Here is a 72,089-nt window from a genome sequence, read left to right on the forward strand (position 1 = left end):
ACAAGGTAGGGTGGCATACAGAAGATAGCCCTATTTAATGAGACCATGCCCATATTATGGCAAGAACAGCTCAAATAAGCAAAGAGAAACGACAGTCCATTACTTTAAGACATGACGGTCAGCCAATCCGGAAAATTTATTTTTCAAGTTTCTTCAAGTGCAGTGGCAAAAATCTAAGTTTACTTGTCACGTGCGCCGAATACAACAGGTGTAGACCATACAGTGAAATGCTTACTCACAGGCCCTAACCAACGGTGCAATTTTAAAGTAAAAAATAAAAATATCAGGCACTATGATGAAACTGGCTCATGAGGACTGCCACAGGAAAGGAAGAAAGACTCAGAGTTACCTCTGCTGCAGAGGATAAGTTCAATAGTTACAAGCCTCAGAAACTGCAGCCCAAATAAATGCTTCAGAGCACAAGTAACAAGACACATCTCAACATCAACTGTTAAGAGGAGACTGTGTGAATCAGGCCGTTATGGTCGAATTGCTGCAAAGAAACCACTACTAAAGGACACCAATTAGAAGAGACTTGCTTGGGCCAAGAAACATGAGCAATGGACATTAGACCGGTGGATATCTGTCCTTTGGTCTGAGTCCAAATTTGAGATTTTTTGTTTCAACCGCCGCGTCTTTGTGAGATGCAGAGTAGGTGAACGGATGATCTCCGCATGTGTGATTCCCACAGTGAAGCATGGAGGAGGTTTGATGGTGTAGGGGTGCTTTGCTGGTGAGACGGTCTGTGAATTATTTAGAATTTAAGGCACACTTATCTAGCATGACTACTACAGCATTCTGCAGTGATACGCCATCCCATTTGGTTTGCGCTTAGTGGGACTACCATTTGGTTTTAAACAGAACAATGAACCAAAACACACCTCCAGGCTGCGTAAGGGCTATTTGACCAAGAAATATGGGCTCCTAACCAACTGCTATTCCCCCCCCCCGCATTTATCTTGTACATAATGTTGTTGCTACCGTCTCTTATGACCGAAAAGAGCTACTGGACATCAGAACATCGACTACCCCTCCTTGAACTGGACAAATCATTTATTTTATGAGTCGGACCAGAGGGATTTACTCCAGACACCCGAGAAGGCCCTCATCCCTGTCATTCACAGGAGAAAGAAATGCAGGTATGGCGGAAGGAGGTCAGGGTGCCTTGTGAGGATACTGCGGCTAGTCTGCCTTTACCACCGGTATTATTGAACAAACATACAATCGTTGGATAATAAAGTGGACGAACTACAAGCACGTACAGTGGGSAGAACAAGTATTTGATACACTGCCGATTTTGCAGGTTTTCCTACTTACAAAGCATGTAGAGGTCTGGAACTTTTTATCATAGGTACACTTCAACTGTGAGATACGGAATCAAAAATCTGGAAAATCACATTGTATGATTTTTAAGTAATTAATTTGCATTTTATTGCATGACATAAGTATTTGATCACCTACAAACCAGTAAGAATTCCGGCTCTCACAGACCTGTTAGTTTTTCTTTAAGAAGCCCTCTCTGTTCTCCACTCATTACCTGTATTAACTGCACCTGTTTGAACTCGTTACCTGTATAAAAGACACCTGTCCACACACTCAATCAAACAGACTCCAACCTCTCCACAATGGCCAAGACCAGAGAGCTGTGTAAGGACATCAGGGATAAAATTGTAGACCTGCACAAGGCTGGGATGGGCTACAGGACAATAGGCAAGCAGCTTGGTGAGAAGGCACAACTGTTGGCGCAATTATTAGAAAATGGAAGAAGTTCAAGATGACGGTCAATCACCCTCGGTCTGGGGCTCCATGCAAGATCTCACCTCGTGGGGTATCAATGATCATGAGGAAGGTGAGGATCAGCCCAGAACTACACGGCAGGACCTGGTCAATGACTGAAGAGAGCTGGGACCACAGTCTCAAAGAAAACCATTAGTAACACACTACGCCGTCATGGATTAAAATCCTGCAGCGCACGCAATTTACCCCTGCTCAAGCCAGCGATGTCCAGGCCCGTCTGAAGTTTGCCAATGACCATATGGATGATCCAGAGGAGGAATGGGAGAAGGTCATGTGGTCTGATGAGACGAAAATAGAGCTTTTTGGTCTAAACTCCACTTGCAGTGTTTTGAGGAAGAACAAGGATGAGTACAACCCCAATAACACATCCCAAGCATGGAGGTGGAAACATCATTCTTGGGGATGCTTTTCTGCAAAGGGGACAGGACGACTGCACCGTATTGAGGGGAGGATGGATGGGGCCATGTATCGCGAGATTTGGCCAACAACTCCTTCCTCAGTAAGAGCATTGAAGATGGGTCGTGGCTGGGTCTTCCAGCATGACAACGACCGACGCACACAGCCAGGGCAACTAAGGAGTGGCTCCGTAGAAAGCATCTCAGGACGGTGGCCTAGCCAGTCTCCAGACCTGAACCAATAGAAAATCTTTGGAGGGAGCTGAAAGTCCGTATTGCCAGCGACAGCCCCGAAACCTGAAGGATCTGGAGAAGGTCTGTATGGAGGAGTGGGCCAAAATCCCTGCTGCAGTGTGTGCAAACCTGGTCAAGAACTACAGGAAACATATGATCTCTGTAATTGCAAACAAAGGTTTCTGTACCAAATATTAAGTTCTGCTTTTCTGATGTATCAAATACTTATGTCATGCAATAAAATGCAAATGAATTACTTAAAAATCATACAATGTGATTTTCTGGATTATTACAGACCTCTACATGCTTTGTAAGTAGGAAGATCTGCAAAATGTACAAATACTTGTTCTCCCCACTGTATATCCTACCAACGGGACATATTTTATGTTTCACCAAGTCGTGGCTGAACAACGACATGAATAACATACAGCAGGCACGTTATACACTATTGGCAGGATAAAACAGCAGTCTCTTGTAATACAAGGGGTGGCGGTCTATGTATATTTGTAAACAACAGCTGGTGCACGATATCTAAGAAAGTCTCGAGGTTTTGCTCGCCTGAGGTAGAATGTACTCATGACATGCTGTAGACCACACTATCTACCAAGAGTTTTCATCTATTATCTTCGTAGCCGCCTATTTACCACCACAAACCGATGCTGTCACTAAGACCGCACTCAATGAGCTGTATACGGCCAAAAGCAAACAGGAAAACACTCATCCAGAGGCGGTGCTCCTAGTGGCCGGGGCCTTTAATAAAGGGAAACTTGAATCTGTTTTACCTCATTTCTACCAGCAAGTTAGATGTGCAACCAGAGGAAAAAACTTGTTCAAAGCTCTCCCTCGCCCTCCATTTGGCAAATCTGACCATAATTCTATCCTCCTTTATTCCAGTTTACAAGCAAAAACTAAAGCAGGTAGCACCAGTGACTCGGTCAATAAAAAAGTGGTCAGATGAAGCAGCTACAGGACTGTTTTGCTAGCACAGACTGGATATAATATGTTCAGGGATTCTTCTGATGGCATTGAGGGGTACACCACATCAGTCACTGGCTTCATCAATAAGTACATTAATGACGTTGTTCCTACAGTGACAGTACGTACATACCAGAAGCCATGGATTACAGGCAAAATTCGCACTGAGCTAAAGGGCAGAGCTGCTCCATTCAAGAAGCAGGACTCTAACCCGGAAGCTTATAAGAAATCCCGCTATGCCCTCTGACGAACCATCAAACAGGCAAAGCATCAATACAGGACTAAGATTGAATCGTACTACACCAGCTCCGACGCTCGTCGGATGTGGCAGGGCTTGCAGTCTATTTCAGACTACAAAGGGAAGCACAGCCGCGAGCTGACCAGTTACACAAGACTACCAGATGACCTAAATAACTTCAATGCTCGCTTCGATGCAAGTAACACTGAAACATGCATGAGAGCACCAGCTGTTGCGGACGACTATGATCACCCTCTCCGTAGCCGATGTGAGTAAGACCGTTAAACAGGTCAACATTCACAAGGCCACAGGGCCAGACGGATTACCAGGACTTGAGGTCCGGGCATGCGCTGACCAACTGGCAAGTGTCTTCACTAACATTTTCAACCTCTCCCTGGCTGAGTCTGTAATACCAACATGTTTCAAGCAGACCACCATAGTGCCTGTGCTAAAGAACACTAAGGGAAACTGCCTAAATGACCACCGACCTGTAGCACTCATGTCTGTAGCCATGAAATGCTTTGAAAGGCTGGTCATGGCTCACATCAACACCATTATCTCAGAAACCCTAGACCCACTCCAATTTGCATACCTCCCATACCTCTCTCTATTGCACTCCACACTGCTCTTTCACACCTGTACAAAAGGAACACCTATGTGAGAATGCTATTCATTGACTACAACTCAGCGTTCAACACCATAGTGCCCTCAAAGCTCACCACTAAGCTAAGGACCCTGGGACTAAACACCTCCCTCTGCAACTGGATCGGATCCTGGACTTCCTGACGGGCCGCCCCCAGGTGGTAAGGGTAGGTAACACATCTACCACACTGATCCTCAACACGGGGGACCTCAGGGGTGCGTGATCAGTCCCCTTCTGTACTCCCTGTTCACTCATGACAGCATGACCAGCATGACTCCAACACCATCATTAAGTTTGCCGATGACACAACAGAGGTAGGCCTGCTCACCGACAACGACTAGACAGCCTATAGGGAGGAGGTGAGAGACCTGACCAACCGCACCCTCAACGTGATCAAGACAAAGGAGATGATTGTGGACTACAGGAAAAGGAGGACCGAGCATGCCCCCATTCCCATCGACAGGGCTGTAGTGGAGCAGGTTGAGAGCTTTCAGTTCCTTGGTGTCCACAACACCAACAAACTAACATGGTCCAAATACACCAAGACAGACGTGAAGAGGGCACGACAAAACCTATTCCCCCTCAGGAGACTGAAAAGACTCGCAATGGGTCCTCAGATCCTCAAAGTTCTACTGCTGCAACATTGAGATCATCTTGACTTGTTGCATCAGTGCCTGGTATGGCTATTGTTTTGCCTCTGACCGCAAGGCACTACGGAGGGTAGTGTGTATGGCCCAGTACATCACTGGGGTCAAGCTTCCTGCCATCGAGGACCTTTATACCAGGCGGTGTCAGAGGAAGGCCCTAAAAATTGTCAAAGACACCAGCCACCCTAGTCATAGACTGTTCTCTCTGCTACCGCATTGCAAGCGGTACCGGAGCGCCAAGTCTAGGTCCAAGAGGCTTCTAAACAGCTTCTACCGCTAAGCCATAAGACTCCTGAACACCTAATCGAATGGCTACCCAGACTATTTGCATTGCACCCCCCCTCTCTTTTACCCTGCTGCTCTTCTCTGTTTATTATCTATGCATAGTCACTTTAATAACTACATGTACATATTAACTGAATTACCTCGACTAACTGGTGCCACCGCACATTGACTCTGTACCGGTACTCCCTGCATATAGCCTCGCTATTTTTATTTTACTGCTGCTCTTTAATTATTTGTTACTTTTTTATTTATTATTTTTTGGGGTATTTTTCTTGGTATAGGGCTTGTAAGTACGCATTTCACTGTAAGGTCTATACCTGTTGTATTCGGCGCATGTGACAAATAACATTTTTCTTTTATTTTGATGGTGCTGCATCAGATGACACAATCACCCGACCTCAACCCAATTGGTTTGGGATGGTTTGGGATGAGTTGGACCCCAGAGGCAAAGCAGCCAACAAGTGCTCAATATATGTGGGAACTCCTTCAAGACTGTTGGAAAAGCATTCCACATGAAGCTAGTTCATAGAATGCCAAGAGTGTGCAAAGCTGTCATCAATGCAAAGGGTGGCTACTTTGAAGAATCTAAAATATAATAAATATTTTGATTTGTTTAACACTTTTTTGGTTACTACATTATTCCATGTATGTTATTTCATCATTTTGATGTCTTCACTATTATTCTACAATGTAGAAAATAGTATAAATCAAGAAAAAAACGCTTGAATGAGATGTGTCAACTTTTGACTGGTACAGTAAATCTCAATCACAAGGTCAGAGGATTACTTAATGCAAAAACATACGGAAATCCAATATTCAAATAATTTGTTACAGCTATAACAAAGATATTATATAAGTCTTAACACTATAACTAATGTTCGTTTCGGGATTGTATTAACAGGCCAAACCCACTTCATTTTGGTAATGCAATGCTACAAATCTCATTCATACACCTACAGTGCATTTGGATTCAGAGGCCTTGATCCATATTTTGCTACGTTACAGCCTTATTCTAAAATTGACTAAAAAGTTTGAGGAAAACAATCTACACGCAATACCCCATAATGACAAAAAACTTTGCAAATGTATAAGAACACTAAACAGAAATATCACTTTCATAAGTATTCAGACCCTTTACTCAGTATTTTGTTGAAGCACTTTTGGCAGCGACTACAGGCTCGACGCTACAAGCTTGGCATATGTGTATTTGGGGAGTTTCTCCCATTATTCTGTGCAGATCCTCTCAAGGTCTCTCAGTTTGGATTGGGAGCATCGCTGCACAGCTATTTTCAGGTCTCTCCAGAGATCGGGTTCAAGTCCGGGCTCTGGCTGGGCCACTCAAGGACATTCAGAGACTGTCCCGAAGCCATTCCTGCGTTGTCTTAGCTGTGTGCTTATGGTCATTGTCCTTTTGGAAAGTGAACCTTCGCTGCAGTCTGAGCGCTCTGGAGCAGGTTTTCATCAAGGATCTCTCTGTACTTTGTTCTGTTCATCTTTCCCTCGCTCCTGACTAGTCTCCAAGTCCCTGCCGCTGAAAAACATCTCCACAGCATGATGCTGCCACCACTGTGCTTCACCGTAGATGGTGCTTTGTTTCCTCCAAACGTGACACTTGGGATTCAGGCAAAGGAGTTCAATCTTGGTTTCATCAGACCAGAGAATCTTGTTCCTCATGGTCTGAGTCCTTTAAGTTCCTTTTGGCAAACACCAATCGGGCTGTAATCTGCCTTTTACTGAGGAGTGGCTTTCATCTAGCCACCCTATCATAAAGACCTGATTGGTGGAGTGCTATGGTTGTCCTTCTGGAAGGTTCTCCCATCTCCACTGAGGAACTCTGGACATCTGTCAGAGACACCATCGGGTTCTTGGTCATCTTTTCCGGAGTTCCGAATTAAGCAGCAGCAGCTGAAAAGATGAGCTCCTACAAATATTGAAATTTAAATGTTTTTTTAGAGTAAAGTACATCGAAAAAAAATCAAAAGAAAACTGCAAACTGAATAGGAGACCAAACAAGCAGCAAACAAAGAAGAAAGGCTTTTGAAAAAGTAACAATTTTTCATAAAATTATACCGTTTTCTTAGCTAGCTAAGTTGTTTACCTGTTGCTAGGCAGTTGCTAGGGACATTCCTGAAAGAAGCTAGCTAGCTAACAAGGAGTGTCTAGTTGGCAGAAGAGAAGAAGGGACAAAGAAGGGACAAAGTGGGACAAAATAAGGACAGAAGAAAAGGGAAAGGGGACATTAAGGTGAAGCAGTCCTCTAAAGACACAAAAGACAATAATACAAGAAACAACACTTCTATTGCCTCTCCCTCTACAATACGCACTTCCGGTTTGGTTTGGAGCGAGTAGTTGCATTCCGCTTTGCTCCACAGGTAGTATTACAGGTAGTATTACARTTCATTTCATTACAGTACAACAGTTTGATTTGTTTGATCTTAGCTGGCTACATAGCCGTCTTTGTATCCAAGATAATTGTGTAGTCTAGAGTAATTGTRGAGGTTACCTAGCCAGTTAGAGGTTACCTAGCCAGCTACACTTTCAAACAAAGTCAACAACGCAGCCACTGCTAGCTAGCCTATTTCACCAGCCAGCAGTACTATATCATTTTAGTCAATAAGATTTTTTGCAACGTAAGCTTAACTTTCTGAACATTCGAGACGTGTAGTCCACTTGTCATTCCAATCTCCTTTGCATTAGCGTAGCCTCTTCTGTAGCCTGTCAACTATGTGMCTGTCTATCCCTGTTCTCTCCTCTCTGCACAGACCATACAAARGCTTCACACCGCGTGGCCGCTGCTACTCTAACCTGGTGGTCCCAGCGCGCACGACCCACGTGGAGTTCCAGGTCTCAGGCAGCCTCTGGAACTGCCGATCTGCGGCCAACAAGGCAGAGTTCATCTCAGCCTATGCTTCCCTCCAGTCCCTCGACTTCTTGGCACTGACGGAAACATGGATTACCACTGATAACACTGCTACTCCTACTGCTCTCTCCTCGTCTGCCCACGTGTTCTCGCACACCCCGAGAGCTTCTGGTCAGCGGGGTGGTGGCACTGGGATCCTCATCTCTCCCAAGTGGACATTCTCTCTTTCTCCCCTGACCCATCTGTCTATCGCCTCCTTTGAATTCCATGCTGTCACAGTTACCAGCCCTTTCAAGCTTAACATCCTTATCATTTATCGCCCTCCAGGTTCCCTTGGAGAGTTCATCAATGAGCTTGACGCCCTGATAAGTTCCTTTCCTGAGGATGGCTCACCTTCACAGTTCTGGGTGACTTTAACCTCCCACGTCTACCTTTGACTCATTCCTCTCTGCCTCCTTCTTTCCACTCCTCTCCTCTTTTGACCTCACCCTCTCACCTTCCCCCCCTACTCACAAGGCAGGCAATACGCTTGACCTCATCTTTACTAGATGCTGTTCTTCCACTAATCTCATTGCAACTCCCCTCCAAGTCTCCGACAACTACCTTGTATCCTTTTCCCTCTCGCTCTCATCCAACACTTCCCACACTGCCCCTACTCGGATGGTATCGCACCGTCCCAACCTTCGCTCTCTCTCCCCCGCTACTCTCCCTCTTCCATCCTATCATCTCTTCCCTCTGCTCAAACCTTCTCCAACCTATCTCCTGATTCTGCCTCCTCAACCCTCCTCTCCTCCCTTTCTGCATCCTTTGACTCTCTATGTCCCCTATCTCCAGGCCGGCTCGGTCCTCCCCTCCTGCTCCGTGGCTCGACGACTCATTGCGAGCTCACAGAACAGGGCTCCGGGCAGCCGAGCGGAAATGGAGGAAAACTCGCCCCTGCGGACCTGGCATCCTTTCACTCCCTCCTCTCTACATTCTCCTCTTCTGTCTCTGCTGCTAAAGCCAATTTCTACCACTCTAAATTCCAAGCATCTGCCTCTAACCCTAGGAAGCTCTTTGCCACCTTCCTCCTCCCTCCTGAATCCTCCTCCCCTCCTCCCCCTCCTCCCTCTCTGCTGATGACTTCGTCAACCATTTTGAAAAGAAGGTCGACGACACTCCGATCCTCGTTTGCTAAGTCAAACGACACCGCTGGTTCTGCTCACACTGCCCTACCCTTGTCTTTGACCTCTTTCTCCCCCTCTCTCCAGATGAAATCTCGCGTCTTGTGACGGCCGGCCGCCCAACAACCTGCCCGCTTGACCCTATCCCCTCCTCTCTTCTCCAGACCATTTCCGGAGACCTTCTCCCTTACCTCACCTCGCTCATCAACTCATCCTTGACCGCCTGGCTACGTCCTTCCGTCTTCAAGAGAGCGAGAGTTGCACCCCTTCTGAAAAACCTACACTCGATCCCTCCGATGTCAACAACTACAGACCAGTATCCCTTTCTCTTTTTCTCTCCAAAACTCTTGAACGTGCCGTCCTTGGCCAGCTCTCCTGCTATCTCTCTCAGAATGACCTTCTTGATCCAAATCAGTCAGGTTTCAAGACTAGTCATTCAACTGAGACTGCTCTTCTCTGTGTCACGGAGGCGCTCCGCACTGCTAAAGCTAACTCTCTCTCCTCTGCTCTCATCCTTCTAGACCTATCGGCTGCCTTTGATACTGTGAACCATCAGATCCTCCTCTCCACCCTCTCCGAGCTGGGCATCTCCGGCGCGGCCCACGCTGGATTGCGTCCTACCTGACAGGTCCGCTCTACCAGGTGCGTGGCGAGAATCTGTCTCCGCACCACGTGCTCTCACCACTGGTGTCCCCCAGGGCTCTGTTCTAGGCCCTCTCCTATTCTCGCTATACACCAAGTCACTTGGCTCTGTCATATCCTCACATGGTCTCTCCTATCATTGCTATGCAGACGACACACAATTAATCTTCTCCTTTCCCCCCTCTGATAACCAGGTGGTGAATCGCATCTCTGCATGTCTGGCAGACATATCAGTGTGGATGACGGATCACCACCTCAAGCTGAACCTCGGCAAGACGGAGCTGCTCTTCCTCCGGGGAAGGACTGCCCGTTCCATGATCTCGCCATCACGGTTGACAACTCCATTGTGTCCTCCTCCCAGAGTGCTAAGAACCTTGGCGTGATCCTGGACAACACCCCTGTCGTTCTCAACTAACATCAAGGCGGTGACCCGTTCCTGTAGGTTCATGCTCTACAACATTCGCAGAGTACGACCCTGCCTCACGCAGGAAGCGGCGCAGGTCCTAATCCAGGCACTTGTCATCTCCCCGTCTGGATTACTGCAACTCGCTGTTGGCTGGGCTCCCTGCCTGTGCCATTAAACCCCTACAACTCATCCAGAACGCCGCGAGCCCGTCTGGTGTTCAACTTTCCCAAGTTCTCTCACGTCACCCCGCTCCTCCGCTCTCTCCACTGGCTTCCAGTTGAAGCTCGCATCCGCTACAAGACCATGGTGCTTGCCTACGGAGCTGTGAGGGAACGGCACCTCCGTACCTTCAAGGCTCTGATCAGGCCCTACACCCAAACAAGGGCACTGCGTTCATCCACCTCTGGCCTGCTGCGCTCCCTACCTCTGAGGAAGTACAGTTCCCGCTCAGCCCAGTCAAAAACTGTTCGCTGCTCTGGCACCCCAATGGTGGAACAAACTCCCTCACGACGCCGAGGTCAGCGGAGTCAATCACCACCTTCCGGAGACACCTGAAACCCCACCCTTTAAGGAATACCTAGGATAGGATAAAGTAATCCTTCTAACCCCCCCCCTTAAAAGAGTTAGATGCACTATTGTAAAGTGGTTGTTCCACTGGATATCATAAGGTGAATGCACCAAATTTGTAAGTCGCTCTGGATAAGAGCGTCTGCTAAATGACTTAAATGTAAATGTAAATCTTTCTGACTGAGGCCTCTCCCCCGATTGCTCAGTTTGGCCAGGCGGCCAGCTCTAGAAAGAGTCTTGGTGGTTCCAAACTACTTCCATTTAAGAATGATGGAGTCGACTGTGTTGTTGAGGACTTTCAATGCTGCAGAAATGTTTTGGTACCCTTCCCCAGATCTGTGCCTGGACACAATCCTGTCTTGGAGCTCTGCAGACAATTCCTTCGATCTCGTTGCTTTGTTTTTGTTCTGACATGCACTGTCAACTGTGGGACCTTATATACTGTAGATGGTTGTGCCTTTCCAAATCATGTCCAATCATTTGAATTAACCACAGGTGGAATCCAATGAAGTTGTAGAAACATCTCAAAGATGTTCAATGAAAACAGGATGCATCTGAGCTCAATTTTGAGTATCATAGCAAAGGGTCTGAATACTTGTGTAAATAAGGTATTCTTGTTTTTAATTTTTAAGACATTTGCAGAAATGGCTAAAAAACTGTTTTTGCTTTGTCATTATGTGGTATTGTGTGTAGATTGATGAGTAACTTGTTTTACTTCATCCAGTTTAGAATAAGGCTGTAACGTAACAAAATGTGTAAAGTAGAGGGGTCTGAATAATTTCCAAATTTGCTGTATTACTATCACATTACTTTTAACTCTTCCAAGACCTGATTTGCCTGCTGTATCTTTCCCTTTCACTCACTCATATAATGAACATGCCTTGGCTGGTGTGCATGAGTATACTGTCTGTAGATAAGTGTCGTCAGGGTGTTGCGGAGGTGAGGAATGATGGTAGCTGATTTGAAGACTGATCTCTCCCTGTCACTCACGCTGGTGTGTAGCCACCAATAAGAGAGGTTACAGTCAAGCAAGCATATAGGGTAGCCCATGTGCCAACGTGGAGTGGAGTATTTATTATCCTCAAGTGGCAATTCATTTTTAGCACATAGTAAAAACAATGGACACATAACAATAAATCAGTAGATTATCTATTGTACACTGTCATCAAAACAGTAAATGTCATGGAATGTACCATTTGGTTAATGGACTGCACCCCATTTCTGACCTACAGTATTGACATTTAAATGTGCTCAGGAAGGTACTTAGGCACCATAATTGAGGCTGAACACCATCATTCAGAATAGGTCAGGAAATGATTGCGGGGTTACTGACATTCAGAGAAACAGACAGGCAGAAACTTATACTATACCTGTTCCATTCACACCAGAATGTGTTCACTCTTGGCATACTCTGTGCCAATAGCTAGACCACAAGGTGCATATCAAACATTATCAGCTTCCCCCAGACAGTTTTTACATACCAGAGTGTGGAAAAGGCTAGCAGTGAGAGACTAATTTTGCTTTTGGGAGTGCCACTGTTGAGGTATTCCCAGATGCCAGATGAGGTGTAAAAGAGACTTAAAGAGATATCATAGATTGCAACGTAAAACTACAGTAAACAAATCCTGAAACAGCATCCACAAAACATCACAAACAACGTATTTGCATGACAAGACTGTCAGACTGGCTTAATTATTTATCATTTGGAATCACTCATTGAATATCTTGGGATGTTAATACATTACTGTGAACTTATTGTGTTTTTAGGGGCAATAATACTGTGACAGTGGCACTGATAAAGTATTTGAAAAGTTTTTCCAACAATTTCTTTTCATCAGAAATTTTTGCTTATTCTTGTGTGTGAAAAACATTACTGTTCTCATGTTTTATTCATAGATTTTAGATGTGTATTAAAATAGGTTTTGTTGCAAAACGCTATACAGTTGAAGTTTACATACACCTTTGCCAAATAATTTAAACTCAGTTTTTCACAATTCCTGACATTTAATCCCAGTAAAAATGCCCTGTCTTAGGTCAGTTAGGATCACCACTTTATTTTAAGAATGTGACATTTCAGAATAATAATAGAGAGAATGATTTATTAATTTCATCACATTCCCAGTGGGTCTGAAGTTTACATACACTCAATTAGTATTTGCTAGCATTGCCTTCTTTAAATTGTTTAACTTGGGACAAACGTTTTGGGTAGCCTTCCACATGCTTCCCACAATAAGTTGGGTGAATTTTGGCCCATTCCTCCTGACAGAGCTGGTGTAACTAAGTCAGGTTTGTAGGCCTCCTTGCTCGCACACACTTTTTCAGTTCTGCCCACAAATGTTCTATGGGATTGAGGTCAGGGCTTTGTGATGGCCACTCCAATACCTTGACTTTGTTTTCCTTAAGCCATTTTGCCACGACTTCGTAAGTATGCTTGGGGTCATTGTCCATTTGGAAGACCCATTTGCGACCAAGCTTTAACTTCCTGAATGATGTTGCTTCAATAAATCCACATAATTTTCCGTCCTCATGATGCCATCTATTTTGTGAAGTGCACCAGTCCCTCCTGTAGCAAAGCACCCCCACAACATGATGCTGCCACCCCCGTGCTTCACGGTTGGGATGGTGTTCTTCGGCTTGCAAGCGTACCCCTTTCCCTCCAAACATAACGATGGTCATTATGGCCAAACAGTTCTATTTTTGTTTCATCAGACCAGAGGACATTTCTCCAAAAAGTACGATCTTCGTCCCTATGTGCAGTTGCAAACAGTAGTCTGGCTTTTTTATGGCGGTTTTGGAGCAGTGGCTTCTTCCTTGCTGAGCGGCCTTTCAGGTTATGTCGATATAGATAATTTTGTACCTGTTTCCTCCAGCATCTTTACAAGGTCCTTGCTGTTGTTCTGGGATTGATTTGCACTTTTCGCTCCAAAGTATGTTCATCTCTAGGAGACAGAATGTGTCTCCTTCCTGAGCGGTATGACGGCTGCGTGGTCCCATGGTGTTTATACTTGCGTACTATTGTTTGTGCAGATGAACGTGGTACCTTCAGGTGTTTGGAAATTGCTCCCAAGGATGAACCAGACTTGTGGAGGTTACAATTTTTTTTCCGATGTCATGGCTGATTTCTTTTGATTTTCCCATGATGTCAAGCAAAGAGGCACTGAGTTTGAAGGTAGGCCTTGAAATACATCCACAAGTACACCTCCAATTAACTCAAATTATGTCAATTAGCCTATCAGAAGCTTCTAAAGCCATGACATCATTTTATGGAATTTTCCAAGCTGTTTAAAGGTACAGTCAACTTAGTGTATGTAAACTTCTGACCCACTGGAATTGTGACACATAGTGAGTTATAAGTGAAATAATCTGTCTGTAAACAATTGTTGGAAAAATTACTTGTGTCATGCGCTAAGTAGATGTCCTAACCGACTTGCCAAAACTATAGTTTGTTAACAAGAAATTAGTGGAGTGGTTGAAAAACGAGTTTTAATGACTCCAACCTAAGTGTATGTGAACTTCCGTATATCCATTTTTTAGCTTGATTGGAATATTTGTATCCTATATTTTTGATTGTGATATGTAGTTGTCTCACCTAGCTATCTTAAGATGAATGCTCTAACTGTAAGTGGCTCTGGATAAGAGCAACTGATAAATTACTAAAATGTCAAATGTAAGTATTTTACAAACAGTTGTCATGTTACTGTAATTATTCATTTTTTAAAACATATATTTTTTATCTTGATGTCACAAATGTGTCATTTGACTGGGTAAAATCTAGCAGTATTACTTATTTCTCTGAGAGTGAGGGGGATATATAGCGTTTTTCAACAAAACATGATTATTTGTCTCTGAAATGAAACAATCAAGTGATAGATTTTAAACAAATACATTGTCTGTCATTGAACAACCCCATGCACCAATGCATTGTTGTTACATTGTCTAGATTGAAGGAACCTGCAAGCAAGCATTTCGTTGGACGGTATATACCTGTCACGCCCTGACCTTAGAGCCTTTTTTATTTCTCTATTTGGTTAGGTCGGGGTGTGATTTGGGTGGGCATTCTAGTTTTTCTATTTCTTTGTTGGCCGGGTATGGTTCCCAATCAGAGGTAGCTGTCTATCGTTGTCTCTGATTGGGGATCATACTTAGGCAGCTTTTTTTCCACCTTTAGTTTGTGGGATCTTGTTTTTGTGTGACTGCCTGTGAGCAGCCCAGAACTTTACGTTACGTTACGTTTGTATTTATTATTTTTTTTGGTGTTCATTTTTAATAAAGTAAGATGTACGCCAACCACGCTGCACCTTGGTCCAATCCATCTCTAAACGAACGTGACAATACCATGCGTATTCCGTACATACGACTAATAGCTTTCCTAAGTTCTTTAAACAATAAAAGCTAAAATAGATATATAGCGTTTTGGAATGAAACCCTTCATGCTCTATTTATTATGTATCCTGATTGCCTAGTCACTTTTACCATGAACAACATGTTACTGGAGGTTGGTGGCACATTAATTGGGGAGAACAGGGTTGTGGTAATGACTGGAGCGGAATCAGTGGAATGGTATCAAATATATCAAACACATGGTTTCCAAGTGTTTGATGCCATTCCATTCGCTCCATTCTGGCCATTATCAGCAACTTGCGGTACATATTACCTCAATTACCTCGTACCCCTGCACGTTGACTCAGTACCGATACTCCTTGTATGTAGTTTCGTTATTGTTATTTTATTGTGCTACTGTTTCCTTTGACATTTTTTACAATTTTTTAAAACTTTTTAACTCCGCATTGCTGGGAAAGGGCTCGTAAAGTAAAAATTTCACAGTAAAGTCTACACTTGTTGTATTCGGCGCATGTGACAAACAATTTAATTATTTGATTTGACATAGCTTTTAGTTTGCCATGTAGCATTAGCATTTAAACAAAGAGCGTCGCTGGCAATCAATCAGTCAATACTGTCACACCAAAGAGCGACACCTGCAAAGGCAATAGTCATCGCAAAGATTGATAGTTGAAACTAGGATTTGTAATTTCTTAATTAGTGCCAAAGAATGAGCAAGCTAGTGAGAAGTGCCGAGAGAAGATGAGGTCGGTTGAGGAGGATAACATTTCAAAACGAAGGAGGGTAGAGAAGGAGATTATTGTAAAAATGGATAAAAGAGTGCTTTTCTCCCTTAAGGGACTCAATCACTCATTCACTCTCACTGTTCCAAGGGAAAGCTTGTGTACTCGTGTTTTTGGCAAGCGTCCCTGTTTTCATTCCATCTTCTTTTTGGCAGGCATCTTTTCTCTTTATTAAGCTCTTGTGGTTTTCATAATAGATATTGTTTTCTTGTTGCATTTTACTTCTGTTTGGGAAGGGAGAGCCGAGATTCACTAATGATAGGTCTATGTATCCAAGACACCAAAGCAAAACTAAAGCAAGTCAGGACACGGCCACTACTTTTCTTTTGTCTTCTTATTGGTGCATGATGGCCTAAGACGCTTTGGGCTCCACAATAATTCATACACAATTCACACATATCTATTATAGGCCTAGATGCAGGCACACATACAGTATACCCATACAAACAGTAGACACACCCACCCATTGTAAAACACACACACACACACAGACATTTACTCTTGTATATGGCTTTATTACAGTATAACACACTGCTCTTAGGCACAACACTTGAATTCCATTCTTAGATTTCCTGAAAGGCCAAGCCCATCTCTGTCTTGGCCCTGCCGAAACCCTCACACCCTCTCCTCTGTGTGTGTCATTGGGCTAGACAATCCCAGACTCCAGAGCATAGCTCTGACTGACTGCAATCACAGGATCACCACAACAGACAGACACCACACACAGGTCGATTTATGAGCATGACTTCATCTTTTTCTCTTTATTTTTGTTCTTACCTCCCATGTCTCTTATTCTCTTTCCGTCTTTCTTTCCATATCTTACTGTCTTTCTCTCTTTTTGACCTCCTTTTTGCTTCCTTTCTATACTTATTTTCTCTGTGTCACTCAGGCTTTTATTATTTCCCTTTCTTTTTCTATTGCGGTCTCTTTTTATAAGCATTTCCCTCCACTTACTGTATGTAGCCCTGGGGGTGAATAATCAAATCAAATCAAATCAAGTTTATTTTATATAGCCCTTCGTACATCAGCTAATATCTCGAAGTGCTGTACAGAATCCCAGCCTAAAACCCCAAACAGCAAGCAATGCAGGTGTAGAAGCACGGTGGCTAGGAAAAACTCCCTAGAAAGGCCAAAACCTAGGAAGAAACCTAGAGAGGAACCAGGCTATGAGGGGTGGCCAGTCCTCTTCTGGCTGTGCRGGGTGGAGATTATAACAGAACTATGCCAAGATGTTCAAAATGTTCACAAGTGACAAGCATGGTCAAATAATAATCATGAATAATTTTCAGTTTGGCTTTTCATAGCCGATCATTAAGAGTTGAAAATAGCAGGTCTGGGACAGGTYGSGGTTCCATAACCGCAGGCAGAACAGTTGAAACTGGAATAGCAGCAAGGCCAGGTGGACTGGGGACAGCAAGGAGTCATCATGCCCGGTAGTCCTGACGTATGGTCCTAGGGCTCCGGTCCTCCGAGAGAGAGAAAGAAAGAGAGAAGGAGAGAATTAGAGAGAGCCAAGATTTTCAAAATGTTCATAAATGACAAGCATGGTCAAATAATAATCAGGAATAAAAGTCAGTTGGCTTTTCATAGCCGATCATTAAGAGTTGAACAGGTAGGGGTTCCATAACAGCAGGCAGAACAGTTGAAACTGGAACAGCAGCAAGGCCAGGTGGACTGGGGACAGCAAGGAGTCATCATGCCCGGTTTGCCGTGACGTATGGTCCTAGGGCTCAGGTTCTCCGAGAGAGAGAAAGAAAGAGAGAACGAGAGAATTAGAGAGAGCACACTTAAATTCACACAGGACACTGGATAAGATAGGAGAAGTACTCCAGGTATAACCAACTGACCCTAGCCCCCCGACACATAAACTACTGCAGCATAAATACTGGAGGCTGAGACAGGAGGGGTCAGGAGACACTGTGGCCCCATCCGATGATACCCCCGGACAGGGCCAAACAGGAAGGATGTAACCCCACCCACTCTGCCAAASCACAGCCCCCACACCACTAGAGGGATATCTTCAACCACCAACTGAATACTTCTACCCACGAGGCTTGTCAGACCGTAACGATATATATACAGTGTGATATACAGTACATCCATTACAACACACCACCTTTGTTTTCTCTATACTATAGCTCTGATTCCTTCATACATTCTTTAGTATTGACCGAATTGAGAGAGAAATTTGCGTGTGTGTGTGTGTAATGTACATTTATGTTTATACCATTGCATTGTTGAATAGTTGTTTCGGTTTGTCTTGAAGGGCATTCTAGAGCGTGCATTATTTAATTGATAATGCCAGAGAAACCAGTTTTTGGAGGATATGTTGGCACGGTGTAGTTAGGGCGTTATATTTGCAAGGTCGAATTCAATGGCTATACTGTAGTTCATTCTTCCATGTTCTATGTTTGAGCTGCTTCTCAAATCAAATGTATTGATAAAGCCCTTCTTACATCAGCTGATATCTCAAAATGCTGTACAGAAACCCAGCCTAAAACCCCAAACAGCAGCAATGCAGGTGTAGAAGCACGGTGGCTAGGAAAAACTCCCTTGAAAGGCCAACACCTAGGAAGAAACCTAGAGAGGAACCAGGCTATGAGGGGTGGCCAGTCCTCTTCTGGCTTTACCGGGTGGAGATTATAACAGAACATGGCCAAGATGTTCAAATGTTCATAGATGACCAGCAGGGTCAAATAATAATAATCACAGTGGTTGTCGAGGGTGCAACAGGTCAACACCTCAGTAGTCAATGTCAGTTGGCTTTTCATAGCCGATCATTGAGAGTATCTCTACCGCTCCTGCTGTCTCTAGAGAGTTGAAAACAGCAGGTCTGGGACAGGTAGCACGTCCGGTGAACAGGTCAGGGTTCCATAGCCGCAGGCAGAACAGTTGAAACTGGAGCAGCAGCACGGCCAGGTGGACTGTGGACAACAAGGAGTCAACAGGCCAGGTAGTCCTGAGGCATGGTACTAGGGCTCAGGTCCTCCAAGAGAAAGAGAGAATTAGAGAGAGCATACTTAAATTCACACAGGACACCGGATAAGACATGAGAAATACTCCAGATATAACAGACTGATCATAGCCCCCCGACACATAAACTACTGCAGCATAAATACATCTGAAAGTAAAAGTCAAATTTAAAAAACTTTATTGGCATTGTTGAATTAGATTTTCATAATGGCAAGCTAGGCCTGATGGTTTGTTTAGTTACCACAGCAACGACTAGCTATCTTGTAAAACTGCTTGTTACTTCAGTGGATGTTAAACACATTTCCACCGGCAAATGAACGCATTGCTAGTGACAAATGTGTTAAATTATAGCCATGGTATGAAGGGGATAATCAACTAGGGCCTCTATGCGTTCTCTAGAAAATAATGCAACTCCGTGGAAGGTCAATTCCACTCCGCTAGCACGTCATGGAACACACCTTCCACGTCCACGTCGTTCATTATTTTCCATGGAATGCATAGCCCCTCGTTGACTATCCCTTACGTAATGCATGAATGCTTTTTGTGTGGTGAAGTTGTATGAGATATGTGCTGTATCGTTGTGATTCATTCATACACTAGTTTGAATATTTCTATAAACCTATGTCATGCTATTGGAGAGGCATGAATACGTATGTATTTAGGTGTGTGAAAGAGAGATTTACAACTCGAAATGGAGCGAGTCAGCGAGAGAAAGTGGAGGAGAGATTGATAGACAGATAGAGTGCGAGACCGCATACAACCGTGTTGGGACAGGTTGATGAGTCAGAGCTCACTCACACACACACTCACTGTCAGTAAATTATGTGACTTTTACTATAAGAGGTCCTACAGAGTCAGGAACATAGCATACATCACTGGCCCTGTTGTACTGTTTCTATCATATGTTTTCAATGCTCTTGAAATAAAGTGTGGTTTGATTTGAATATGTCTTGATTTCAAATTCAATGAATCAATCAATCAACCTAAGGAACGAGTCAGGAGTCGCACAACACACTTTCTATGAGATATTACTCATGCATCAACATCTGTTGCCAAGAAGAGTCATGCACATGTCTGGTCAACATTGCAATGAGACAAAGTTCGCAGACAGTTTCTCACACACATTCACGAAAATTCAAGAGACAGAGCTAAAATTCCCCTCACTGAAAGTAGGTGTACAACGTTACTGTATGTTGAAAACAAAGTGTACAGTTTCCAATTGCCAAAGGAGTACAGTATACTGGAAATGATATCACTGGCATCAACTTGTCTGTCATTAAAATCATCCACTGGGTGTAGTGCCAACTAAAGTTGGCGTAATCGAAGTGAGTAAGTGATTATACTACTGAAAGAGGTTGTAATATACGTAATTCATTCATGTGCAAGACTGTACTCCCCGGACTGTGAACTTGGCTACGCTGTAGACATGTAGAAACTATAATATATGCATATGCCCTAAGCAAATCCTTCTGTGCCAGCCTTTACGAGCCTATTTTACTCCCCCTAAAGCTCTACATTAGTAGACTCATAGTATAACAGTTTATGTCAGACTAGGGCAGGTTTGTATAGTGACTGAAAATAACAAGAACATGCACATAGGCTTTACATGTGGTTTGGGTCAATCAAATGAGCCACTCTGCTGCAGGTCCGATGAACACTGGATATGTGTGTCTGTGTGTGTGTGTATGCATATGGGTGTGTGTTGTCTATACAGTAGGCTTGCCTTTTCCGATAGGCTATGTTTATTTAAGTTTTGTAAACACATAACCATGTCCGCCATACATATTGAAGACATACAGTAGCGACACGACAGTAAATTATCTCCAAGTAACCACATTTTAGTGCATTTCTCCTCATTCACTTTCTCGTAGCTCTGTGACTACTCTCGTACCTGTGTAAGATAGTGCACTTGTCGTCTCTTGAAGAGACCTCTCGTAAAATGCAATTAATCCCAAAGGTTAAAAGACTCACCCTCCTTGTATACTCACACCCCCCCTCCCCCACAACTCTCTCTCTCAACCCTTTGGCCAGAAGCAGGGTGTGTCAGGGCTGATCTCCTCTCAAACCTTTTCTACCAGTCTGACAGGACAGGCCACTCCTGCTAGCCACAGCCTCAAGGGAGAGGAGGGAAAGAGAGAGAGGTGCAGGTAAAAGTGGGTGTGTTCCAGGTGAATGCCCCTCCCCTTGGCTCTAGAGTAGGATAAAACCGGTGTGGCGCCAGACAGATCGTCACTTGAGGGACTTGACTCTCCTTTTGAAGCCTCCTTGTCCTCTGTCCTACTTCTGTCGCTCTCTACCCCTCTCTTTTTCGAAAATTCCAGGCTTGTAAAGAAGAGTCAACACTCCCCTAAAGTTTCAACGATGAGCTTCAGCAGGACAAGCTACACCAGCGGCGGCGGCGGCGGCATGGGCGGCGGCGGCAGCATGGGCGGCGGCGTCACCAGCGTTCGCAGGAGCTTCACCAGCCAGTCTATGATTGCCCCCGGATCAACCCGGATGAGCAGCGGATCCGTCCGTCGTTCCGGCGCCGGTTTCGGTGGCGGCGTTTGCGGCGGCGGCGGCTTCAGCTTAAGCAGCAGCAGCGCAGGTGGCTACGGTGGCGGTCTCGGCGCTGGATTCGGTGGTGGTATGGGTGGCGGATACCCCATCACAGCTGTCACAACCAACCAGAGCCTGCTGGCCCCCCTGAACCTGGAGATCGACCCCAACATCCAGGTGGTCCGCACCCACGAGAAGGAGCAGATCAAGACCCTCAACAATCGCTTCGCTTCCTTCATCGATAAGGTCAGTTCCTGTTAACCCTATACGACTCCACCTCGCCTGCACTTCAAATACTGAGCATTCACATCGATATCGATTGCATGCTATTTTACTATATATTCTGTAATGAGCAAGATAAGTACCAGTACACATTTCCATTGACTTTCTCATGCACTGAATTTATTCTTAAAGAAAGTGAGCTTAAAGCCTGTATTAAAGCAGAATGATATTATGCTGCTTTGCTTGTGTAGAGCTATACTATTTGCAGGCTTCCATGTCAAACTGTAACCAAATAGATATTTGACATTGACCACAGGGATACTGTGCAATGATCAGAATCAATGGAGTAAACCAGAAAGGCAACAAATACAAGCATTTGCTCTCACCTCACATATTAGCATCCTAATATAACAGGATTTCCTGGCTGTATATAGCTAAGAAAAGACGATCTTAATATGCAGGAATGTTTATTTTTCTGTTGACTAAGCCCTTATGTCACAACTCCCCTTGTGAGCTCAATAATCTTACACTCTGGTTCAAAGAAAGAGAGAGATAAGATTCATAGCTGCCATGGCGTCCTATCTCTAATGCTGAATCGTCAATGAATTTCGACCTTTAGGATTCTCTTATAAACTGTGCAAAAGCTGTTTCTGACTGCCCCTCTGTTTAACTTTCACAAAAGTTATTAAAGGTCTCCACCCAGGAGTTGATAGCCCGTCCTGTGACTGTAGCGGTCTCTTTGGCTGCTATCTAAACAAGGGTGGAGACCCGTCTCTATCCCCATGACTTACCCGATCTCCTACCTGTGGGGTGTGGTCGTGTGGACCTTTCTACAGAGTGCCCACAGTCCAAAGTCTATGCCTGTCGCCGTTGTCATGGGAGATGAGTATTTGCAGTACAGTAAATCAACTCTCCCTTTTGTCTTTTCCAATGAAAGATGAACTCCATGTTTCCACCAGTCTCTAGGTATTTTCACCTGCACACCCCCTATATGCCTTACTTGAGGTAGAGAATAAAATACACCCCCTTAATTGGCAGAGAGTCAACTCTCACAAGCAAGGCAAAGAACAATGTAAACACCCCTGTAAAAGCCTTCAAAGCAGCTTTTGTCTTCTGTGGTTTATCTGCCACACCTAGTTTTTTTTACGGCTGGAATGAATGCGTGGCCTTCACAGTGAAACAGAGCGAAAAGGAGATGACTCATAACTATGAGAGATAGGTAAAACATTTAAAGCCACACACACACAGTGAGCCTGTCCTAGGCAGAGAAAGTTTGMATATGCTTTGGCATGCCGATAAACTCTCTTTATCTTGCCTATCTTTTGTTTTGAGAGCGAACAATGAGAGCTACACATCTCAGGGCAGATTACAGACGGGATCAGGTTTCATCTTGCCTCCCAGGATGTGGGCTTCTCAGCCTGGGTGTATACATGTAGATTACCATATGTCATCATCAGTTAAATTAACAATGTCTTGGACAGGGACTGGCTGTTCAAGCCCAACCCTGTGATGCTATTTACACAGCTATGCAGGTACTGGTGTGGCTTTTATTGCAAGTCTGCTACAAGGTTGACTTCAGTTAAGTTATGTTTTTGCCGCACCATTGGAGCCCAATTTGTTCTAGTCCCTTTTAAAAATCAACAGAACTGATTCATTATTTTCATCACCAAGTCTACTCAGGCTGACAATTGAATTTGAATTTAGAGGCTATAAAGCCTTATTCATGGGCCATCCATCCCCCATCCTCATTCATTAATGAACACGCATCCATTTATTCACTCACTCACTGACCATTTCCCTTTTTGTCCCTGCAGGTGCGTTTCCTGGAGCAGCAGAACAAGATGCTGGAGACCAAGTGGAGCCTCCTGCAGGACCAGACCACCACCCGCTCCAACATCGACGCCATGTTTGAGGCCTACATCTCCAACCTGCGCAGACAGCTTGACGGTCTGGGCAACGAGAAGATGAAGCTGGAGGGGGAGCTGAAGAACATGCAGGGCCTGGTTGAGGACTTCAAGAACAAGTAGGTGTCGATATGTCGGATGTGCTTCAAAAGTAGCCGTATTAGTATAAGCAATAGCTTACGTTTAACCTTGGCGTAAGAAGCCACCCAGAGTGATGACTTTGCATGAAATATTGCCCTTTGCTTTGTCACCAGGTATGAAGATGAAATCAACAAACGCGCCTCAGTGGAGAACGAGTTTGTCCTGCTGAAGAAGGTGTGCAGGATATAACATGATGTCTCGTCATAACTCATATCAGAGTTAGAACCAATATCAATTCCATTCCATTAACTCCTCTCTCTCTCTCTCTCTCTCTCTCTCTCTCTCTCTCTCTCTCTCTCTCTCTAGGATGTTGATGGTGCCTACATGAACAAGGTGGAGCTGGAGGCCAAGGTTGACGCTCTTCAGGATGAGATCAACTTCCTCAGGGCCGTCTACGAGGAGGTACGAACCATTCATTAACATTTTCAACATTCATGAACTTTTTCACATTTACCATGCAACACATAAGTCTTCCATATCTGAATCTTGGAGAGCTTCAACACGACATGATAGTCAGTGAATCAGATGTGGGATGAAATCTAAAAGCTTCTCTCCATCCTCCCTTGGATCTTCAGGAGCTGCGTGAGCTGCAGGGCCAGATCAAGGACACCTCTGTCGTGGTGGAGATGGACAACAGCCGTAACCTGGACATGGATTCCATTGTCGCTGAAGTGCGCGCCCAGTACGAGGACATCGCCAACCGCAGCAGAGCTGAGGCCGAGACCTGGTACAAGCAGAAGGTAAGCAGCGTTTGAACATGAACAGAGTTTACCAGGACAATTTTGGCCAAAATAAGCAATCTTCACCTCCCTCATTTTAATTTTCTTACATTTCTTCCTCACTTTTCTCAGTATGAGGAGATGCAGAGCTCTGCTGGACAGTATGGTGACGACCTCCGCTCAACCAAGGCTGAGATCGCTGAGCTGAACCGCATGATTTCTCGTCTCCAGAATGAGATTGAGTCTGTCAAGGGACAGGTGAGGGTGCCATCTAATTTCAGAACCTCTTTTAATGAGGATTGTCCATAAATAGCTGATGTCCAAGTGAGATGGTTCATCGCACTAGCGTCTTACCATTAGCTGCTAATCCACGCTTCTACAGTGGATACAGGCTAATGCTAATGAGCATTGCTAATAGCCGAGGTTAATGCAAATGCACCATTCTCTTTTACCACAGCGGGCCAACCTTGAGGCTCAGATCGCTGAGGCAGAGGAGCGCGGTGAGATGGCGGTGAAGGACGCCAAGCTCCGCATCAAGGACCTGGAGGATGCCCTCCAGAGAGCCAAGCAGGACATGGCCCGCCAGGTGCGTGAGTACCAAGAGCTGATGAACGTCAAGCTGGCCCTGGACATTGAAATTGCCACCTACAGGAAGCTGCTGGAAGGAGAGGAAAGCAGGTGAGTTAAAGCTGGATAGTTGAGACATTAGCCTCTTAGCTTAGCAGCATCTTTGATCAACTTTCCATCCAAACTTCAATAACATTGGACTTATCTATTTACAGAATATCCTCCGGTGGTGCGACTGCAACAATCCATGTGCAGCAGACCTCTGGCGGCAGTAAGTACCATTTCATTTCTAATTGTGTCACCTTGTTCAGAACATTTTACGTTATGCTGAGGAATACACATGGATTTTGCCATGCATCATTGAAACCGAAATATCCTCTAGCTTTACAGCAGATTAAACTGATCCCACTCTATCTCTCTGTACCCAGACTACTCCGGCGGAAGCTCAGGTGGATTCGGCTATGGCGGCGGCAGCGGAAGCTACGGCGGCGGAAGCTACGGCGGCGGCGGCAGCTACGGCGGCGGCAGCAGCTACGGCGGTGGCAGCAGCTTTGGCGGCGGCAGCGGCGGAGGTGCCACCATCACCAAGTCTGTGACATCCACCAGCTCCAGCAGACGTTTCTAGAGACCTTCAACTCTGTACCAATCCACGGTGGTACGCAGTACTCTTAGACACAGCTATATCCCTGTTGAGTTAAAAGTGATGGGGGAACGTCTAGCGAACCTGATGATTTGCAATGAGATTGATGACATGTATTTACGTTTCTTTATCAATCCCTCCCAGGACAGAGAAATAAGAATAAGGAAACTGAATTATACTGCCTTGACAGTGATTCACTGGAAAACAATGAATGTATCAATGTGTTCATCCAGGATCAATAGCTGTTCTCCCCTCATTCCCATGTACTCTTCACCATAATTAACAGGTAACCCAGAATGTACCAGGTCCTTACAAGGCCTACAATCCTATCTTTCTGCACTGACGAATAAGGAATTGGAAGAAAAAAAAAAGAGAAAAAAAAGAGTAAACTCTTGAGGGAAAAGTTTAAACCAGCTATAAAGAAAGCTTGCTCGGGATCCTCCTTGTATCTTTGTCAGTTTGTATGTTGCATCTAAATGCATCAGTGGTTGTTGGGCATATTGTTCTAGCGTCACACTCATAGGCGGCAGTGCCATGGACATAATCAATCAACTATGGACACTTGCTGATTTGGCAGCTGAATGGAGAAAACACTCCCACCCTTGTGGGAATACCCTCATATTTCTTTAAGGTGATTTATGAATGATATGAAAGCGATTACGTCATGTGTTCTCGTAAACAAAAATAGGCCCTGTTGCTAACACATGACCTGTCTCTTTCATAGTGTACTGAAGTAGCCATACAGAAGTGCCTGTAGTCAATCTTCACTCGCATAACTCTAAAGGAAATGCATTGTTGTCAGAGGTTTACATTTTCAGAGAGGTTTCCTGTAAATAGTTTTCTTCTGTGCTTGGTTTTGCTTTTTATGACCATTAGAATGAAACGATGTTGCGACCAGATTTATTTGTAAAAGTTCTCAACAACCTACATCATTTGTGACAATTGACTTTTTAACATAAAAAATAAAAAATTTAATGAATCTGAGATCTATAATCACTGCCTGCTGTCTCTTACATTTTACATTTTTTGTTGTTGCCTTTTCTTCTGAATTGTGTGTGCTTCACATGCATCTCTGGCACCATCTAGCACCTCCTTTGATCAAATGAAACTACAATGTTGAGCATTTTGGAATTTCAGAGTATTAAACCCCATTCAACTGATAACTGATTATTCATATGAATAAAAATACTGATCATTTGCTGAATACAACAAGCACTCAAAAACCCAGTTAGTTATCGGCCATTGTCTTATGAAGGGACACATCAAACACATAATTAAAGACAACATCCAAAGTTTAGACCCACTGTTTTAATTCACATTAATTTCATATACAACAATTGAGTTTGATTGAACTATTTATGACTTCCTGTCCTCCTCAAGACAGTATTATTAGATTGCAATAAAGAAGCATAATCGCGGCAGGGTAGCCTAGTGGTTAGCGCGTTGGGCTAGTAACCGAAACTGTTGCAAGTTTGAATCCCCGAGCTGACAAGGTACAAATCTGTCGTTCTGCCCCTGAACAAGGCAGTTAACCTACTGTTCCTTGGCCGTCATTGAAAATAAGAATTTGTTCTTTAACTGACTTGCCTAGTTAAATAAAAATATATATTAAAAAAACAGACATACTGTAGTAGTGATTCCTCATGTTACTAGAACAAAAAAAGACCATGATTTTCAGATTTTCACAACATAGAAGGATTTAATCCTGTTGAAGGAAAGATTGTTGACATAGATTTGACACAAAACATAATTGGGAAATAATTAATTGAAGTTAGAATATTCTATGACACTTTGGCCTAACCCAGGCCTCCTTTAAGACTATGTTTCATCTGTAGGTGCTATAAAGCAATTGTTGGTGTGAAGCTTCTCCCCTTGCTCTGTAATATGAGTAGTATTTTGATTTCAATAACACATTTCTAACATAAATGTATACATTTTGAAACTTGTAAACGTGCATATTGAAAATATCACATTTTTGATTGAGCTAAATATTCTATTTATTGATGAACATAATATACTCTACAAGCATATCAACATTCAACTTTCAAGTTATGATCCACTTTGTAAGCATCACCAACACAGTGAATGTGAAAATGTATAAAAAATGGTCGCCCTCTGTGTTGGTGCTTTGCAGGATGTCCAAGGAGGGCTGTGATTGGTTACATTGCCTACCAAGCCAATTTCTCTGTATAAAATGGGCCATAACGTTAAGACTAGCAGAGAACCCACTTTGGGACATTAATACGTTCGCGGAGTAATTTTAGTGAAAATCCCCAAAATCATGGTCTTTTTTTGTTTTAGTTTCGTGAGGAATCACCTATAGGGCAAATTAAAAATGTCACCCTACTCCCCACTGGGCACAGACATAAATGAAGCGTTTATTCTGCGTTGGTTCAACATCATTTCATTGAAATGACATGGAAACAACATTGATTCAACCAGTGTGTGCCAAGTGGGTCCCTTTACTGTGCACAACGTCTTCACCAGAGCCACATGACTAGTAGAAAGTAGGCCACTATATAAGGTTTAGGGTGACGTTTCAGACAGGCCCATACGTTTTATTTAATTGTAAATACACAAAAAGTTTACTGCATAGGGATTTTATGGAGATTTTCGGGGGGGGGGGGGGGCTTCCTGCATGTTTCTAGACACTCTCCATTCCTGGTGAGGCCTCTGGGTCAGCTGTGGACACCCCTTGAGAAGTGACAGCATTTGCTGTCTCCCCCTTCTGGACACGATAGACGCACATATACACTAATATGGCTGCTCCAGATGCGGTTGTGAGGAGAGCCGTGATGATGAGTCCGACATTTGGTTTGTACCATTCTGTTGAAAGTGAACGGAGAACACAAGAGTTACTGTGAAATGTGAGCATTGGGTATGGAGAGTAAGATAAGTCAGACAGTCATTACGCAAGCAGATTGCACTGTACCAATCGGTTACAGTACAGAGTAGGGGAGAGGCAGACATACTGTGAATACCTATAGAAGAGATGGCGTTGCTTTTAGTTAAGCGAGAAAACATAGGTACTCACTGCTCACGAAGATCCTCACTGAGGACACAGTCTGTTGAGACCCTCTAATTCTACAGGCATACTCTCCTGATAAGACAGGGGCATGAAGCATGGTCCTCATCTCCTCTCCTGAGGCGATTTGCACATTGTCGATTAAGTTAACGTACGAATCTATGGAGACCCTCGTCAAGTCCATGAAAAGCTGAGTAAAATGATGTGAAGAAACATCACCAATTGAGTTGTTGTTGACATTACATTACAGTACTTGCATACCACCAGTATTCTGCCCTACAAAGGCAAAATGCAGTAACTACACTTTTGGTCAAAATGTAGTTAAGACTGAAATCAGGCTTTATAGTATATGTTTTATCGTGTGACAAAGTGTCCTGGTTCAATTACATTCAGTTTCAGAGAACATGGAGTGTGAAATGTGTAGTAACTGCAAAATCCAAGTAAAAACCAAGGCAAACAGCAGTAACAGAAGTTACTGCACTTTGGCTTTGTTCCATTATGTTATGACTGCATTTACCAACTCTGCCATACACAGGCAAAGTGCAGTAACTATGCAAACAGTGAAACTGAGAAAAATGGCTATAACGTTTATTTGCTGTCCAGCCAAGTAATAATGCACTGATGTATTATCTTATTATAAAGGGATTTTTTTAATGCATATAAATCATGACAACTGATTTGACTTATGACCCCTACGTCAAATAAATGACCATACAAAGTCAAACAGAAAAACAACAAGAAAGTAGGATACACACATTTAGATTGTAGATATTGCACAAAGTCAAAAATATGTTTGCGGTATAATTATTCTGCGTGATGAAAATAGTCCTTACCTTTTGACAAAAAAATGGTTGAGGGTTACTACAAAACAACATTCAAAACATGAAAAGATAACTACATAAAACCATTAAATACAGTTGGAATGTACACTGAACAAACATATAAATGCAACATGTAAAGTGTTGGTCCCATGTTTCATGAGTTGAAATAACATCCCCGAAATGTGCATAAATGTGTTACCATCCCTGTTAGTGAAAATGTTTTCTTTGCCAAGATACTCCATCCGCTTGACAGGTGTGGCCCATCAAGAAGTTGATTAAACACCATGATCATTAAATAGGTGCACCTTGTGCTGGGACAATAAAATGCCACTCTCTGATGTGCAGTCACACAACGCCACAGATGTATTCAAGTTGACGGAGCATGCAATTTCCACCAGAGCTGTTGTCAGAGAATGTAATGTTCTCTACCATAAGCCGCCTTATGTCATTTTAGAGAAATACGTCCAACCGGCCTCACAACCGCAGACCACATGTATGGAGTTGTGTGGGCGAGCTGTTTGCTGATGTCAAAGTTGTGAACAGAGTGCCCCATGGTTGCGGTGGGTTTATGGTATGGGCAGTTTATCGATAGTAATTTGAACGCACAGAGATACCGTGATGAGATCCTGAGGCCTATTTTCGCCATCACCTCATGTTTCAGCATGATAATGCACCTCCCCATGTCGCAAGGATCTGTACACAATTCCTGGAAGCTGAAAATGTCCCAGATAATTCATGGCCTGCTGTCACGCCCTGGCCTTAGTTATCTTTGTTTTCTTTATTATTTTAGTTAGGTCAGGGTGTGACATGGGGGATGTTTGTGTGTTTTTGTCTCGTCTAGGGTGTTTGTATTGTCTAGGGGGTGTTTGTAGAGTTCATGGGGTTGTGTTCATTGTAGGTGTTTATGTAAGTCTATGGTTGCCTAGATTGGTTCTCAATTAGAGACAGCTGTCTATCGTTGTCTCTGATTGGGAGCCATATTAGGCAGCCATAGTCATTAGGTAGGTTGTGGGTGATTGTCTATGTGTAAGTTGCCAGTGTCTGCACTTATTGTTTGTATAGCTTCACGTTTGTTGTTTTGATTAGTTTGTATAGTATTATTTTCTTCATTAAAGAAGAATGTATTGTTATCACGCTGCGCCTTGGTCCTCCTCACTTAAATGTTACGACGAACGTGCCACCTGCATACTCGCCAGACTTGTCACCCATTGAGCATGTTTGGAATGGTCTGGATCGACTTGTACGACAGCGTGTTCCAGGTCCCGCCAATGTCCAGAAAACTTTGCACAACCATTGAAGATGCGTTGGACAACATTCCACAAGCCATAATGAACAGCCTGATCAACTCTATGAGAAGGAGATGTGTCGCGCCGCTTGAGACAAACGGTGGTCACAACCAGATACTGACTGGTTACTGGTCACACCAGATACACCAGATACTGACGCCCCTGCCTATTTCTCAAGGTATTTGTGACCAACAGATGAATATCTGCATTACCAGTCATGTGAAATCCATAGATTAGGGCCTAATGAATTTATTTAAATTGACCGATATCCTTATATGAACTGCAACTCAGTAAAATCGTTGAAATTGTTGTTTATATTTTTGTTCAGTAAAGTTAGACCTCTCAAACGGTTTCCATCAAACAGAAAACTACACTTTACCCATATAGTTGTTTATCGGTGGGTCTTCTGCGGGACGTTGAGCTAACATAGGCTAATGCGATTAGCTTGAGGTTCTAAGTAACAAGAAAATGTCATAGGACATAGACATATCGGATATTGGCAGAACGCTTAAATTCTTGTTAATCTAACTGCACTGTCAATTTACAGTAACTATTACAGTGAAATAATATTTTTTATTTTATTTTACCTTTATTTAACTAGTCAAGTCAGTTAAGAACAAATTCTTATTTTCAATGACGGCCTAGGAACAGTGGGTTAACTGCCTTGTTCATGGGCAGAATGACAGATTTTTACCTTGTCAGCTCAGGGATTCAATCTTTCGATTACTAGTCCAACGCTCTAACCACTAGGCTACCTGCCGCAATACCATGCTATTGTTTGAGGAGAGTGCACAATTTTGAACATGAAAAGTTATTAATAAACCAATTAGGCACATTTGGGCAGTCTTGATACATTTTTTTTTTTTACAGAAATACAATGGTTCATTGGATCAGTCTAAAACTTTGCACATACAATGATGTCATCTAGTGGCCAAAATCTAAATTGCAGCTGGGCTGGAATAATACATGATGGCCTTTCTCTTGCATTTCAAAGATGATGGTACAAAAAAAAAATATGTTTGTTTTTTTCTTTGTATTTTCTTTTACCAGATCTATTGTGTTATATTCTCCTACATTCCTTCCACATTTTCACAAACATCAAAAGTGTTTCCTTTAAAGTGGTACCAAGAATATGCATATCCTTGCTTCAGGGCCTGAGTTACCCAAATCMAACTGCCTGTATGTCATTTTAGGCGAAAATTGAAAAGGATGTGATCCTGAAAAGGTTTAAAGGTCATAAATTGGCAGCATTTTAGGGTTCATAGGTCAGATCAGTGGGAATGGTTGATGTGCATAAGAATTACTTCAATAATAAGATGATACATCACTGCATTATCATTTATCTACCTACAACATATTTGGCTGGCTAGCAAAAAAAAACTTTAAAGCCATTTTTCTCAGTTTCACTGTTAGCGTAGTTGCTAGGTGCAGTATTATAAGGAGCTACAGTTTTACCTTTTCCGTACCAAACCAAGGGGCATTGAACATGCAGGACAATTCCAACGAGTGCTCATCACTGATGTCGACTCTCGCTACCTCTCTGTAGCCTGTGACTGAGATCTTAGTAGTTGGCAGAGCATCTACAGGCAGAGGGAGAGGATTAGAAAAAAAATCCAGACCAAAAAAAAAATTCCATACAAAATATCAAAATGATCAAATCTTCAAAATACATGTATCTGGTCAAAACAGTGTCACAAAACATTAGGTAACGCCTTTACAGAGTGTTTCCCAATCCTGTGGACCCAAAGGGGTGCATTTCTTTTTCAAAACCAACAATAAAACACCGGATTCAACTTATCAAAAGCTTGATGACCAGTTTTTAAGTTGAATCTGCTAAGTTGGTGGTGGGCTATAAACAAACATGTGCAGACTTTTGGGTCCCCAGGACCAGGATTGGGAAAAACCCTGCACTGACGGCAATTTAACAACCAACAACCTAAAGAGTTGTACAGAATTAACACCAACCAACATAACTTGATGAAGAATGCACTCTCTCCCACCTGAGCAAACCATTTTCACCCCCTTCCTTGAGTTACAAAGGGGCTGCACCGCATCAATCTGACACTCCCTGAGTCGTCCCTCGCTTCCTCTGCACAATATGGAACCGATGGAGAAGTCAACCTTATGGTTGTAGTCTTGCTTCGTCGAGACGGAAGATAGTGTCCCGCAGCCCAGCTCTCGACAAACCACGCTACCCATTGCCGGGTTCCAGCTTTCTATCTGTTGGCACACAGGGCCCCAGCTTCCTCTGACCTGCACCTCCAGTTGTCCCAGACACTTGGAGCCCTGATACTGGGGCACAAGACGGATAGGCGCCTCCTCTGTGAGAAGCGGAGTGGAGTGTCAGAGGACATATTACATATTCAACAGGTGACTTTTTAGTTAGTAATTTGAATCTGGTCATATACAGTATAACAAATAAAGAAGGAAAGTCATAAAGTCATATACTGAATGCTCACATAAAATTTACTGGGCAAACCGACGTTTCGGCACGCAGTGCCTTCTTGAAGAGGGCACTGAGTGACGAAACGTTTGTTTACCCAGTAAATTGTTGTGAGCATACAGTATATGACTGTGTGACTTTCCTTCGTTATTAAATTGCTGGGAGAATATACAGGTGTCGACTTTCTTTCGTATTTTTATAAAGTTTACTCTCCCTTAGTTAGCACCTCTAGAAACAGTTTTTGGTTGTGTGTCAACTCGTGCTTTTTACTGGACGCTGGTCAGTGCCTGCAGACTGCCAACACATTACATTACAACACAGCATTATTGCTATAGGCCTATTGACTATTAACTCTTCCTGAGCTCAAACACCGACCTGCAATAGCTGGGTGGGGACTGGAGGGAGGAGAGAGGTAAATATGCTGGTTGAAGTCCACAATCTCCAGTCTGCAGACAAACTCGCAGGTTTCTGTGCCGTCCACTAGCCACCTGCTCAGTGTAATGGAATCGTGTCTGTCAAGAAGGGCCGCTGACCCCTGAAGCTTAAAGATATCGTTTCCCACAGTAACAGGCAGCTGTCTGTTGTAAAGGGCCAGGGTTCTGTTGGGGAAGCGGGTGGTAGTTTGGCAGCTGATGGTGTAGTTTCCTCCGATGGGTATGAAGGCGGGCACCACCAAACTTGGCCCTGGAAGAGAGGCTATTCGAGTGTCGAAGACAGATGGAAAGATAAGAGTCAGAGAGATAGGACAGTGAATGTCACAGTTCTCTTTAAGTCTTCATCTCTTGGCTATTTGTTCCTTTGTAGATTTCAGTAATCATAATGACTTAGGGATCGATTCAAGCCTTATTGCGACAACTCGTGATGGCCACTTGATTGACAGCTGATCTCTCGTTAAACCATCAATACAAGGTAAAATCATCCGCACAGCTGATCTCAATTGCAACCATTATCCGCCACCAATTTAACGCCCTATAAAGGCGCTTGCAGACGGGCAGCGGTAAATGGCAATTGAACCGTGAGAAAATCTGCCTAACGTGTGTAGAGACCAGCGGTCCTGGTTGTTGTCAGCTCGAATGCTGTCATTAAAACATTGTTTGATTGGTTTATGAATTCTGCTCATTGGTCAACCATGTGTGACGGCCGCTCAAGACTTCAGCTAATTTCCGTTTTTTTGGTGCCTCGAGTGCCGAGCCAACGGCTCCGCTCACGGGTGCGAGCACTTTGAACTGCGCCGCTTGCAAAACTACTTGCGTTTGGCTGCCTGCCTTCCTACACCCGTTAAGTCTATGAGACCTTCGCAAGTTACCGCGGCCCGCCTGTAAACGCCTTTATCAGGGATCAAGGTAAGACCCAAGTGCAGACTGTGTAGTAACAATGTTTATTGTAACCACAGGGGCAGGCAAATGACAGGTCAAGGCAGGCAGGGGTCGATAATCTAGAGCGGAGGCCAAGGTACAGGACGGCAGGCAGGCTCAGGGTTAGGTCAGGCAATGGTCAGTAATCCAGAGGCGGAGCAAAGGTACAGGACGGCAGGAAGGCTCAGAGGCAGACAGTGGTCAGGCGGGAACAGGGTCAGGACTGGCAAAGGTCAAAAACCAGGAGGACGAGAAAAGCAAGACTAGGGACAACCAGGAGCTGAGACAAAATGCTGGTAGGCTTGAACAAACAAGATGAACTGGCAACAGACAGACAGAAAACACAGGTATAAATACACAGGGGATAATCGGGAAGATGGGCGACACCTGGAGGGGGGTGGAGACAAGCATAAAGACAGGTGAAACAGATCAGGGCGTGACAGCCTTAACATGGATGTCTTGTTATCTTTCATCAGAGACACTGGATATAATGTCGAGAAGCTTGTATCTCTGCCCTAACAATAGGGTTTGTTGTCCACAGAGTGGAACGGCGGGCTGTCAAGCCCTCGCCTATTCCTCTCTTTGGATTGGTGGATACTTCTCGTTATTTTAATACTTTTTTGAATATTCAATGGATGTTGACGTCAACCGCCTYTATTCAATGGAGAGTGAGATGCTATGCTAGCCTCATGAATATGCATAGACCGCCTCGAACTCCGATATAAAGTGCTTTTTCTCAAAGTTCCCGGGATGTCACGTGCATCACACTCACCGACCAGTTTATTACGCACACCACCACGTTCATGATAATGGATCTCTCCTACAGAAAGTGAGTCACGTGGCCGTGGCTTGCTATATAAAGCATGCTGACAAGCGTCAAGGCATTCAGTTACAGTTAGAAAGGGCAAAACAAGTGACCTCAGGTTCTTTGAGCAAGAATCGTGCAAGCTAATGGGCGGGCAACAAAAAGACAAATAATGGTGCAGTACAACGGTGGCGTGCATAACGGCATCTCGGAACACACAACTCATCGATCTTTGACGCTGGTGGGCTATTGCAGCAGACGACCACACCGAGTTCCACTCCTATCAGCTATAAAAAAGAAGGGGCTCCAGTGGGCACACGATCACCAACACTGGACAATTGAGGAGTGTAAAAAGTTCAGTTTACTTGAGTGGCCTGCGCAGTCCCCAGACCTCAACCCAATAGAGCCTCTTTGAGATGAGACGGAATGGGATGTTTGTAGCATGAATGTACTGCCGTCCAATCTGCAGCAACTGCGTGATACCATTATGTTAGCATGGAACAACATCCCTGTGGAACATTTCCCGACACCTTGTAGAATGCCCCAAAAATTCAGACTGTTCTGGAGGCAAAGGGGGGTTCGACCCAGTACTAAATGGTTGCACCTAATAAACTGGCCGGTGAGTGTATATCAGTACACTCGTAACAACCTAAGCATTACGAAACTTCTACTAGATCAAATAAGCCTCACATATCAAAATATAAATTAATTTTCGTCTTGACTAAATTCGACATTCTCTCATTGTCCCCCATACAAAAACTCCTCACTAGCTTAATTATTAATGATATGCTTAACATGTACAGCTTTTGGGCAGCGTAAACTCTCTTGCTTCACCTCTTCCTCTGTCTTTTAGTCCTGATTGCAACCAACATTTTTCAAGACGATTTTGCCCTCTGCTAGGTATTATCATCGGACTATTTTAATCTTGATATTTGAGCGGACTTAGGGCGACGCATCTACTACAATCATTCCATAGGCCTACAACAATGCCAATGAGCCGTATCCTACACATTTTATGTATTGAAGAAATCATGTTGTAGGATTAAATCTTAATTTTCTATTTATGTAATCCATTAATTATTTTACTTGTCCTAATAAAAGAGTAATTTCTTATCAAGAGGGGAAAATGAAATATTCCTGAACTATAGGCTACACATTTGAAACAAAATTGATAGTGTTGTATTTTGAATTAAATTATATTGTAGGCTACATTTCCAGTCTAATCAACAACAAAAAATTCAGTTATAAAAGAGAAACAGAAGAATATGACATTTTACAACTGAATTTTGTTGTTCCTGATCAGATGTTACTTGATTGAATACAGGTAATGACCATTTCTGCTGTCTTGTATCAAGCTTGACACCGTAACGTCATCAGATCAGCTGGCCTGATAGTTTTATTCCACTATTTTTTCATTGCAACCAAGTCATTTTTTGCCTGGCTACCCAGGCTCCTTTCTCCAGCCAAATGCTACACCACGCCCACAGCATTAGTTTCTTATCCGCGATGAATCTGGATCTGAGTACACCCCGACTCTTCCCCGAATGCAAACACATTCAGGGCCGTCTGATTGGTCCAGAGACAGATGGGTTGGGCCAAAGCCAGAACACACATGGGTAAAGTGGCAGTTTGAAAATTCGTCATTGGCTTAGATTGGTTAGAGATGAGTTTACACTGCTGCTACTAGCTGTTTATTATCTATGTATACTCACTTTACCCCTACCTACAAATTACCTCGCCTAATCTGTACCCTCTGTATATAGCCTCGTTTTTGTTATTTTATTGTGTTACTTTTTCTAAAATGTTTCCTTTTTAGTTTATTTAGTAAATATTTTCTTAACTCTATTTCTTGAACTGCATTTTTGGAAATGGGCTTGTAAATAAGTGTCACGCAAGTCCGGGGCCCGCTACGAGGGTCCCCAGTCCGGGGTCGGCGGCGAGGGTCCCCGCACCAGAGGCGCCACCAAAGATGGGGGAGCCAGAGGCGGAAGGGAGTCTACGTCCCGCACCAGAGCCGCCGCCGTAAAGGAAGCCCACCCGGACCCTCCCCTTTAGAGTCAGGTTTTGCGGCCAGAGTCCGCACCTTTGGGGGGGGGGGGGGGGGGGGTACTGTCACTGTGACTAGGGTGGGCATTCTAGTTTCTTTATTTCTATGTTTTCTATTTCTTTGTGTTTGGTCGGGTGTGGTTCTCAATCAGAGGCAGCTGTCTATCGTTGTCTCTGATTGAGAACCATCCTTAGGTAGCCCTTTTTCCCACCTGTCTTTGTGGGAAGTTATCTTTGTTAGCGGCATTATAGCCGAGTTAAGCTTCACGGTCGTTTCTGTATGTTTATTGTTTTGTTGGCGACATCATTAAAATAAAAGTATGTGCGCTCACCACGCTGCACCTTGGTCCTCTTCTTCAGACGTCCGTGACAGTAAGCATTTCACGGTAATGTTGTTATGTTCTTTTCGGCGCATGACAAATGCAATTTGATTTGAGATTATCTAATCGCTGATGACTTTGTTTTCTACAACAGCCCTCATGTCCCTCGTCATCACAAACAACTTCAATGATGGCAGTCTTAGACTAAAGTATGTAGCGAATTACAGAGCAGCGGAAGAATAGTTTGAGTCCTCAGGCTAGGTTATTTTAGCTCGGAATGTAATCTCCGTTAGTAGCGTGTTAAGAAWTCCAGCGGTAATTTGCAGGTGAGCATTAAATTCTGTGTCTTTGTTGCAATGCTGCCATAATAATTACCTGTAAGGTTTTACTGATTCCATTTTACCCCCCTTTTTCTCCCCAATTTCGATCTTGTCTCATCGCTGCAACTCCCCAACGGGCTCGAGAGGCGAAGGTCGAGTCATGAATCCTCCGAAACATGACACGCCAAACCGCGCTTCTTAATACCCGCCCGCTTAACACGGAAGCCAGCTGCACTAATGTGTTGGAGGAAACACCGTTCAACTGACGACCGCGAGGCGAGCAAACAAATAATGCACAACTAATCCTAAAACTAAAGTACTGTAGCGACCTTAGTTTAACACCTAGCGTTTGTCTCTTGGGGAGACTAAAAGAGGCATAGTTCAGCCATAATCTGAGAGGAAGTTGTGTATCACTTTACTGGAAGTTTATTTCAATTTTTTTAAGTGAAGAGAGGCCTCCGTTGATCTGTTGATTATGATGATCTGTAATAAGAGTTAGACATTATGACACACTTACAGATGGTAAGGTTGGCTGGATTGCTTGTTCCCGACACGTCTCCAGTATTGCTGGCATTGTACCAGCATACGTAGATCCCCTCATTGGCTGCAATGGCTTTCGTGGTGAACCTGACATCATCTCTGTTTTGTATGGTGAGGGAATTTATTGCCGAGAGGGATTGGTTGGCCCAGCTAAAAGAGACAGTTATTGGCAATCTAACATTGGTCGGAAGTGTGCAGATCAGCTCCACGTCTGAGAAAAGTTGGATGTTGCGGCCAAAACGGGGGCGGTAGAAAGAGAGCGAGGGGGCTGGAAGAGGGCCTGTGGAAGAGTGAGAAAAGTGTGAAATCACTACAAAGGTACAGCAACACACACACCACAGGAGGCTGCTGATGGGAGGGTGGCTCATAATAATGCCTAGAATGCAGTGAATGCAATTGTATCAAACACATGGAACATATACCCTGATGAAGACAGCTTGGCTGTCGAAACGTTGGTAAATACATTTTTGCATCTGAGCTCCTAGAGTGTGCGGCTCTCCTTTAAGTTTTCTACTCCGCTAGCCAGCACCTCGCCTAATATAGGTGTGCGTTTCTTTTTCTTCTAGATCAAACACATGGAAACCATTTGACGTGTTCGATTCCATTTATTCTGTTCCAGCCATCACTAAGATCCCATCCTCCCCAATTAAAGTCCTAACAACCGCCTATCACACACACACACCTTGTTTTTCAATACATCGTATTGCCTATGGGTTACACAGTGCCATGCAAAAGTACTCGGTTGCACAATTTTCACATTTCTAGCGTTAGATGGATCCAGCCTTGCAAAACTTATGAAACCAGGAAAACACCCCTTTACACCGATGCTTGCTACATAGGTGACCACACTACAGATCTCCAGTTAACCACAACACATGACTTGTGAAGAGGATGTTGCTTTACAGAAGGATATTCTGACACAATGCAAAGTATACAACATTCTTAAGGGAAACTGTTACAAGCTGTTTTCCTGTGTTAAAGTTATAGCCAGGGGTGTAATCATTACTCCAAACAGTTGCAAAACGTTACATTTTGCAGCTAAAACTAGTGTTTCTATTGGAAAGGTTCAGCAAACAGGAAGGGGCCTACCTGAATCTGAGTAATGACTACACCCCAGTTGTTTATATACAGTATATATATCTTTTTTTCAGTATTACCATCATTATCCACTAGGTTTGCTGCAAATTCAAAATCCTAGGAAATGTTATTTAATTGACACAAGCTGTCTCCAATCAATATTATTTATAATATGATTATCATTGCATTGTTGGAAAGAGGTCTCAAGGTAAAAAATGTCACTGTATTGTTTTACACTTGCGCTTATGGCGAGTAAAGTTGTGTGAACTTAACTGGGTGTGTCTCCCATAGACACCAATAGATGGGATTCGGTGGAAATGATGCGCGCGCGTCGATAGAGCCCGGAAGCCGCGCATTGTTATGATTCTGAATGGTCAGATAGCTAGCAACAGTGACAAGAAGCTGCCATGTGGGGAATCGTAGGGAATCGTAGGTGTCTCGTTTCATTTCAAGACATAGTTTTGTCTTGTTCATGAAACCATGACTTGTTTTGAATTATTTCATGTCAATGCTAATATGGCTATAATTCACTAGCTAGCTAACCAACAACTGTAACAATATATTTGAGAGACAACAAGTGCTCATTGTGCAATAGTTGCCCCATAGTTGCACACCTGTCGGTTTTGTTGCTATACAACCAACCAGTCTATGCAATAGCAGTTGGGTCTGGTCTACTTAGTATATTAACTTTTATTCAACCAGAAACAAAACAAAAAAAGCTGAGTGGGGTGTCTCGCTTCTTCTGTCTCTGATTAAGATTCGTAGAACTACGCCTCCCCTGGCTTAAGGCGTGGGGATACATAGGTTCGGTTTGCTCCTAGCAGACCTCTAAAGCGGACATCTGTGCTCGCATACTCCCTAAAGAGCTTCATGTTCTTTAGTGGTACTCTACCAACTATACATAACGTATAATGCGTCTCACATCGGGAACATAGATTCATTTACAGACAACTGTGTATGGAGAGAAACAACCATTTTTAACAAGCACATTTGGAAATATGCAAGAGACAGCATGCTTACCCTGAGTCCAAATCACCCTGGCTGATTGCCCAAGCCACAAGATGGTGAGCACTGGGTGAGAAGGAGAGGAAAGGGACATTTTGGTGTTGTGTAACTGCTCCAACTTCCCTCCCCACAACTTACTGATAGTGAATATTCTTTAAACCATACACTGACTGTAACATATATTCTGACTACATCTGACCGATCTGTTGAGTATAAAAACAAATGATAAAAAAACAGTGAGGTCCAAAAGTATTTGGACAGTGACACATTTGTTGATGTTTTGGCTCTGTACTCAATCACTTTGGATTTGAAATGATACAAAGTGTAGACTGTCAGCTTTAATTTCAGGGTATTTTCATTCATATCGAGTGAACTATTTAGAAATTACAGCACTTTTTGTGCAAAGCCCCCCCCCCCCCATTATAGGGAACCAAAACGATTTGGACAATTCACTATGTGTATTAAAGTAGTCAAAAGTTTACTACTTGGTCCCCTTATTCCTAGCGCACAATGACTACATCAAGCTAGTGACTCTACAAACGTACAGAGGCACAAAGATCATACCCCCAAGACATTACCAATAACAATGAATGATAGCATTGTTAGGGGGGTATGATATTTATGCCTTCAAATTTCTCACTCATCATTATTCACGATTAATTCAGGATTATCTGTAATCATGGTAGCAGCCACGTTATTGTAGAGGCTGTTCAGAAACATATTCTATTCTTATTTACAATAAAAGTTATTACAAAATTACACAATACAATATTTACCATTCATTTCTGTTGGGCACAAAATAATCAGAAACACAGCCAAAACAAGTTTGCAGAACTCTTAGGAAGTCCCAAGGTTTTGCTCACCTGAGGTAGCGTATCATCTCATGTTAAACTGTAGACCACACTATTTACCAAGAGTTTTCATCTATATTCTTCGTAGCTGTCTATTTACCACCACAAACCAAATACTTTGCTCCCCTAAAGTGGGGGTCTATGTACAAAAAGACCTGTAATTTCGAAACGGTTCACCAGATATGGATGAAAATACCCTCAAATTAAAGCTGACAGTCTGCAGAGAGCCAAAACAACAACACTTGTCACTGTCCAAATACTTGTAGACCTCACTGTATATAAAACAGGTCATTATTTAAAGATATTAAAAGAAAAGATGCTTTGTAAATTAAGAATAATGGGGTGCCAACAAAGTTATTTTGTGCTGTTTATGTTCATGCTGTAAGACAGTACAATGTATGTATACTTATATACTGTAGGAGAAATAAGTATAAGTAAGTATAAATATGAATGCACTGAAAGCTGTCATTTTTATATTAAATCAAACCATTTACAAATGAATAAAAGTTTACAAAATTATAAATGTTAACATTTGAATTTGTCAAGTCCTCAGCATTGTGGTTAATTGTTTAAAAAATAAATGTCCATCCATATAAATGTCCATATTGAACAAATACTCGTATGTACCTGTACCTGTTACGCTGAGCATCGCCATAGTGAATGAAACTGACGAGAATAATTGGTCCATAAATTCCAGAAAATAGATTTGAGCAATAGCAAATGGGGAAGATCTTAACTTCCTACATAAACTGTCAGTACTTTACATAATACTAGAAACTTAGTTATTCACAGAGTTCGAGCTGTTGGAGGAATCGAATACCAGATTAATTCAGCACATATTGAATTTTGAAGCCAGTGTAACATCTTTACACTTGTTTATCCAATCATTGATCATTGTAACTAGAATGGTTTCGAATTTTGTTATATTAGTTTGACTTTCTTGTCAAGAAATATTCACATCTGATGATGGGATTTAACAAAATGTTGGCACAATTATATATTTTGAAAAACACTTTTTTATGGATATGATGATTTTTACAAATTGATAATTCAATTTACAACGCAATAACCCCTGGATAAGGCTTCTTCACTCTGTTAGAGAGAGGAGGCAATGTGGATTATGCCATTGCTCATTGTTTTCCGCAAGAGGGCAGTGTTGTTCTGCTTTTCTTTGAGAGCTCCATCCTCTGCTTCGATATGATATCACAACAACTCACATTTGGACTAAAATAGCACAACTTGCATCTGGCTTACGAAGTACTTGTGCAACACTAAGTAAGGAATCAAAAAAGAAATACACTGAACTGTCTGAACAAAACAATACCCTCATTGCAATTTGTAACACAGTTGAGATGTAGACTGTAAAATTCTTTGTTTTTGTAATGCAACATTAGTGTGGATTAAAGTAGCCACAACTGTGGTCCTATAAATCTTCTCATCCTAGCCAGGAGTGAAAATATAAAACAGATATAGCAATATATCTATACAGTACCAGTCAAAAGTTCGGACACCTACTCATTCAAGGGTTTTTCTTTATTTTTTTTTTTACTATTTTCTACATTGTAGAATAATAGTGAAGACATTAAAACTATGAAATAACACACATGGAATCACGCATTAAACAAATCAAAATATATCTTATATTTGAGATTCTTCAAAATAGCCATCCTTTGCCTTGATGACAGCTTTGTACACTCTTGGCATTCTCTCAACCAGCTTAATGAGGTAGTCACCTGGAAGCATTTCAATTAACAGGTGTGTCTTGTTAAAAATTAATTCCTGGAATTTCTTTCCTTAATGCATTTGAGCCAATCAGTTGTGTTGTGTCAAGGTAGGGGTGGTATACAGAAATTAGCCTTATTTGATAAAAGACAAAGTCTTCACCTGGAATGCTTTTCCAACAATATTGAAGGAGTTCCCTTGAGAGAATGCTCAGGAACATATATCCATATGCCATCTCTTCATAGGTTTTTTGGAGCATATACCCACGTGGGTGATTGAAAGATAAACTTAGGTCCACACTCTGGTAGGTTGCAGTAATGCTGTAAAGTTGGTTGCCAACCACCATATGAAGTCCAAAGAAGAAAAAGAAGCCTTAAGGAAGGAGAAGAGATGATGAGAAACTAATTTGGTTTACAGTTTTATCTGTGGATTAATTGTCGGAGTTGAGGACCTTGTGCATTTCAGGAAAAATAACCCAATGTTTACATGCTAGTAACAGCAAGCTAGCGAGATAAATTGCCATAAATGTTTAATCCTTTTAGATCTGTCCCCAAATTAATATAATTGGTTCAGAGTTTGTTTTGATATTTCAACCTGCGCGTCCTGATCGCTTTGGTGTGGGTGACCAAAATCAATGTGCGCGCGTCCGGTTTGGTCAGCATGTAAGGAATTGTTGAGACCAAGAGAGATGAGGTTTCTCTGAGGAAATTCAAAGCCATATTTCACAGATTTGGGTCTCTTTTTTAAACKATAAAGGGCTGTGTGTATGAAAGTTGAATTTGGTTAGTTAAGTGATGTTATTTTGATATAGTGTCTTTCTCAAACCCAAGAACACAAGCCAGAGTGGACCACATTCCATAAAATATGCAGWTGAATATCACAAACTATTAAAGACAACAAAGAAAGCCAGAACAGAAGACATGATTATTCTGATGGTGTCACGAACATCATCAGGGAAATGACCGGACCAAGGTGCAGCGTGGTAAGCGTACATCTTTCTTTATTAAGAATGTCGCCAACAAAACAAGAAACACCAAAAACGACTGTGAAGCTTACTAGGGCTATACAGGCCACTAACAAAGACAACTACCCACAACTAAGGTGGAAAAACAGGCTGCCTAAGTATGATTCCCAATCAGAGACAACGATAGACAGCTGTCCCTGATTGAGAACCATACCCGGCCAAAGCATAGGAACAGAAAACATAGAAATAAAGAAACTAGAAACCACCCGAGAATAAAAGCCTCTCTATGGCCAGGGCGTGACAGATGGAACCACAAGACAATAAATGGGCACAGGGAGAAGATATTTATTCATAGAGTAGGCCTACCTGCCTTACATGCATTCGAGGGTACTATCCCACTGGGCACAAACTGGTTGAATCAATGTTTCAACGTAATTRGTCAACGTATTGTGATGTGGAATCAACGTGGAAAATACATTGGATTTGAAAAAAGTCATCAACCAGTACTGTTTTCATCTAATTTCAACCAGCGTTGTAAACATTGCAATTAGGGTAAAACTTAAATACATTGACTTAACCTGACTAACAGGTTGTTACATCAATTGAATTTCAACGTAATCATCAGAACTTTGTATACGTTGAAATTGCATAGATAATTCCACATAGAAACGTAAAAAATCTTTATCATCCTATATTCACTATACATTGGGTGGTTGAAGTAAATGTTATATTTTATTTGACCTTGTTTCAATGTCGATAGTAAAATGGTTGTCATTGTTTATATCATTGTATATCATTGTTTCAACATCAATGATTCCTGCCTGAATAGGGACTCCTACTGGTATATGAGGGGCAATGCACTTCAGTGAGAACAAGTCTACCATCCAGATGCCTATCTCTATGTACCCTGCTTGGCTTTGGAAACAAGCTGTGTCCTTTTCAGCTAACATATCATGTTGACACAATTACACATTGATCAGGTTCCATACTCATTTGAGTAAACTACCTAAATAACAAAGCATTTGCTGACCAGCTGGCAAGTGTCTTCACAGAAATGTTCAATCTATCCCAGTCTTTAATCCCAACATGTTTCAAGCTGACCACCATTGTCCCTGTTCCCTAAAGCTCCAAGGTAACCTTCCCAAATGGCTATCACCCTGTAGCACTCACAGTCCAATTCGCATAACCGCCCCAACAGATCCACAGATAACGCAATCTCAACTGCACTTCACACTGCCCTCTCCCACCTGGACAAGAGGGGAAATAKAGTAACTATGTGAGAATGCTGTTCATAGACTACAGCTCAGTGTTCAACACCATAGTCCCCTCAAAGCTCATCAATAAGGGCCCTGGGACTAAACACCTCCCACAGAAACTGGAGCCTGGACTTCCTGACGGGCCAGTCCCAGGAGGTGAGCGTAGGCAACAACACTTCCGCCACGCTGACCCTCAACACGGGGATCGCTCAGAGGTGTGTGCTTAGTCCCCTCCTGTACTCCCTGGTCACCCACAACTGCATGGCCACGCACGACTCCAWCACCATCATCAAGTTTGCTGAGGCTACGATGGTGGTTGGCCTGATCACCGCAAACGGTACCGGAGCGCCAAGTCTAGGTCCAAGAGGCTTCTAAACAGCTTCTACCCCCAAGCCATAAGACTCCTGAACACCTTATCAAATGGCTACCCAAACTATTTGCATTGCCCCCCCTGTTACACCGCTGCTACTCTCTGTTATCATTTATGCATAGTCACTTTAATATCTCTACCTACATGAACATGTTACCTCAACTAACCGGTTCTCCCGCACATTGARTCTGTACCGGTACCCCCCTGTATATAGTCTCACTATTGTTATTTTACTGCTGCTCTTTTATTACTTGTTACTTTTATTTCTTATTCTTATCCGTATTTTTTAAAACTGCATTGTTGGTTAGGTTAAGTAAGCATTTCTCTGTAAGGTCTACACCTGTTGTTGTTACACCTTTGTTTCTCAAATGATTGCCTCGCCTGGTTCACCAACTACTTCTCCGACAGAGTTCAGTGTGTCAAATCTGAGGGCCTGTTTCCGGGCCTCTGGCAGTCTCTATGGGGGTGCCACAGGGTTAAATTCTTGGGCCGACTCTCTTCTCTGTATACATCAATGATGTCGCTCTTGCTGCTGGTGAGTATCTGATCCACCTCTACGCAGACGACACCATTCTGTATACTTCTGGCCCTTCTTTGGACACTGTGTTAACAACCCTCCAGACGAGCTTCAATGCCATACAACTCTCCTTCCGTGGCCTCCAACTGCTCTTAAATACAAGTAAAACTAAATGCATGCTCTTCAACCGATCGCTGCCTGCACCTGCCCACCCGTACAGCATCACTACTCTGGACGGTTCTGACTTAGAATATGTGGATAACTACAAATACTTAGATGTCTGGTTAGACTAAACTCTCCTTCCAGACTCACATAAAACATCTCCAATCCAAAGTCAAATCTAGAATTGGCTTCCTATTTCGCAACAAAGCATCCTTCACTCATGCTGCCAAACATACCCTCGTAAAACTGACCATCTTACCGATCCTCGACTTCGGCAATGTCATTTACAAAATAGCCTCCAACACCCTACTTAACAAATTGGATGCAGTCTATCACAGTGCCATCCATTTTGTCACCAAAGCCCCATATACTACCCACCACTGCGACCTGTACGCTCTCGTTGGCTGGCCCTCGCTTCATACRCGTCGCCAAACCCACTGGCTCCAGGTCATCTACAAGACCCTGCTAGGTAAAGTCTCGCATTATCTCTGCTCGCTGGTCACCATAGCAGCACCCACCCGTAGCACGTGTTCCAGCAGGTATATCTCACTTGTCACCCCCAAAGCCAATTCCTCCTTTGGCCGCCTCTCCTTCCAGTTCTCTGCTGCCAATGACTGGAACGAACTACAACAATCTCTGAAACTGGAAACACTTATCTCCCTCACTAGCTGTAAGCACCAGCTGTCAGAGCAGCTCACAGATCACTGCACCTGTACATAGCCCATCTATAATTTATCCCAAACAACTACCCTCTTCCCCTACTGTATTTATTTATTTATTTATTTATTTTGCTCCTTTGCACCCCAGTATTTCTACTTTGCACACTCATCTACTGTCAAATCTACCATTCCAGTGTTTTAATTGCTTTATTGTATTTACTTTGCCACTATGACCTATTTATTGCCTTTACCTCCCTTATCTCACCTCATTTGCTCACATTGTATATAGACTTATTTTTCTACTGTATTATTGACTGTATGTTTGTTTTACTCAATGTGTAACTCTGTGTTGTTATACGTGTCGAACTGCTTTGCTTTATCTTGGCCAGGTCTCAGTTGTAAATGAGAACTTGTTCTCAACTTGCCTACCTGGTTAAATAAAGGTGAAATAAATAAAAGTTGTATTTGGCACATGTGACTAATAAAATTTGATTTGACTGACAAGATATGACGGCTTATTACACAGAGATYGGAAAGGGGGTTTGGAAAATAGAGATAAAGGGACATTTATTTTGGATACATTCTAGGACTGTCTTCACATTAATCATATATATTGTACTGATTGTGGACTGATTGTCCACCAGAGTGGTGGACTGATTGTGGACTGATTGTTCACCAGAGGTTACAATGTCTTTCTTCTTAGTTGTTCGGTCTCCATTGAGCTTTGTTCAGAACTTGTTCTTAGCTCATGTGGATAGTCAGAGTTTGAACCCCTTTTACACGGACAGGTGTAGCCTGTTCATGTCCGAGTATAGTCTGGTGAGTTTATCTTCTTCAGCTCGTGTTGTTTCAACCATTTCCCACGTGTAGCTAACTTTCCACGTTTCCTGGTCTGGTAGTTGTGGTTATTTTCTCATCTAGTGTTAAGGTTGAGAGTTTCAGAGTTTCTAACCATTTCAACATGTGGTCCATGGTCTCATGTCTTCTGGTATGATACGTTAATTCTTACCCAGTCCTTTTAAGCACTCTGGTCGAAAAGAGAGCTCTCTGATTTCATTCGGGGCATGGCTACTTAATGGACAACGTATCATCAAAACTATGATCTCGTTATAGTCTATCTTAACAAAAATATTCTRTTCATCCTTGATATTTCCTTCACAACGTAAAGGATTTAAACCTGACATACACAGTGTGYAAGGTCTTCAAGTTACAATATTTTCGGTAAACATTTTTATACKATTTTTTTAATGACATCACAAAATAGACATTAATGTTCCATAGACCATCTCATCATTCCCCACATCCAGATGTTTGGAAATATTGTCCCAGTGTTCACTTTTGGACMTTAGAGTTTTTGGGTGGAAAAATGTCTATGTAACAAAGGCACATTCCGATCACCACTCCTGAAGACACTCCTGAAGATCACCACTCCTGAAGACCTGCTGCATACAATTTACGATTGGCTTGCGTTGTCATAAAACCACCACATCAATCCCTACTCCTTTCTGTGGGTGAGAGGGGTCTGGTGYACATTGATCCATWGTAACATGATCTTTGGATCCTCAGAGTCATGGCAGCTTATATGCACTTAACATTTTCTAATTTATTTTATTCCATGCTATTGTTACAAAATAGATTTGTGTTGACTTTGATTAGGGCGTGGGAATATAAGAGCATCTGCTAGGCTATATTAACAAACGAGGATTGCATAGCTCACCACATGATCCTCAAACCAAAGACTGGCCAAAGTCGTGATTCTAAAAGTGTGACAAAATCTATGGATAGTAGATTACAAATTTGTCTGTCAAACAGCTAGGGTTACCTCTTATTTCTTGAAAATGAAGAAATAGACTCCAACACAAACTCTCTTGTTGTTAGTAACCTAAAGTCAAATTAAAATGAAGGCCTCGAATTACCTTACTTTCAGCACCTATGCGCTGTCCATCTCCGCGGCAGAAGCTTCATAGTAATGTAAATTACTCAAATATGGCTAATTTTGACAAAAAGCTTCATTATGGGCAACGAAACATTGTTTTTTATTAAAATCAATTAAAGCAGTAGCAAGCTTACCTCCYGTCTTCCTTCTCATCTTCAGTCTCCTTCTCAAAAAGAACAGGATATCAGTAGGCCTAGTCCGCGTGCACAGATATTGCATTTCTTGGACACAAAAAAAACCCGGAAGAAGCTTTTGACTCGCCTCCTGAAGTACCWCCAAACAACAGCKGTCATTGGTTAGGCAGTACAAWGGGTTAACATCAGCAAGAGCAGGGCAGGCCCGGGGCTCATGATTGYGAACACRTATCCATTGCAATGTTTAGTGCAGTGTAGCCTTTTCTAAATACACCATCCCAGCAGCGCAAAAACTKTGGAAGGAAGTACATTTTCTTAGAAATATAACATATACGACGAGCATGCTCTTCGTATAGCCTAAGCCTATAGTATAGGCTATGGATTATTTTATTGAGACTACACTAGGCCTACTTGATATTGTGTGGCCAGCAGAGAATCAGGGATGAAGGGCATCATAGGGCACACATGGAGAAACTATAATAAGCAACTCATTCTCAAACCCTGAGCAATATGACATTTCATCTATTTCAAATGACATTACCCTCCCCTGGACTAAATTAAATATACTAAACCCTCCCCCTGATTGAAATTGCATGACTTTCCCCCATTTTCCTCCGGGTAACAATTGTGTACATTTTGACCTTCTCCCTTACAATTAGCCCTATAATTGGGATGCCAAATTCATGATCCAACATTCTGAAGCATGATTTACCCTTCATGGTCAATGCTAAGGTTAATCATTGACACAAACCTGTCTTCCTCGTATGTATTGAACTTAGTAGGAAATCAGATAAATGTATAGACATGAACAAAATGCATAAGTGATTTGTGTTTTCCTTCAACTTTCTGAAGAGGCAACGGTGCAGGAATGCCCCTGTGTGTGTGTGTTTAGTTTTCTATGACTTTGTGTATCCATTAGCAATGACGCTAATGACATCCTCTTCAGGCAGATGGAAAGGCTTTCCCAAAAACCTTCTAAATGAAAGGTTACCGACAAAGTAGTCTATGCTTACCTGGCAGAATGATATCATGATTATTTGCAACAATCCATTCGTGATTTGTCTATCAAACTCTGCAATCACGCGTGCTAAATAAACGGTGCTAACTAAGAAAATCTCTTACTGGTGCATTCTTAAATTAAAAGGTATCTARACCCAAAAATGAAAATGTATTTTTCCCAGACCGCAAGTGGTCTTCTGAAGTGGTTTAAGCATTGTTGTGGACTTTTTCTATTAATAAAGTGTGATTTTGAAAGTGAAACCTGGGGGGAAAAAAGGGGGAAATCTGAAACCTGGAAAAACATAACGGAATTTAGGAAAAACTAAGATTTTATAGGGCCCTATTTAAGGATTATTCTGGTCAACTTCTAATCTACATTCTTATACTGTAAAGGCATTCAAAAACATGAAACAATGGATCAAATTATGTAGGCCTATGCACTTCAAGCCCAGCTTGTTTGGGAAATGAAGAGAGAAGACAGACAGTATGATTACCTGGCCACTGCCCTTTGCAGTCCTTTTAACGGGTTGTGTGATTTAATCACCGATACCATTGAGTGACTTTGCTCTTGTGCCATAAAATGTGTGGTTAGGACGCAATCTAAAAATGAGAAGAGAAAGCTTGCCTATGAAGTCATTAACATTCACAGTGATGTACTCTCACTGTGGAAATTATGGGGCCCTGTCATTGCTCACGGCCTTCCTCCCGCATGCCCTTCTTAAAATACAATTCCTGCGCCTCATTTTTACAGGCCTGGTATAATGTGGTATTAAAATGCAAAGGCTTTTATTGAGTCAACTTATTTCAGACGTCTGTTTAATTTAATTAAATGTCAAGTGAAATGACAATTAGGTCTGGCACAATTACCGTGTAATCGTGTACCGGTTATGGATGAAGAGCATTTTTTTGTGGAACTAAAGACGGGAGGGCCAGGCATTTTTCGTGTAGTCGAGTCTGTTTCTGCGGTAACATAGACTTTAACAATGTGATGAAACTTTATTGCWCCTTGCTGAAATAAGCAAGGTGCTGTACCAAATGAGTCTTCAGCTGCCTAGCCAATGCCCCTTTCCCTGCAGCACACATTGAAATAGTATGAATAGAACCGGCTTGGAACCTCTAACCCTGGCAATTTYACTGGTAAACTTATGGGTGCACTTGCAATGGCCGCCTGGTATTGTGATGCAATAATTTCCATGGTAATGTCAAACATTCATTCAAATGATGTTAAGTGCTGCTGCTCATGGAATTGGTTGCTAGGAGATGAAAGTAAAGCAAGAAGTAAAAGCAGGAAGTTTACCCATCAATATGTGCTGCGATATGTTGATTCCACAAATGACATTACAAAAAATACATCCCATTGTATGAGCCACATCAGTTAAGAGCTCCTTCTAAAATTGCAATTTTTTGTTAAACTATTTTATATGTGAAAAGTTTAGTTATTTTAATGCAGTGATGTGTTTTGCTCATCTAGAGGAATTGGAAGATATTTTTATTTTGTGGAAATAGTTTGAGATTTTGAGAGATTTATCAGATTTGGTTCTTGCAAGGCTCATCTGCTGAATCATCAGGCAACACAATGAAGGAATGGAAGTGGACTATAAACCCAACAAGGACAATAAGAAGGGTGCATTTGTAAATTCACTTTGGCTATCTACTCKAATTTCAGAGCACTCTCATTTGAGTGTGCCATAGTGAAGAATAACTGAAMAATTTACGAACGCACAACACCTGTTGAATAGGACTGGTGTCAGTAAACGTRGGGGATTTTTTWTWWWATTAAATTGTTGCCAGCAGCACAGTTAATCACCAACACTCWAGATAACATGACAACAGRCTAACCAGCTCTGCTAGGTCAGAGTGAGCTTGGGTGCTTGACTGCCATTGTGAGGRCAGAATGCTTGGATCAACCCTACTCATCGGCCAGAGCGTCCAGTGTGTGCACTAATTCTCAGCTAAGATCTTTCTTACCTTTGGAATGTATTTTAATTGTACATCAGGTGGGTTTTAGACCAGGTTATAGCACTATCTTTGCTGCATCCCTAGTTCTAAATTATGTTGTTAACTGTATTGGGAAAAAGGCAACATTGTGTTGCTCTCTTCATTGACCTGTCAAAGGCTTTCAATACTGTTGATCACTCACTGCTAATTCAAAGGCTTTCCTCAATTGGCACACTATTGGCATTCTTTCAACCAGCTTCACCTGGAATGCTTTTCCAACAGTCTTGAAGGAGTTCCCACATATGCTGAGCACTTGTTGGCTGCTTTTCCTTCACTCTGCAGTCCAACTCACCCCAAACCATCTCAATTGMGTTGAATTCGGGTMATTGTGYAGGCCAGGTCATCTGATGCAGCACTCCATCACTCTCCTTCTTGGTCAAATAGCCCTTACACAGACTGGAGGTGTGTTGGGTCATTGTCCTGTTGAAAAACAAACGATAGTCCCAGTAAGCGCAAAACCAGATAGAATGGTATCGCTGCAGAATCGGTGTGGTAGCCATGCTTGTGTTAAATGTGCCTTGAATCCTAAATTAATCACAGAAAAGTTCACATGCAAAGCACCCCCACAGCATCAAACCTCCTCCTGCCATGCTTCCACGGTGGGAACAACACATGTGGAGATCATCTGTTACACCTACTCTGCGGTCTCACAAAGACACGGCGGTTTGAATCAAAAATCTCAAATATTTGGACTCATCCAGACCAAAGGACAGATTTCCACCGGTCAATGTCCATTGTTTGTGTTGTATTCAAATTAAATTACAAAAAAAATATTTAATTTCATGAAATCACAAGTGCAATATAGCAAACACAGCTTAGCTTGTTGTTAATCTACCTGTCGTGTCAGATTTGAAAATATGCTTTACTGCGAAAGCAAACCAAGCGTTTGTGTGAGGACAATCGATCAGTAGACAAAACATTACAAACAGCTAGCAGCAAAGTAGCTTGGTCACGAAAGTCAGAAAAGCAATAAATTAATCGCTTACCTTTGATGATCTTCGGATGTTTGCACTCACAAGACTCCCAGTTACACAATAAATGTTTGTTTTGTTCGATAAAGATTATTTTTATATCCAAAAACCTCCATTTGATTGGCGCGTTTTGTTAAGTAAACCAAGGCTCGTGCAGGTCATGACGGCAGACAAAAATTCCAAATAGTATCCGTAAAGTTCATAGAAACATGTCAAACGTTTTTTTATAAATCCTCAGGTTGTTTTTAACATAAATAATCTAAATATTTCAACCGGACGGTGAACTATTCAATACAAGAGAGAAAGAAAATGTTGAACTACCATTGTCGCGCGCATGAACTAAATCGAAAGGACATCTGGCAGTCCACTGCTGCGATGTGATAAATCTCCAAATTTTCAGAAAAAAAAGCTTGAAATTATGTCTAAAGACTGTTCATACCCTGTGGAAGCCATAGGAAAAGGAATCTGGTTGATATCCCTTTAAATGGAGGAAAGGCAGAATGGAACAGGGATTTTTCAAAATAAGAGGCACTTCCTGGTTGGATTTCCTCAGGTTTCGCTTTATAGAGTTTTCGCTTTCGCTTTTTTCCTCAGGTTTTAACTTTAGAGTGTTACCTATCCTAATCTGCCAATTATATGCATATTCTAGCATCTGGGCCTGAGAAATAGGCCGTTTACTTTGGGAACGTTATTTTTCCAAACATAAAAATACTGCCCCCTAGCTTCAAGAGGGTAATGCCTTAAAGTAATYATGGATTTAGTCCTATTCYGTATAAGACCATCTTCTGTATACCACCCCTACCTTATCTCAACACAGCTGATTGGCTAAAACACATTAAGAAGGAAAGAAATTCCACAAATTAACTTTTAACAAGGCACACCTGTTAATTGAAATGCATTCCAGGTGACTATGTCATGAAGCTGGTTGAGAGAATGCCAAGAATGTGCAAAGCAGACATCAATGCAAAGGGTGGTTACTTTGAAGAATCTCAAATATAAAACATATTTTGATTTGTTTAACACTTTTTTTGGTTACTACATGATTCCATATGTGTTATTTCATAGCTTTGATGTCATCACTATTATTCTACAATGTAGATAATAGTAAAAAGAAAGAGAAACCCTTGACCGAGTAGGTGTGTRCAAATCTTTGACTGGTACTGTATATCTACWGATAGTGTTAAATCAGGTGTCCTGGATATTACAAAAGATGTCCCGCAGGTGTCAATTCTGGGTCCTGTACTTTTTACTGTTTACATTAACAATATTGACTCGCCTGTAAAGAAATGTACCTGCATTTGTATGTCACGCCCTGATCTGTTTCACCTGTCCTTGTGCTTGTCTCCACCCTACTCCAGGTGTCACCCGTCTTCCCCATTATCCCCTGGGTACTTATATCTGTGTTCTCTTTGTCTGTTGCCAATTCATCTTGTTTGTCAAGTCAACTAGCGTTTCGTCTCAGCTCCTGCTTTTCCCCAGTCTTTCTTTTCTCGCTCTCCTGGTTTTGATCTTTGCCTGTCCTGACTCTGAGCCTGCCTGCCTGATCACTCTGCCTGCCCCTGACCCTGAGCCTGCTTGCCGTCCTGTGCCTTTGTCCCTACTCTGGATTACCAACCTCTGCCTGATCTGAACCTGAGCCTGCCTGCCATCCTGTGCCTTTGCCACTACTCTGGATTAACGACCCTTGCCTGCCTTGACCTGTCGTTTGCCTGCCCCTGTTGCTGTAATAAACATTGTTACTTCAACACAGTCTGCATTTGGGTCAGTCTGATAGTGTATGCTATTGTTCCCACAGTTGACCAGGCTCTATCTTAACTACAGTCTACCTTCATTGTACTACAGAAAAACTTTATTGACCTGAAATTAGTACTGAATGCAGGTAAAACTAAGTCTGTTGTTCTCTAGAGCGCATAAAAAAATACGTCTGATTTAAGCATACGTACTTTGGTGTCCATATTCAACGTGTCTGTGCTTACAAATATCTGGGCACCTGGATAGACGAAAACTTTTCATTAAATAAGCATATTGATGAGTTAGCGAAGAAGCTGAGAATAAAAATGGGCTTCTTCTTTAGAAATAGGTCCTGCCTGTTCCTACCGGTCCTAGACWATGGCGACATCATCTATATGAACACAGCTGCCACTTCATTAAAGCCGTTAGATGCATTTGATCATATTACAGGCGACAATGTTAGTTATCATCACCGCATTCTCTACCAGAAAGTTTGTTGGCCCTCTTTGATGTCACATACTGTAMGTTAATACATTACTATGTTTTCATTTATAAAGCACTTTTACAAAAAGTCCCACTGTACCTAACATTATGACTAAACTCTCGACGTATGAGTTACCACACCTGGTCTCAGGGATGGCTAACTCTGGAAATTCCTTTGGTATCTACTGAATGAGGTAAATCGGCTTTTTGGTTCACAAACAAGTTCCAAGAAACCTATCTTCAAATTGTAATTACATTTCATTTTCTGGTGCCTCTAGGGCAATTCAGAAAGCTGATTGAGGACCTTATTACTGATGAATGTGTTTTTTTATGACCGTGTTTTTCTTTCTGCTTACATTTTGTATTTATATTTTCATGTGTATTTTCTGTAATTTATGTAACTCAGGGCTCATCTGTAAGATATCTTGGTCTCAGTATGACTCCCTGATAAAATAAAGGTAAAATAAAATGGCCGCCAAGATCGCGTTAAATAAAATAAAAAAATTGCTTGTTTATGAATAACATTACTACTGGGCTGTCTGGCACCTCGCCAACATTACAGGCACATTTAGTCTTTGCCACTCCCTGGTGAGTGAACAATGAAACCGAGTAGGTCTCGTCAACAACACTTCACACTCACGAAGCAGCATTCTAACCAATGGCTCTACTAAAACCAGGGTATAAGAGACACTACTTCAAGTCTTAGGCAGGGTGATATTACCACAAGATGCTCGCTCTGGTGTTCGGCTTACCAGCCAGAGATACTAAATCTAGTACTCACAGAATTCTGACCTTCTACGCAGCAACCTCAGAGGACAGGCAGAGTCCAATTGTGTGATTCATGTCACGAAAGGATGACTTCACAACAATGGTCTGGATGTATCAGAGTATCTATACTGAACAAAATTATAAACACAACAGGTAGTGTTGGTCCCATGTTTCATGAGCTGAAATAAAAGATCCCAGAAATGTTCCATACGCACAAAAAGCGTATTTTTCTCAAATGTTGTGTTGACATTTGTTTACATCCCTGTTAGTAAGTATTTCTAATTCGCCAAGATAATCCATCCACCTGACAGGTGTGGCATATCAAGAAGCTGATTAAACAGCATGACCAATATACAGGTGCACCRTGTTCTGGGGACAATAAAAGGCCACTCTAAAATGTGCAGTTTTGTCACACAACACCATGCCACAGATGACTCAAGTTTTGAGAGAGCTGTTGCCAGAGAATTTAATGTTCATGTCTCTACCATAATCCACCTCCAACATCGTTTTAGAGAATTTTGCAGTACGTCCAACCGGCCTCACAACCACAGACCATGTGTAACCAAGCCAGCCCAGGACCTCCACATCCGGCTTCTTCACCTACGGGATTGTCTGAGTGTTAGGGTGTGTTGAGGATTATTTCTGTCTGTAATAAAAACCCTTTTGTGGGGACAAACTCTTTCTGATTTGCTTGGCCTTGGCTCCCCAGTGGATGTGAAATCCATAAATTAGGGCCTAATGAATTAATTTCAATTGACTGATTTCCTTCTATGAACTGTAACTCCGTAAAATCTTTGCAATTCTTGCATGTTTCATTTATATTTTTGTTCAGTATATTTTTTGTTGGCATAATTAGAAAAATAAGAAATAACAAGCTTTCAGTTCAAGGTGTCTCAATTTCCTTTGCAAAAGGTACCATACTTGCATAGTTCTAGAAACCTTAAACAACAGGCTTTCAGTTCAAGGTATCTGCATGTGTCAGTTAGTAAAGCAAGCTAACCCTCCCTGCCTGACCAGTGAGAATTTTTACGCTTACTCGTTTTAACCAATGACAATAACGGCATTGCTAAGATGCTAACATGCTAAGCTGCACAGCTAGCAAATGCTAAAACCAACATGGAGAGCTAGCAGCTCGTGCTCAACACAAAATGTGAACATTCCATTGTAGAAAGATAACATTCTTAACGAACAGAATTTCGACTCAAAGTTTCAATTAAGTTCACAGGAAACATATTTGACTACTTTTTTACTAGACAGCGATATTTACACACTATCAATCAACAAATTTGAAGAGCAGAAATTCACCTACCTCTACCAATGCGAGCAGAAGGACAGAAAAAGTAGCCCACAACTGGTGAGGCAACAGGTTCATGGAGATGGAGTGAACCATTCCATAGTTTTAACTTATTTTCTAAATTGTCTTTTATTTTCTTATACCAACTCTGTTAAACTCAGATTARAGATACATATTTACATTGTGTTGATTATTTATTAATTCAATCTCACACAATTTTTTTTGTTGCATTTTGTGTGGCTTAATTCGTGTGAAAAGACACATTTTTGTGCGGCTTATTTAATAGGAAAATATATTTTGGGGGGGCAAACTTCAGAACAATATTTTGAAAGTTATTAGAGCAATGCATGATGGGCAGTGGTGTTCTACACGGCCCTTATTTTGTGTCACACATTTACTTATATAATTTAAAAAAAACATGTTAACTTCTTATGGCTGCAGTGGCAGTATTGCGTAGCTTGGATGAAAGGTGCCCAGAGGTGCCCATAGTAAACTGCCTGCTCCTCAGTCCCAGTTGCTAATATWTGCATATTATTATTCATATTGGGTAAAAAACACCCTGAAGTTTCTAAAACTGTTTGAATGATGTCTGTGAGTATAACAGAACTCATATGGCAGGCAAAAACCTGAGAAAAAATCCAAACAGGAAGTGGGAATTCTGAGGCTGGTCGATTTTCAACCAAGACCCTATTGAATTCACAGTGAGATATGGATGAGTTTGCACTTCCTACGGCTTCCACTAGATGTCAACAGTCTGTAGAACCTTGTCTGATGCCTCTACTGTGAAGGGGGGCCGAATGAGAGGGGAATTAGTCTGGTCTATCATGACCTGACCATGCTCTGACCATGCGCGTTCACATGAGAGGGAGCTCTGTTCCATCGCACATCTGAAGTCAATGTAATTCTCCGGTTGGAACGTTATTCAAGATTTATGTTAAAAACATTCTAAAGATTGATTCAATACATCGTTTGACATGTTTCTACTGGCTGTTACGGAACATTTTGACATTTTGTCAGCTTTTAGTGAACGCGCTTCCTGACGTTGGATTTGTTTACCAAACACACTAACAAAAATAGCTACTTGGACATAAATGATGGACATTACCGAACAAAACAAACATTTCTTGTGGGAGTCCTGGGAGTGCATTCCGACGAAGATCAGCAAAGGTAAGTGAAGATTTATAATGCTTTTTATGAGTTTTGTTGACTGCACAATTTGGCGGGTAACTGTATGGCTTGCTTTTGTGGCTGAACGCTGTTCTCAGATTATTGAATATTGTGCTTTTGCCGTAAAGATTTTTGAAATCTGACACAGCGGTTGCATTAAGAACAAGTGTATCTTTAATTCTATGTAAAACATGTATCTTTCATCAAAGTTTATGATGAGTATTTATGTTATTTGACGTGGCTCTCTGCAATTTCTCCGGATATTTTGGAGGCATTTCTGAACATGGCGCCAATGTAAACTGAGGTTTTTGGATATAAATATGAACTTTATCGAACAAAACATATATGTATTGTGTAACATGAAGTCCTATAAGTGTCATCTGATGAAGATCATCAAAGGTTAGTGATTAATTTTATCTCTATTTCTGCTTTTTGTGACTCCTGTCTTTGGCTGGGAAAATTACTGTGTTTGTCTGTGATTTTGCGGTAACCTAACATAATCGTTTGTGGTGCTTTCGCTGAAAAGCCTATTTGAAATCGGACACTTTGGTGGGATTAACAACAAGATTACCTTTAAAATGGTATAAGATACATGTATGTTTGAGGAATTTTAATTATGAGATTTCTGTTGTTTGAATTTGGCGCKCTGCACTTTCACTGGCTGTTGTCATATCATCCTGTTAACGGGATTGCAGCCATAAGAAGTTTAACAACCAAATATTGTTAATCAACCAGGTTGTCACTGAAATAATTATAATATAATAGTAGCCTTATGTAGTTATTTAAAAAAAAAAATTCCAATACTGTTTTCTATGCTTGTTTTCAATGAATACTTTGGGATACTGGTGCACTTGTCGTCAGAAAGGCCGTTTTTTTGTGTTGGCAACAGTAGACCTACACGATTTCCTTCATAAAGCATTTCATATTTCGTTGAGCCTACACTGCCATTCAAAAGTTTGGGGTCACTTAGAAATGTCCCTGTTTTTGAAAGAAAATGTAAAAAATGTGTCCATTAAAATATCAAATTGATCAGAAACATAGTGTAGACATTGTTAATGTTGTAAATGACTATTGCAGCTGGAAAAGGCAGATTTTTTAATGGAATATCTACATAGGCGTACAGAGTCCCATCGTCACCAACCATCACTCCTGTGTTCCAATGGCACTTTGTGTTAGCTAATTCAAGTTTATCATTTTAAAAGGCTAATTGATCATCAGAAAACCTTTTTGCAATTATGTTAGCACAGCTGAAAACTGTTGTCCTGATTAAAGAAGCAATAAAACTGGCCTTCTTTAGACTAGTTGAGTATCTGGAGCGTCAGCATTTGTGGGTTCGATTACAGGCTCCAAATTGCCAGAAACAAAGAACTTTCTTCTGAAACTCGTCAGTCTATCCTTGTTCTGAGAAATTAAGGCTATTCCATGCGAGAAATTGCCAAGGAACTGAAGATCTCATACAACGCTGTGTACTACTCCCTTCACAGAACAGCGCAAACTGACTCTAACCAGAATAGAAAGAGGAGTGGGAGGCCCCAGTGCACAACTGAGCAAGAGGACAAGTAGATTAGAGTGTCTAGTTTGAGAAACAAACGCCTCACAAGTCCTGAACTGGCAGCTTCATTAAATAGTACCCGCAAAACACCAGTCTCAGCAAAACACCAGTTAACAACTAGACATTGTTAATGTTGTAAATGACTATTGTAGCTGGAAACGGCAGATTTTTTATGGAATATCTACAGAGGCCCATTATCAGCAACCAGCAAACACCAGTCTCAAGGTCAACAGTGAAAAGGCGACTCCGGGATGCTGGCCTTCTAGGCAGAGTTGCAAAGAAAAAGCCAAATCTCAGACTGGCCAATAAAATGAAAAGATTAAGATGGGCAAAAGAACACAGACACTGGACAGAGGAACTCCGCCTGGAAAGCCAGCATCCTGAAGTTTTCCCCCCAGAAATGTACTTAGCTATGAATGAAGTGGTACAAAAATGTGGGTCTTTCCAACGATTTAAGTAGCATTTTTTTTGTATTTTCACATGAATTAAGCTACACAAAAACACACAAAATCTGCTAAAATACTTTTTGTACATATCTGCACGAATTTAGTGTGAGATTGTGTTGAAATACTGCACAAATATAGTCGTGGTAAAATAATAACGCAATACCACAGCAGATAATTAATTCAAAACCAAAATCCATTCGAAATACCTAATTGGCCTAGTTCACTCTGCTGATTTATATATATATTTTTMAATTTACCTTTATGAAACTAGGAAAGAAAGTTAAGAACAAATTCTTATTTATAATGACTGACTACCCTGGCCAAAACCTTGCCTAAGCTGGGCGATGCTGGGCCAATTGTGTACCGCCCTATGGGACGCTGGTTGTGATACAGCCCAGGATCGAACCAAGGTCTATAGTGACACCTCTAGCACTGTGATGCAGTGCATTAGACTGCTGCGCCACTCGGGAGCCCTTCCACTGAATCAAGTGGAAGTATTCATACACCTGGTATTTCAAAATAAAATCTCTCTTATTCATAACCTAGGGAAACATTACCTTGCTGTAAGTGTTAACAAAATGGCTGCCCACCAATATTCATTATCTTTCTATGATGATTAGGCTATTATAAAGATTATTGCCTTGTACGCCTTGTATATACAAATGTTCACCTTCATGTTTAGGTAATTCTCTGTTCACAAATACAAGCACAGTAAATACACACTAGTGGTCTTGAACAGAAGCCAGTTACATAATTCTCAAACGTTCACACAACCTTTTTGAATTTTTCTCCAACTATATTGTTCCAAAACAATATCAAGCTCCAAAGGTAGCTTTGTAGTTCAATAAAAATATAAAAGGTACATCTATTTGCATTTGTCTTTTATTTAAGAGTATCCTATTGGGACCATGGTCAGTGAATTGAAATTAACACAAWAAAACTTTAAATTGAAGTCCTCTCCCTAACCTGCTCTAGCCTATGGTCCGAAAGTCTGAAGCTAGGCATTTTCTATAGAGCTTGTGTCTCCCATAAATGTTCTCTGTACTTACCCATTAGAGACTGTGTCCTGTGGTCTCACTGTGACTTGGAAGGCCACCACTAGAAATTGACTTTTTATTACACTCATACATCACAGGCCCATAGTTTAGAGTCAAGACAACAAAGGCGATTTCCCCCTTTGCTTTCCTCCAATGGTGAAGGAGGGAAAATAACAATTGATGGAAAGATGGCCATTGCCAAAAGTGCCGCTGCTGTTTTAGGCCAGTCCTATTCATGCTAGATGCCGGCTACGGTAGAAAATGTAAACAAGAGTCTTCCTTCATCTGAAGGTACCCTTGGACAATACTGTTTTGCATTTAGATTATTTCATGATGACATATTTGTTTGTGATAATATGTAACTTTCAAAATTAAACAACACAAATTAATTTGAAAACCTGTTTGTACCCTAAAGCTCCATCTCGCTACACGACCATCTAAGCTAATCAAAGGAAAATGTGCGTGGGGGAATTACTAGCACAATCTTCATTGTGTCTCATAGGAAGGTTACTGTGGGCCTTGCTGCTTTAAATTACAGGCTTCAGAGTGCCATGGCAACCGAGCACTTTGCGGCCAAGCATCAGTCCATGTTGAACGAACATAATGTTCATGGTTTTATTTCTACCCGGGTTCATGGAATTTGGTATACCTTTGTGCATTCTCTCATCCATCTTTCTAATGGTATTCTATTTCGTTCTCAAGCAGGTCCCACGTGGGCTCTTCATTTTATTTTTACTAAAGTCTTTGAAATGAACTATTAGTTGTTCTTGCGAGTCCTTGGTAGCTTTTAATAAAATAGCATTGAACATGTAGAGAACATACTGTCTTGTTTTGCTGTAGGGCACCCCAATTAAATCAAATCAATGTTTATTGGTCACGTACACAGTTTTGCACGTTATCGCATGTGCAGGGAAATACTTGTTTATAGCTCCAATGCAGCAATTGTAACGGCTGTTGGTGGAAGAAGGAGTGGACCAAAACGCCCCGTGGTAAGTGTCCATGTTAATATTTATTTTAACTCCGAACACTAAAACAAAATAACAAACATAGCCCAACACGAAACAGTTCTGTCTGGTGCAGACACAGAGACAGAAAACACTACCCACAAACACAGGTGGGAATAGGCTACCTAAGTATGGTTCTCAATCAGAGACAACGATTGACAGCTGCCTCTGATTGGGAACCATACCAGGCCAAACACAGAAATACAAAACATAGAACAAAACATAGAATGCCCACCCCAACTCACGCCCTGACCAAACCAAAATAGAGACAGAAAAAAGGAACTAAGGTCAGAACGTGACAGCAATATCTAGCAATACATTAACAATGCACACATAATCCAAAAGTTTTTAAAAAAGAACAAGAAATTAAGACATATTAGATTGAGCAATATCAGAACAAGCAATGTCAGAGCCCAGAATATAAATATATATGGGCAGTATATGAATAGAAAAGATGAGTACAGCAGAAGCTATATAGGATGATCCATGACTAGAATACAGTATATGGAGTGCTGTCGGAAAGTAATCAGACCCCTTGACTTTTTCCACATTTTGTTACTTTACAGCCTTATTCTAAAATTGATGAGGATTTGTATTTATTTATTCAATCTACAAACAATACTCCATAATGACAAAAACAGGTTTTTATACACTGTTGCAAATGTATTCAAAATAAAAAATGGACCTTATTTACATAAATATTCAGACCCTTTGCTATGAGACTTGAAATTGAGCTCAGCTACATCTTGCTTCCATTGATCATCCTTGATGTTTCTACAACTTGATTGGAATCCACCTGTGGTAAATTCAATTAATTGGACATGATTTTGAAAGGCTAAGGTCCCACAGTTGACAGTGCTTGTCAGAGCAAAAACCATGCCATGAGGTCGAAGGAATTGTCCGTAGAGCTCCGAGACAGGATTGTGTCGAGGCACAGATCTGGAGAAGGGTACCAAAAAATGTCTGCACCATTGAAGGTCCCAAAAACACAGTGGTCTCCATCAATCTAAAACGGAAGAAGTTTGGAACCACCAAGACTCTTCCTAGAGCTGACCGCCTGGCCAAACTGAGCAATCGGGGTAGAAGGGCCGTGGTCAATCTGACAGAGCTCCAGAGTTCCTCTGTGGAGATGGGAGAACCTTCCAGAAGGACAACCATCTCTGCAGCACTCCACCAATCAGGCCATGAGAAACAAGATTCTCTGATCTTATGAAACAAAGATTGAACTCTTTGACCTGAATGCCAAGCGTCACATTTGGAGGAAACCTGGCACCATTCCTACGGTGAAGCATGGTGGTGGCAGCCTCATGCTGTGGGGAGCTTTTTCAGCGGCCGGGACTGAGAGACTAGTCAGGATCGAGGGAAAGATGAACGGAGCAAYGTACAGAGAGATCTTTGATGAAAATCTGCTCCAGAGTGCTCAGGCCCTCAGACTGGAGTGAGGTTCACCTTCTAACAGGACAACGACCCTAAGCCCACAGCCAAGACAACGCAGGAGAGGCTTTGGGACAAGTCTCTGAAAGTCCTTGAGTGGCCCAGCCAGAGCCCATACTTGAACTCGATCTAACATCTCTGGAGAGACCTGAAAATAGCTGTGCAGCAACATCCTCATCCAACCTGACAGAGCTTGAGAGGATCTGTAGAGAATGGGAGAAGCTCCCAAAGTACAGGTGTGCCAAGCTTGTAATGTCATACCCAAGAAGACTCAAGGCTGTAATCTCTTCCAAAGGTGCTTCAACAGAGTACTGAGTTAAGGGTCTGAATACTTATGTAAATGTGATATTTCCGTTAATTTAAAATAAATGTTTTTGCTTTGTTATTATGGGGTATTGTGTGTAGATTGATGAGGAGGGAAAAAACTATTTAATCCATTTTAGAATAAGGCTGTAATGTAACAAAATATGGGTCTGAATACTTTCCAAATGCACTGTACATATGAAGTGGGTAAAACAATATGTAAACATTGTTAAAGTGACCAGTGTTCAATGACTATGTACGTAGGGCAGCAGTGTCTAAAGTGCAGGGTTAGCGTACTGGCGTGTAGCCGGCTAGTGGACTGTGTCTAAGTTCAAGGCAGGGTACTACAGTGAGGAAAAAGTATTTGATCCCCTGCTGATTTTGTACGTTTGCCCACTGACAAAGAAATTATCAGTCTCTAATTTTAATGGTAGGTTTATTTGAACAGTGAGAGACAGAATATCAACAAAAAAATCCAGAAAAACGCATGTCAAAAATGCCTATGAATTGATTGCATTTTAATGAGGGAATAAGTATTTGACCCCTTCTCAATCAAAAAGCATTTCTGGCTCCCAGGTGTCTTTCATACAGGTAACGAACGGAATTAGGAGCACACTCTTAAAGGGAGTGCCTCCTAATCTCAGTTTATTACGTATAAAAGATACCTGTCCACAGAAGCAATCAATCAATCAGATTCCAACTCTCCACCATGGCCAAGACCAAAAGCTCTCCAAGGATGTCAGGGAACAAGATTGTAGACCTACACAAGGCGGAATGGGCTACAAGACCATCGCCAAGCAGCTTGGTGAGAAGGTGACAACAGTTTCTGTGATTATTCGCAAATGGAAGAAACACAAAAGACCTGTCAATCTCCCTCAGCCTGGGGCTCCTGCAAGATCTCACCTCGTGAAGTTGCAATGATCATGAAACGGCGAGGAATCAGTCGCCAGAACTACACAGGAGGATCTTGTCAATGATCTCAAGGCAGCTGGGACCATTAGCAGTCCAGGAAAACCGAATTGTACACCACTCTAATGCGGTCAAGGACTGAATCCTGGCAGCGCACCGCCAAGCCCCACCGCCTCAAGAAAGCACAATTACATTGCCCGTCTGAAGTTTGCCAATGAACATTCTGAACTGATCAGAGACAACTGCCTGCCCGGTGAACGGTTGTCGTCAATGAGAACCAACGAATGTTGATTCGTATGCAATCCAACCCAACTTGCCGTGTTTGGAGAGGAGGATGCTGCCTATGACCCCAAGAAAACCTCCCCACCGTCAAACATGGAGTGGAACATTATGCTTTGGGAGTGGTTTTCTGCTAAAGGACCAGGACAACTTCACCGCATCAAAGCGGACGATGGACGGGCCATGTACCGTCAAATCTTGGGTGAAAAACCCCTCCCCTCAGCCAGGGTATTGAAAATGGGTCGTGGATGGGATTCCAGCATGACAATGACCCAAAACACACGGCCAAGGCAACACAGGAGGTGGCTCAAGAAGAAGCACATTAAGGTCCTGGAGTTGGCCTAGCCAGTATCCAGACCTTAATCCCATTAGAAATCTGTGGAGGGAGCTGAAGGTTCGAGTTGCCAAACGTTCAGCCTCAAAACCTAATGACTTGAAGAAGATCTGCAAAGAGGAGTGGGACATAATCCCCTCCTGAGATGGTGCAAACCTGGGCCAACTACAAGAGAAACGTCTGACCTCTGTGATTGCCACAACAGTTTTGCCACCAAGTACTAAGTCATGTTTGCAGAGGTCAAATACTTATTCTCCCTCATTAAAATGCAAATCAATTCATAACATTTCTTGACACATGCGTTTTTTTGGATTTTTTTGTTGATATTCTGTGTCTCTCACTGTTCAAAATAAACCTTACCATTAAAATTATAGAGCTGATCATTTCTTTGTCAGTGGGCAAACGTTACAAAATCACAGGGGATTCAGAATACTTTTTCCCTCAACTGATGCGAGGGCCGCTAGTGATGACTGTTTAACATTCTGATGGCCTGGAGATAGAAGCTGTTTATCAGTCTTTCAGTCCCAGCTTTGATGCCCCTGTACTCTCTCTGCCTTCTACATGGCTGTGGGGAGAACAGGCCGTGACTTGGGTGACTGAGGTCCTTTATGATCTTCTTGGCCTTCCTGTAGATGTCCTGGAGGTTAGGCAGTGTGCCACCGATGATGCGTTGGGCTGACCGCACCACCCTCTGGAGAGCCCTACGGTCACGGGTGGTGCTGTTGCCGTCCGTACCAGGTGGTGATACAGCCAGACAGAATGCTCTCGATGGTGCATCTGTAGACGTTTGTGACGGTCTTAGAGCCAAGCTCTAAATTTCTTTAGCTTCCAGATGTATTTCTCCTTTAAAAGGCAGAGTGCTTGCTTGATTGATTCAAAGCTGTCCTGCTTTTTCTTTTCTTCTCTGCAAGTTGGTCCCCTGTTGTTTCCTTGAGTGTTGCTGTGCTGAGGCTTGTGTTGTGACTCGTCTACAGTAGCCAAGCAGAGCTCATTTGGAGGCGGCTACTCTAACTTCAATGCAAAATGACCAGTGTTTTCATTCCCCTTACAGTAGTGTGAGGAAGAGCTAGCGTAATGAGCTATTGATTCCGTTGGGCTGTGAGAAAATCCTTTGTAGTGATTGAAAAAACTGACCTTACACTTAACCTGAGCCACCACTCCCGATCAATAGACATTACACCTTCCACAAACCCTGACACACAAATCGATAGTGGTGTATTATCAGGCCGTTGGCGAACACAGGAGATGCATGGGGAATAGGGAGGGACCCCATCACTTAGTGCCTGTGTTAGATGGTAATGAGGATGCCTCAATTTAGGTTGGATGGAGAGGGGGAGGTAGTGTCACCTCTCTTCAAAGCCAGCTGATGGAAGGTTTGGGTGACACCAACCACATTTCCAGTTTTTATGCAAGTAAAGTCATACCATATACAAATAATTACGACAGCTGTGGTGGAAACAGGATGTTTCGGTACAATTTTATAAATGCCAACAGGTAATTTGTTCGTTCYACATGGTGGGATCTTTATGTGTCTGTAAAATGTATTATGCAAGAAATGGCGGTGGAAACGCCTTTATGTGCAAATTTTGGTGTGTGGTCCTCCCACTATGACTCGGGAAACCATACATTTTAAATTAGGCTACAGATGAAATAAGTTATGGTGAACTTCACAGGCTGGTGAAAGTGATGCTTGATGCTCCTTTCCAATAAATGTTGAGGGTCTTATTCTGGTGAAATGACGATCGATGCTTGTTTGGCATTTTGACAAATAAAAACATTCACATTCCCCTTCATAATCTCATCATGTGGACTAGCCTTCCCACAGAGCCTAACCACACGGTATCTGTGAGCTATTGGCTACAGCATGTGTCTAGACCAGAGCAGGCACATTTGTTAACGCAACATCAGCAGAGTTAAAAATGCGACGGAAACACATTCAACAATTGATTTTTATTCGGTACATGAAAACTTAAACAAAAAAGTACATTTTGAGTGCACTTTGTCATCACACGCTGATTTTTCTCTGCAACAAGTCCGTTTGGTGGAAACACCACTGGTGGGACAATGCACATATATTTCTTTATGCGGATTTCAGAAAGTTTGCATGAATTGGATGGAAACCCAATTTCTGTCATAGAAATGATGCTATGTTGATCTTTACTGATCATGACAAGCATCCAACTTGTAACGTCTGAATTTAGACTGAACTTTTGACTATTATGTTTGTCATAACAGGGTTACATGTATTTCAGTCCGCATTGGGTTATGTCTGGGGGCTTGAAGTGACATATTTTCTAAATTCAGCAGCGGTGGAGATGAGGATTAGTTCAGTTTCATTTTTCATTATTAGGCCCTGAATCAATTTTGACTGGCCCTACTTGGGAAACAATAAATGGCACATTATACAGTATATACAGCAAAAAGTGACATAGATGACCTTGCATGATAGAAATAAGTAAAAGCAATACAATCGACACTTGATTAGTTTACCATCCCTATGAATGTGCTGGTCCTTTCCCAAACAGGCATTTTCCTAGACACCTACGGAATCCCTAAACTGAGAGCATGACAGATGAATCTCCCCACCAGTTTAGGCCCTCAAAGACAGGTCTGATAAAAACCAGGGATGGCACACTTACATGGTTATCACAGGCCTGTTGCCTTATCATGACAGGTGACAGAGTGGGGACGATCACCTGGATGTCCGCTCTCATCCCCCCTACGTACGTTTTCAGGAAGTTACGGTTTTATCCAGGTGTTACTTTGTTGTTTTAGGTCTATTAGGTTGTTATAGGGATGTTAACAGTGAACTGTTAATCGATTTGACCGGTCATACTTATTGGTTTACAGGTTAATTTGCATAATTTTGTGGAATTAAATTGTCCCGTGTTTTTCATTAGATCATCATGTATCTTATTTATCAAATGTGCATAGCATTGAGAGCCTAGTTTGAGTGGAATAATATCACTAGTCTGGCAGAGAGTTGCAGCTCCTTGAACAATGCTCCTTGACCTGAATAATATCACCTGTCTGACAGCAAACGTTGCAGGTACTTGAACAACACTCCTTGAGCTTTGGGCCAGTAACCTAACGGTTTCTGGTTTGYATACCCGAGCCTACAAGGGGAAAAATCTGCCGAGGAAGGCACTTGAACCCCGATTTGCTCCAGGCATCGTTCTACTCTGACTGACCCTGCTATAAGCCCAATCAATGCGCAACAATTATAAATGCAATGCATGTTGAAAACAGAGTTTTTATGGCCACAATTAAATGGAGGAAAATCCCTGCTTTCTATTGCTACAATTTCTATTTCTCACCTCCTAGTTGAAGTGCGWCCTCTATTCGAATGCATACAGTAGGCAACTGTAGGCAGGCTATCAGCACGTCGCCCATCACTTTGCAATATGAGCTGGAAGTAGTGTGCATTTTGAGAACATATACTTAATTATTTGAAACTTGAACGTTTTACTTCATATTATGAGGCATGTCTTACCTTGCTTCAAAGTAGCCTAGCCAAAATCCGACCATAGAAACATTGAGGAAATTATTTTATAGGCCGTGGCTGTGAATACGGAGTTTTCGCCGCCACCCCGCCCCTCCGGAAAATGATTTCACAAAGCTAAGGATCTTTACACACACATGATAAAACGGTCGGTGAACGTCTCTGGAATCGCTGAGCCGGAGGAGTGGTATTAATCCTACTGTATTGGGTCATAAATATACCTCAGTGGCTGTATTCCTTGCGGCCAGCAGGTCAAACGAACAACTAACATGAAATTCACAGATTGGGGTCATGACTCTCGAGTTGTTCAAAAAATTAAATCGCTGTTTTGACTGCCTCAAATCAAATCACATTTTATTTGTCACATGCTTCCTAAACAACAGGTGTAGACTAACAGTGAAATGCTTATTTAAGTGCCATTAACAACAATGCAGTGTCTTGCTTGTGTTTAATATGCTTGCCTAAATAGCTGCATGTAACTCAGCAGGTAAGAAGAACATGAAATCGCAAGACTGCCTGTTTGTGTCGTGCTTATGTTTGCAATACTGTTATAACAGACAACAACGTTTGTACAGACATGTCAATCATGTCTTGTGTACAACATTTAAATAGCTGCATGTAGACTTTGCCTCCGGCCAAACACTACGCCACACCCACAGACGTTAGTTTCTTTCTCCACAATTGGTCTGGATCTGAGTACCTCCCCAACTATTTATAGAATGCATACATATTCTAACAGTTCTGATTGGTCCCAGAAACCGATGGGTTGGGCCAGAGCCAAAAGACACGTGAGTAAAGTGGCATCTTGAAAACTCGTCATTGACTTTGATACTCTGATTTGTTAGAGATAATCCAATAGCTAATGACTTTTTTTGTACCACACCCCTCATTTTTGCATCACCACAAACAACTTCAAATATGGCAGTCTCAGACTGAAGTATGTAACAAACAAAGAGCAGCAGAATAATTTAGTTTGAGTAATCAGGAAAATGTAGCCTAACTCCCCTCCTGAAACAATAACATGAAATCGTGCTTACAAATTGCCAACTGAAGAATGCAATAGGTATAGGAGTGGGCATTGGGAGGCAGCTATGTTTAAAAAAAATCCTGCACATGCGCAGATATCAAATCCAAGTTTATTGGTCGTGTACACACTTTTGCAGATGTTATCGTAGGTGCAGTGAAATGCTACTGTTTCTAGTTCCAACAAATCTATGTATCTTTAGCTACGTCAAATCGGGTTCTAGAAAATCCAGAACAGCAGCCACTATCAAGACTTCCTTGTATGCCATTGAAACAAGCATTTCTTTCCTGTGCTATTGGTTTTCATATCAACTTTCTTTCATTGTCCAGAAGCCAAAGGCACAATCCTAGTCATATTAGCAACTTGTCCTTGTTGTTCCATCTTTAGATGATCCTTTTTTAAAGTTTATAACAAAAATTCTAATCTCTGTCACACGTCACACATGGAACCCGCTCGCATCAGGTGCGCTGTTTAGAACAGTGTTTTCCCGCGAATGCTGTTTTACATTGGCAGTTGCATGTTCAACAATATAGCCCCTTTGGCTGTCAGAAGATATTCTTGCTATTGTTTCATGTTTCAAATGTATGTTCCTTGTATGGATTTATAGCATTTTATGTTGGTCACGTCTTTTTACTCTTTGGAAACCAAATTACAGTTTGTTAACCGGTTAATGAGGTCCCTAAGGTCGACAGCAAAATTYACTGAAATTTGCATCCCCAGTTGGTTAGTTGTGAAAAACACAGGTTCTTAAATGCATCTGTTACGCATGTTAAATTATCTAAACATAGATAATAGATAGGAGGAAATAACATACATATTCTAAAATAATTTTATATTTAGTTATAGATTGTATATTATATTTCTGGTTCTTTCTGACCTTTTACCTCATTTGATAATTTTCAATTTAACTCAGTTAAATCACGGCTCTTTATTGAAGTTTAATAAAGAGCAGGGATACTAGCAAGAGCAGCGAGTGGGTTTTTACATTTTTTCTAATCTTATTCAACTGTTACCATGCACCTGCAACAAAGATAGCTCAGATGTGTGAGTGCCTTTTTTTGACAACAATGTGTTTTTTTTCATATTCAACGTCCGAAACGGTGGACATTAAATGTCAAACATGAACAGTGCCAAAGAGGTTAAATGTATTTTTGCTGCATGGCCAACTGATAATGTAACATGCAATTTGTATCGAAATCCACCGTAATGTTTGTGACTGGTTATGCAATGAAAGAAACGCTTATTGTTGAGTTCTGGTCGTCTTTCTTAGGTCAAAGTGGACAACTCTTGGAAGTTACAGCTACTGTACTATATCTTTCTGCGTAGAGCTGGGCACACCACATTTGTCATTATAGTGTATAATCAATCCACATCCACAACCATAGCTAAATAATAGCCTTGTCGGACAGTACTCCTGTGCAGCAGTTGTACTGTTTCTCTTCCCCTCTCAGACTATGACCCTTAAAATAGAGTGATTTATTGAGATGAAACATTGTGAACAGAAAGTCTTTTTATTTTATTTATTTAACCCTTATTTTACCAGACAAGTTGCTGGGAACAC

At 42.0% G+C, this 72,089-nt stretch overlaps 2 protein-coding genes across 2 annotated transcripts; one reads left to right on the forward strand and one right to left on the reverse strand.

Moving 5' to 3' along the window:
• The first annotated feature begins 21,164 nt into the window (after positions 1-21,164).
• LOC111962271 (intermediate filament protein ON3-like) lies at positions 21,165-26,116 on the forward strand. Its single transcript, XM_023985238.2, has 9 exons — positions 21,165-21,732; positions 23,523-23,731; positions 23,867-23,927; positions 24,060-24,155; positions 24,329-24,493; positions 24,605-24,730; positions 24,930-25,150; positions 25,255-25,310; positions 25,468-26,116. The coding sequence occupies exons 1-9, from the start codon at positions 21,310-21,312 to the stop codon at positions 25,662-25,664; spliced, it is 1,554 nt and encodes a 517-aa protein (XP_023841006.1). The 5' UTR covers positions 21,165-21,309; the 3' UTR covers positions 25,665-26,116.
• A 2,183-nt stretch (positions 26,117-28,299) lies between these two features.
• On the reverse strand, positions 28,300-42,275 carry si:dkey-195m11.11 (uncharacterized). Its single transcript, XM_023985249.2, has 8 exons — positions 42,207-42,275; positions 40,738-40,788; positions 38,618-38,920; positions 33,630-33,950; positions 32,812-33,132; positions 32,267-32,391; positions 28,714-28,894; positions 28,300-28,505 (listed from the first exon to the last, which is right to left on the reverse strand). Exons 1-8 carry the CDS (start codon positions 42,259-42,261, stop codon positions 28,324-28,326), a joined length of 1,539 nt encoding a protein of 512 aa, XP_023841017.1. The 5' UTR covers positions 42,262-42,275; the 3' UTR covers positions 28,300-28,323.
• Positions 42,276-72,089: the final 29,814 nt, after the last annotated feature.

Source organism: Salvelinus sp. IW2-2015, linkage group LG1 (genome assembly GCF_002910315.2).
Source record: "Salvelinus sp. IW2-2015 linkage group LG1, ASM291031v2, whole genome shotgun sequence".
Taxonomy (NCBI): Eukaryota; Metazoa; Chordata; class Actinopteri; order Salmoniformes; family Salmonidae; genus Salvelinus; species Salvelinus sp. IW2-2015.

Excerpts from the sequence above, each read along its gene's own strand:
- si:dkey-195m11.11 (XM_023985249.2), bottom strand. The coding sequence starts at position 42,261 with ATGGACCAATTATTCTCGTCAGTTTCATTCACTATGGCGATGCTCAGC. Across the intron at positions 40,789-42,206 it reads GGCGATGCTCAGCGTAACAG|TGCTCACCATCTTGTGGCTT; the intron begins GTACAGGTACAT and ends CTTCTCACCCAG. Across the intron at positions 28,895-32,266 it reads CTTGGTTTGGTACGGAAAAG|CTTTTCATGGACTTGACGAG; the intron begins GTAAAACTGTAG and ends CATTTTACTCAG.
- LOC111962271 (XM_023985238.2), top strand. The coding sequence starts at position 21,310 with ATGAGCTTCAGCAGGACAAGCTACACCAGCGGCGGCGGCGGCGGCATG. Across the intron at positions 21,733-23,522 it reads TCGCTTCCTTCATCGATAAG|GTGCGTTTCCTGGAGCAGCA; the intron begins GTCAGTTCCTGT and ends TTGTCCCTGCAG. Across the intron at positions 24,494-24,604 it reads AGACCTGGTACAAGCAGAAG|TATGAGGAGATGCAGAGCTC; the intron begins GTAAGCAGCGTT and ends CACTTTTCTCAG.